A 72,089-nucleotide genomic window follows, 5' to 3' on the forward strand; every position below is an offset into this window, starting at 1 on the left:
GGGGCATGGCTATGATGACGCAATTAGCTCTGATTGTGCAATTGTATCCACACCCCCTGCTTTACAATGGGGATAATCTGGGCACTGTATAGTGTGGATAGGGTCACAATGATAGAGTTGCGCATCCACACCACTGCACTGCTCACCTGTGAGATACGGCTGCAGGTGGCTCTGGAGTTTTGCAGGTGATGAAGGCCACTTATCCAGGCAGCCAGGAGTGCCACTTAATTTTTGGGATGCTCCCTGCCATTTCAGGAGAGTAGGCAAATATGCTGCTGCAATCTATTTGCATTATTACAGTAAGTTTTACAATCCATTACACTTCAATGGCTAATATTTTTTCCATACAGTAACTTGCTTAGAAATTGTTGCTGTTTGTTGTTAAAATAGGTCAAGAACATCTATTTAAAACACATCCAACATGTTTAATATGCCAATGCAGCATAGATCCTTTTCAGAGATGGAACTGTCAGGCAACACAAGTGTTTCAGCCACCTACAAGTGAGATGCCCACTGAAGCCTTTGCAACATACTCTGTTGCAACCACGATGCAGATGCAAGGAACTTCTACTTCCTGAGTACCTCCATAGCCATGCAGAATATCAACAGAAGCTGCAACGCTAGTGCCATGTTTTTTGCTTATGAGGTCACAAGTGCACGCTGAGATATGCCCCAAGAATGTTCACAACATGCCAAATGGTTTCTTCCTGTCAATCACTCTGTGACTGATTCCTTACTGCAAGAGCATCGGAAAGGTACCTTGGTGCATGCACACTGCAGCCATGATGCATGTGCAGTCTAGACTGCACGGTAGTAAAAGATGCAACAAAAAAAGTAAGGTAGTAAAAGTGTCAAAGTAAGGTAGTAAAAGATGCAACAAAAAAATGATGCATATGCAGTCTAACAATAATTGTTCAGTTGCAAAACCATTAAAGTTGCTACCACATCTGAACCAAGCACAATGTGCATGATCTTGAACTTTAAACTAGTGATGGCTATCAAAAGCTGTCCAGTATTTGATTGATGGTTTAATCAATAGATGGAAAACCACCTATGGTTAGCCATCGATGATTGAGTGCTGCACATGCGCAGACCTCAATCCTCAGAACAGTGCTGCCAATGATTTAATAATAGTGCAGCATTATTACCATGCCATTGATGCCAAAAATACTTGCCATTGTCCATGTATAATTGGTGGTCACATATCAATAGCATTGCATGATGTATAATCACTAAAATCAAAATAAAACATGAAAAAATAATTAAAAATATAAAAATATTAAAACTGAACTTTATAAACATCAATATTTAGGGGTCTATTTAACTAAGAATCGGAAGGAGATAAAATCGCTGGAGATAAAGTACGAGCCAATCGGCTCCCAACAGTCATTTTCCAAACACAGCCTGTGGCATGGCAGTTAGGTACTTTATCTCCAGCGACTTTGGGTCTAATTCAGATCTGATAGCAGCAGCAAACTTGTTAGCAAATGGGCAAAACCCTGGGCCTAATTCAGACCTGATCTTAGCCGTGCAAAATTTTGCACGGCTACGATCAGTTACTCACACATGCAGGGGACACCCAGCACAGGGCTAGTCCGCCCCGCATATCTAGTCCTACCCCCCCTGCACAAGTACAAAAGCATTGCACAGCAGCGATGCTTTTGTACTTGATGAGTAGCTCCCTACCAGAGCAGCTCCTGTGCGCTGGCAGGGAGCTACTCATCGCTGTCTGGGTTGCTGCGGCTGCGTGTGACATTACGCACCCGCCGCGGCCCTCCCCCACATGGACCAGGCACACCTGTGTTGCCTGGACTGGGCCCCTAAAATGGCAGCCAAACAGTGGCCAAACACTGCCGTCCCTCCCAGCGAACGCCTCTGCCGGTCAATCAGGCAGAGGCGATCGCAGGGCTGAGATGGCCATTGGCTGTCTGACATACACTGGTGCACTGTGGCACCAGCGCAGTTCAGACCTGAATGGCTGCTGTGCAAAAATGTACAGCATTGGTCTGTATTTGTCCCCATGTGCACTGCAGGGGTTGGTAGATATAACTAGAGATGTGCGGCTGGCACATTTCGTGTTTTGTGTTTTGGTTTTAGTTCTAATTCCATTTTTGTGTTTTGGTTTTGGCTTGGTTTTGCCAAAACCACCCTTTCGTGTTTTAGTTTTGGTTTTGGATCTGGATGATTTTTGAAAAAAACATAAAAACAGCTAAAATCACAGAATTTGGGGGTAATTTTGCTCCTATGGTATTATTAACCTCAATAACAATCATTTCCACTCATTTCCAGTCTATTATGAAAACCTCACACCTCACAATATTGTTATTAGGCCAAAAGGTTGCACCAAGGTTGCTGGATGACTAAGCTAAGCGACACAAGTGGCAAACACAAACACCTGGCCCATCTAGGAGTGGCATTGCAGTGTCAGACAGGAGGGCAGATATAAAAACAAAGGCCCCAAACAGCACATGATGCAAAGAAGAAAAAGAATTGCAATGAGGTAGTTGTATAACAAAGCCAAGTGACACAAACAATTGGCCCATCTAGGTGTGGCACTGCAGTGGCAGACAGGAGGGCAGATATTAAAAAAAGGCCCCAATTAGCACATCAAGCAAAGAAGAAAAAGATTTGCAATGAGGTAGTTTTATGACTATGCCAAGCAATACAAATAATTGGCCCATCTAGGAGTGCACTGCAGTGGCAGACAGGAGGGCTGATATAACAAAAAGGCCCCAAACAGCACATGATGCAAAGAAGAAAAAAAGGTGCACCGAGGTTGCTGTATGACTAAGCTAAGCGACACAACCACCTGGCCCATCTAGTAGTGTCACACAGTGGCTGAATGTCGAGAGTGGGACGCAATTGTTCGGTCCACTAACAGCATCTCCAGCGCGTTCCAGTCACTTTTAAAAAAAATCTGCAATTGGTGGACTTATACGGCAGTACCCCAGGACTAATACAGCAGTACCCCTGGACTCATACGGCAGTGTCACACAGGATGGCACTTTTCAAAAACTAGGCCCCAAACAGCACCTCATGCAAAGATGTTGATGAGGTGCAATGAGGTAGCTGTATGACTAAGCCAAGCGACACAAACAATTCCAACTGGAATTATATGTCCAAATAACTGGAATTAATTGGCAAGATCACTGTAATTAATAATTGTAAATCACTGACATTAATTGGCAAAATCACTGTAATTATACGTCCAAATCACTGGAATTATATGGCAAGATCACTGTAATTAATAATTATAAATCACTGACATTAATTGGCAAAATCACTGCAATTATACGTCCAAATCACTGGAATTAAATGGCAAAGTCTCGCTATCGCCTGCCTAGTGAAGTGGAATCTAGATGGGATTTGGTACCGGGTACACAATACCTCCATCAATTGTCTAAATCCCATTGCACTAATGGCGGATACCGGGTGCACGTCTAACACCAACATAAGGGTCAAGGCCTCCGTTATGAGGGCTGTCATGTTAAGCTGAACCACTAGTCATGAACATAGGCCAGGGCCTCAGCCGTTCCTTGCCACTCCATGTCGTAAATGGCATATTGGCAAGTTTACGTTTCTCCTCAGACGATTTCAATTTCTTTTTTTTGGGGCCTTTTTACTGAACTTTGGCCCTCATTCCGAGTAGTTCGCTCGCTACCTGCTTTTAGCAGCATTGCAAACGCTAGGCCGCCGCCCTCTGAGAGTGTATCTTAGCTTAGCAAAATAGCGAACGAAAGATTAGCAGAACTGCTACATTTTTTAACACACTCCCTGAAAACGGCCAATTTCCGCCCAGAAACATCCACTTCCTGTCAATCACACTACGATCACTCGAGCGATGAAAAAACGTTGCTCGACCTTGTGTAAATCTACAAAGTTTTGTGTGAAAGTACTTAGCGCACGCGCATTTTTGCAGTTTTTTTACTTAATCGCTGCACTGCGAAAATCGGCAACGAGCGAAAAACTTGGAATGACCACCTTTGGCTTTTTGGATTTTACATGCCCTCTACTATCACCTTGGGCATTGGACTTGGCAGACGACATTGATGGCATTTCATCATCTATGTCATGGCTAGTGGCAGCAGCTTCGGCTTAGGAGGAAGTGGTTCTTGATCTTTCCCTATTTTATCCTCCAAATTTTTGTTCTCCATTGTTTTTTGGGAGTTATATGAGACAATATGTGGCACAGTAATGACTGGAATGACTGATGGCCAGGACACTATCACTGGTCTGATGCAGCACAACACAGCAATACTGTAAGGGACATGTTGTTGTTGTTGTTGTTGTTATTATTATTATACGGCAGCAGTGGACATATAGCAGCAGCGTATACCACTGTGACTGCCTCGTCACTGGAATGACTGATGACAGGACACTACCACTGGTCTGATGCAGCACAACACACAACACTGTAAGGGACTTGTGGTTGTTGTTATTATTATTATACAGCAGCAGTGGACATATAGCAGCAGCATATATCATCACTGGAATGACTGATGAACAGGACACTACCACAGGTCTGATGCAACATAACACAACAACACTGTAAGGGACTTGTGGTTGTTGTTGTTGTTGTTATAATTATTATATGGCAGCAGTGAACATATAGCAGCAGCGTATATCATCACTGGAACGACTGATGAACAGGACACTACCACTAGTCTGATGCAGCACAACACAACAACACTTTATACAGCTACACTAGATATATGGCAGCAGAGGACACCAACACTGTTACTGACTGGACTGATGCAGCACAATACACTGACTACACTGGACTGGACAGCCCAACAGAGCACCACTTTATACAGCTACACTGGATATATGGCAGCAGAGAACACCAACACTGTGACTGGCTGGAATGATGCAGCATGATACACTGACTACAGTGGACTGGACAGCACAACACAGCACCACTTTATACAGCTACACTGGCAGGAGAGGACAACAACACTGTGACTGGCTAGACTGATGCAGCACAATACACTGACTACACTGGACTGGACTGAGCAGCACAATACAGCATAAAACTCTCCACCCCACTTTCCCGCCCCCACACAGACACTGAACACCGAGGACACGTCCTCTTAATACACTCTCCGAGACTGGAGTGAAAATGGCCGCGAAGCACGGCTCCTTATATGGATTCCAATCCCGCAAGAATCCGACAGCGGGATGATGACATTTTGCCGCGTTCGGGTTTCCGAGTCAGGCGGGAAAATCCGAGCCTGGCTCGGAACCGAACTCGGAAGGCAAAGTCCGGTAGGGTTCGGTTCTCTGAGAACCGAACCCGCTCATCTCTAGATATAACATGTGCAGAGAGAGTTAGATATGGGTGTGGTGTGTTCAAACTGAAATCTACATTGCAGTGTAAAAATAAAATGCACAGCAGCGATCAGGCCTGAATTAGCCCCATGGTTTTGCCCATTAGCTAACAAATTTGCTGCTGCAATTCAATCTGAATTAGGCCATTTATCTCCATCCAAGGCTTAATAAATAGACCCCTTATAATTCTATACTTGCAGAGCTGTAGTGTACAGGAGCTCTAAGGGCTGGTAGTGCTGTTCTGACATGAGAGCCGGACAGTAAACAATATATCATAGGGGCAGACTCTGTCTATGTGATATATTAAATTTTATGATATGCTACAGCAGATATTCAATATATCAATACATTTACTGACTGTTTGATATATCAATAGACCTTTTAGTCAATATATTAGTAGTGAGGAAAGTGACACACTGGGGCACTCATCTGTTTATACCTCCCCGATGACTGTTCCTCTTTTGCAGTTGCCAGTATAGATTGGAGCAGAGACCTCCTCTTATTACATTTCTCCATCAGCTGCCCCTCTCTGCAGCCGCTGCATGTGGAGGAGGGAGGGGTGCTGCTGGGCTGGCTGATCACTGCACCTAGCAAATGTGCAGTCACCCAGTAGGCTATTCAATCAAGTCAGGGAAAGCCTAGCCTCGCATTACATCTGGTTAAAGTAAAAGGCATATGATGTGTGTATGTATGTGAATTTAGTATAAAAAATAAATTAAAAAAATTGCGTCTTTTACTACCTTACTTTGATATGGTAAATATAACTATATTAGTTATTAATAACACATTACGTATGGATTGTGTATTGTATTTTTAGCAATTACTACCACACCTCCTGGCATCACCAGATTAATATCCTTCTGTTGTATCCAAGAGTAAAGTAGGTATGTTTTATAGTAATGCTATACTTGCCAAGCTTGGCCATCTCTGTAAGATTACAAAAATGCATGTTTTCCAGGGTGCAAGTTGCATTTTTAGATATATGCTAAGTTAATTGTAAAGAAAACATAATAATACATGACTGCGACAAGAGACATTGGGTTAAACTAAATATGTTATTTGTGTTAGTTAAAGTTTTGGTGTTTTTTTAATTGAAAATGAAAGAAAAAACTTTATTTAATCGTGACTAGTGAAAACCTAAACAGAAAGGGTTAATTTAAACTCCAGGGCAACGAGAATCCGCCAAAGTTAAAATTGATTAGTTTATACGTTTTGAAGATTTAGTTTAATGCTACTCCAGAAGATGAGTGTTCAAAAGTCTTGAAAGAAAGTAATATCCTCTGCAAGGAGATAGAAAACTTAAGAGATACATTAAAAACAAATAAAAGAGCCCTCAAGGGAAAATATTGTTTGCAATAGCTAACTCTAAAAAATGATCTTAGTTTTAGAATATTACACTTCAATGTCATAATGTGCAGGCAAACATCTCCATTTTTTTGTAATTATAAAGCTATTATTTAATATTGTGCACAGTGCACATGCTTCTATTAACCTACATTTTTATGTAAATTATTTTCTACATATTAGAAATACGTAGTACATTTTAGAATTGGTAAACACTACTAAACAGTGTCTTTTTAGAATCCCAAACTCTGTTATGAAGAGTAGCAAAATCATCACCCAGATACAGATACAGTATATCCTCATACACCAAGCCTCAGTACTACACATTACGGTAGACACCTGGTGTCACTGAACCGCAGCGAGTGGTGTAACATAGTTACTTTTTTCTATAAATTGGTACTCTTATTTGCATCACAATAGAGGCAGTATCTGTACTAGAGATGTGTCTGTAATCACACAAGAGAGATAAAGTGGAGAGAGAAAGTACTAACCAGTCAGTTTAGAACTGTCATTTTACAGGCCGTGTTTAAAATATAGGAGGAGCTGATTGGTTGGAACTTTATCTTTCTCTACTTTATATCTTGCCAAGCTTTAATAAATATGGCCCATAGGCCTAATTCAGACTTGATCGTAGATGTGCGAAAAAACTCATCCGCCCCGCATGCCAGGAACCCCCCCTGCAGATGTGCAAAACCATTGCAGAGCGGCGATGCTTTCACACCTGCCAAGTAGCTCCCTGCCTACACAGCCTAGTTTTGAAGGCAGGCAGCTACCCGACATGTTTTTGGCTGCAGCAGCTACATGTCCCGCCCTACCAATGGTCAGGACACGCCTGCATTGTCCGGACCACGCCCCCCAATGCTGTTGCAACACCGTCTCAATGCTGCAGACATGCCCCCGACTGCCCCGCAACCGCTCCACAACCACCACTGCCTATCAATCAGGAAGAGACGATCGCAAGAGTGAGATGACTTTGCATCTCACTGTGTGCGCATGCACAGTGCAGCTGCTGCACATGTGCCCACCTCACTGGGCTCTAGCCTGCGTTCACTGCCACTGCAGTGACCAGGTCTGAATTAGGCCCTTAGTATTAAACAAAGTTGCAGATGAAGCAACAGAATTTGGTGTGAGAAAGAGCCACATCTGCTGCTTTGTAGCACTTCATTTACAGATTCATTCTTATTAGTATACAGATGTGCAAATGATGCACATGAAATTAATCAATGTGGTGTATGATGACACATCTTTATGATCTAAGCAGCATTTAAATATTACTATCAACAAGTATACAACTGAGGTGTAGTTTAATACAATATGCAACCTTTAGTCACTCAAAAGATGTACTGCAGTACCACATAAAAATCCAAAGTCAGTTTTACAGAAGAAATATACCTACAGTAACTAGAAAACTTTTAGGGGCTCATTTATCAACGACTGATAAAATTAGTTGTTAATGATAAAACTTGTTGCTTATGAAAAGTGGTGTCCCAGCCAATCAGCTCCTATCTGTCATAAGTTTAGCTCTTACAGTAACTGTCATGTTTGAAAAATGACAGCTGGGAGCTAATTGGCTGGAGCACCATTTATCATATCCAATGAGTTTTATCACTTGTTGATAAATAGGCTCCTTACATGGAAAAAATTGAAATGCACAGAGTACAAAATTAAAATAGTACTTGAAATATCAGAAAAATAGAGCTAACAATAAAACAGACATGGGACGTGTACAGTATTAAGTCATTTTTAAAATAAAATACTAGTGTAATACAATGTGTAAATGTACAAGAAAGCATGTTCCTCTTTAAAAGTAGCTTATTGTATATCATAGTGAATATAGTTAAATATATAGAAGATATTGTTACAATCTAACCAGGTATGGACTCCAAAAGAAATAAAATACAAAATGGAGAATGAACGCAAATAAAACAATACTTATTATTTTATAAACAATAAATGTTAGTAATTAATAAACATGAATCAGTAAATAAAGTAATGCTAACAAAATCACAGAAAAAGTCTGCTAGGGGAAAAACATATGCACAAACGTAAATATGGCATACAAGATCAGAAAAGACAAAGAAAGATGGAAATATGTAGATATACACCTATCAAGGTGTGTCTAGACAAAACTTGACCTCACTGGATTTCAAGTGAGCAGTTGATAGTGATGAATTGAGCAATTCTGCAAGAGTTAAATTGCAAGTGTGAATATGCTGTATAATCAAAACCAGATAAACAGCTGGTAGTCAGTAACCAAAAAAACAGAAACATCATTCTCAAATGACTGTTAGTCGATGATGAATTACTAATATAACAAGTCCACCTCTTTGCTGCTAGATAGCTGGCCTTTACAAGAATTTCAGATATTTATTTATTTATTTATTTATTTATTATTAACAGTTTCTTATATAGCGCAGCAAATTCCGTTGCGCTTTACAATTTGAAATAACAATAACAAACTGGGTGATAACAGTCATAGAGGTAGGAAGGCCCTGCTCGCAAGCTTACAATCTATAGGGAAATAGGCATATGTACACAAGGAAAGGTGCTATCTATTGCATAGAATGAGAAGACATGTGAGGATATGTGTGGACTGTACAGAGTGGATGTAATTTGATAGGAAGGTTTATGAAAGTTATGTGGGATATTGTATGGAACTCCTGATCTGCAGGGACACGAGAAATGATCTATCTCAATACATGCTGGTTACTACTACCACAGCTGTGGAAAAATAGACTGGTCCATCAATCCAGAGCCAGTGTGGTGGTGAATGCTGGTTTGGATGCTGTGTGCCAGTGTATACAGTACTCCAACAGATACAGTATGTTTCTACCATCCAGTAGTCTCCACCAGTGTTCTCCTCACATCAATAATCAAAGAAAGATGAATACGGTTTTAAATAAAAATTATATATTGCCAACAGTCAAATATTTAATTCCTTATTCCTAGAAAGTGAGTTGCGATCAAGACTCATTGTAGGAGGAACCAGAGGTACACCTGTTGTACATAAGAATAAATACATAGTCAGGTAACACTGTAGCATCATCAATACACATTGGGAATTAAACAGTCTACAGATCTTATTTTAGCTGGGAGTTTATATCTGCTGGGTAGTATAATTTAGTATTTTATTACATTGTTAATGCACCTTCTGTAGAAAACTGACCATCACACGTCATGTGTATTGTCACTTAAATCAAAAGTTTCATATTATACAGTAATGTTGTGGTCACTATCAGATATTTTACAGGCCATGAATTAAAAACAGAATAAATGCCTTGTACAGAGGATTACATTGTAGTTTTTATCTCCCCACAGCTGAAAAATTCCTGGAGTGATGTGTGAGTTATCTCTTATTTGCTGCTGGCTGTGACTGTGATTACATGAGAACATAAATTCTGTGTATGGTAGCATCTTTTTGACATAAATAACAAAGCGTGGTCACCATGTTTAATGTGTTGGAGTGGAATAAAAATGCCACCTCCAATAAGTAGTTCTAATAGCTCACATGAAGGTGGTTTTTAAGGCTAGATAATGAAAATCCTAATAATTCAAGTGAAGAATAATGTAAATCTTAAAATCAAATCTGGATATATGGGAATTACTGTATTGACACTGGAATGATTATTTCAGCGCATTAGGGAATATCAAATGATGTATTATCAAACGATGTATTAAAAAGCAGAGGAACAAGGGCAGTGCTTAAAATAAATACTATATGGCCAACACAGTATATACAGTATGTATGTATGTATGTATGTATGTATGTATATATATATATATATATATATATATAGCAGCTTGGAGGTGCAGCAAGTGTTAAGGGGGTACAAAAGAGGGTACACATGGAGAGATCAGTGTTTAAATTCTAAGCAATCTGACTAGATTGACTAGCTCCCCCCGCCCCAATCCGCCTCGCTCGCTTAGCACACATCGTGCGGTCACTGAAAGATTGCTCAGCACACATCTCTACCTGTGTGTACGGGGCTTTACAATTGGCATTAAACCTGAAGACAGTGCTGGGGCACTGAAACATTGTAATACTTACCGAACCGCTTGTTGTCTATCAATTCATGCTGAGTACCGCACTTCCAAGCTGCTACATTGTTGTACATGTGAAGGCACCAGCCGCAGTTACATAGTGTTGTTGAGAGTGCCAGTCCTGCTTTTATATATATATATATATATATATATGCTCACTGCTGATCACTATTTGGAAGGTATCATATCCATAGGATACCATAAGGACTCTGTATAGATTTCTGCATTTTTCACCTGTATTGTGACTTCTGAGGTCCTCCATGTGTGTATGAAGTTGCTGATTCCTCTTTTTTCATAAGAATGCTTTCCTTTTGAGCTCTTCGTAATCTGATTTACCAGATTCACGAGGCTGAATTTATGCCCTTATTTCACGCCTCATTGATGTTTGGAAGCCCACGTATGAACCTATTCGGCCAATGATCTAGGCCTATCACTCTCTTGAATAGACATTATTATCTAAGACACACCCCTGATGAAGTCTAGTTCCTAGACGAAATGCATTTGCTTACTGTATTTCTTGTTGATGTTATCTCCAAATATTTAATGAGGAAGAATAAGGATACAACAGAAAGGTTGCCTTCTTTCCTCCATATCCCATTGATGGATTTCTGTAGGAGAAACTACATCATAATGTACATGTAATAATGATGGATATACTTCATGTTTTTGTATAATTGTTTTAATAAATTTTTATGAAAGGAACAGTCCGTTATGTGTTTTAAAAACCTGTATAAATATTGATTGCAAATCCTGTTAAGCAATAGTCTTTGTATAAGGGTATTTGTAAACCCCTGGGGCGCCATTTTTCCTCTATTTCTATACTCTATTTTCTTTGCTCAGTTCCCCCTAACAAGGAACTCAGAGGAACCAGGCAGCCCATCCTAGAGATAGCTATACCTAATCGCCTATTTTGAAACCAATTAGCGCAGGAGGAGAGTGTTTGTGGAGTATATATATATATATATATATATATATATATATACAGTAAACAATATTGTGACGGCTGTGGTTTTTGTGAACCCGGTGTTAGTGAAGTCTGTGCGGGCGACTGGAGGACTGTGTGTATATTAGGCTGGTCTGTAGGAATCAGTGAGAAGAAGGAGAAATCCCTGACTGGGGATTGAACCCGGGCCTTGGCAGAGGATGCCGTATCCTGACCACTGGATCACCAGGGACTTGGTGTTAATAGCAGGATGGTGAATGTATTGCTGAGATTGAACTGGATATACTGTCACAGGAGTAGGTGCTTGTGTACTCAAGGTTACTATGAAATAGGTTATCTGGAATTGCGCAGAACTGGGCTGGTTACTGGCAATATTGTGAGCCGGACTGGTTACCGGTGAGACTAAGAACAGCACTGTGAACCGGGCTGTGTACTGGTATACTGGAATGCAACTGTAATCCGGGATGGTACTGGATATAACTGGAAACACAACTGTAAGTAGAATGATGACTGTGGCTGTGACATTAAGACAAGGCTGAAGAACACTGTGGCTGTGGCTTTAAGACAAGACTGAAGAATACTGTGGCTTTAAGACGAGACTGGAGAATACTGCAGCTGTGACTTTAAGATGAGACTGTAGAATACTGCAGGTGTGGCTTTAAGATGAGACTGAAGAATACTGCAGGTGTGGCTTTAAGATGAGACTGTAGTATACTGCAACTGTGGCTTTAAGACGAGACTGTGGAATACTGCAGCTGTGGCTTTTAGACGAGACTGGAGAAATACTGGATATCAATGGTAACAACACTGGATAATCCAGACTGGGTAGCAAAAGAGCAGAGTTTTACAGGAACTGAAGTACAAGTGTTACCTTTAGTGAGCTCTGCTTCTAAGCTCACACACAGCTGTGTGTGACACAAGGAACTGGCAGAGTCTGCAACTCAAGTCTCCAGACTTATACTGTACTTCCTGTTCCTTGATGATTGGTGAGCAGAGACATGTGATTCAGAGAGACTCAGGCTGGCACAGGATTGGATAGCTCCAGGTCAGGTGATCAGACCCTGTCACGTCAGTACTTTAGATTAAGCTCTGATGTGGAGTGAGGCATAGCAGGCCAAAAGAACACTGAAGCCTGAACTTCTACAAATGAACAGAGGATGCTGGCTTTTAGGCCTAAACTCCAGATTGCTGAGCACAGTGGAGAATGTATCTGGTGACCCCTGGAGTCAGAGAGGCATATAGTAGAATGACAACAATGATTGCAGTGTAGGCACAGCATACAGAGACTTGCTGAATTCACACAGAAGGTTAATCACCATAGGTGGAGCTCATTAACTCTTACCTTCCAGGCAGAGATCTCAGCACTCAAGAAACTCATGGTACTGGCAAGCTGTTTAACCCAGTAAGCAGAAAAGATGCAAGATCCAGGACAGATGACAGAGGTAAGTCACCAATATGAGAACTATAGTCAGGATCGTGAAACATATTTTTGTTTGAATACACGTCATCTTCATTAGAAAAAAATGACTAGTGCCGTCTGGTGCCTGTGTTGTGCTGCTTTACTGGGGGATATGCAAGCTACCTCCAGGGAACCCCCCCTCTCTCTCTCTCTCTCTCTCTATATATATATATATATATATATATATACACACACACAGATATATTGGTGTATGACATTTCGGCACTATCCTGTCTTGTACTATAATACTCAGGTGCCCTCTTTGGACATTAGTAGATGTGATTAAATAAGCAGTGGCTATCTGAGAGTTCTTATGATACATTAGACCTTATTCATAGTTGTGCACTATTGCTGCCACAACTGGGATTTTCATAGCTATGGATGTTTCTGAGTGAGTATATATTTAATCAGAATAGCCAACATAACTAGGATGCTATTTTATCTCCTTACGAAATCTCCACTGTTTTGCTGTAACAGTCTCTGTCAATCACACTGTGAAGAAAACCTCACTGTGAGCAACATCATTAAGGTAACTTGGTGCATGTGCAATGCTGCCATGGAGCATGTGCAGTCCGACAGTAATTGCTCAACTGTGTAAATATCAGCATAGTTTAGAACTATGAATCAGGCCCATGAACTGACTTTGCGGTTAACAAGACATGTGAAACATTTATTAATAATTAACCTATATATATATATATATATATATATATATATATTAGGCAAAAAAGGACATTCGACTCACTGATTGACTCATCACAAAATCTCTTAAACCACAAGGCCTACAATCTTGAAACTTGGCAGGTAGCTTCTCCTTAGGGTCCAGGTGCTTGCTAAGAACCGGTTTTACAAATGTCACTGCCCATCCACGGAAATCACCAAAAATGTACAGTATGTGTGTATGTATGTACTATATGTATGTATGTATGTATGTATGTATGTATGTATGTATGTGTACATGTATGTTCCAGCATAACTCCGGAATGCCTGCAGCAATTTACACCAAACTTGGAAAACTTATGATTTATAATCTGGAAATAAACACTTTGGGGGTAACACACCCCTAGCACCCCTGGGGGGGCAGCAGCACAGAGTATATCAGGAGACAGCATATCTCTGGAATGCCTGCAGCAATTTACACCAAACTTGGTACACATATGGCTTACAATCTTGGAACAAACGCTGTGGATGTAAGACACCCCTAGGGATGTGACAGCAGCACAGAATATTTCAGGACACAGCATAACTCCGAAATACCTGGACCAATTTACACCAAACTTGCTACACATATGATTTACAATCTGGGAACAAACACTGTGTGGGTAAGACACCCCTAGGTGTGAGGCAGCAGCACAGAGTATTTCAACAGAAAGCATAACTCTGGAATGCCTGGTGCAATTTACACCAAACTTGGAGCACATATGACTTACAATCTGGGAACAAACACTGTGTGGGTAAAACACCCCTAGCACCCCTAGGGTGGACCAGCAGCAGACTCTATCAGGACATGCATGATATGTCAGTGATGGGCAGCATGTGACAGTGGCAGTGACATGATGTGAGGAGGGGAATGGAGATAGCAGGAAGCCACATTATGAGATTTATATAGTGGGAGGAGCAGGGTCACCCAGCAGCACAGAGTATATTAGGAGATGCATGATATGTCAGGAAGGACAGGGCTGCATGAGACAGGGGCAGTGACATGATGTGAGGAGGGAAATGGAGGTAGCACGAACCCACACACTGAGAGTTATATAGTGGACGTAGTAGGGTCCCAGCAGCACAGAGTATATCAGGAGATGAATAATGTGCTGTACTATATAAGAAACTGTAAATAAATTGATCATTTTACAGGGGCACTGACATGATGTGAGGAGGGGAATGGAGGCAGCAAGAAGCCACAGAGTGAGAGTTGCATAGTGGGAAGAGCAGGGTCCCTTGGAGGACAAAAAAGGGTCTGTCCACTACACAAAGTGGGTCAGGGAAGCAAGATATGCCTATGTACTAGGTCTCCAACCAACGTAAATTAACGAACAACTATAATTCTAATTTACGATCCTCATCTAAAATATGTAAATTATGTTACTATATTACACACACAAAAACAAATGTGGAAATAATATATACAATAACGTGTATTTCTTCTGTATACATATATTTAAACAATCTTCATAGTAATTGTTATATAGTAATCCCAATACAACGTTAATACAAAATGTAGGTGCTTATTAAATGATCCAGATCCTATAATTGCACTTGGTGATTGAACACTCTGGGTGAAACTGGCCTGATGTGAGTTCCAGTTTTAAACTTGTGGGGTCAGTTGCAGATGTGGTGTCTCAAAGTCATGAGGTGAGACTATTGTGTTAATGAAAGAAAAATATGTAACGTTAATAGCCACCATTTCCTCTTTCTGTATATATCGTGCCTGAGAGCCACTTCTAAGTGTTATTGTGTGTCACCGAACCTGGAAAGCACTAGTCAAAGTAATTCATTCAAAGATTGAGTGCCAGTCTGACTGTTCACAAGTACAGTATATGACATGCTAATGTGAAAAGCAAGTTTCTTCTTTATATTGTTGCACAGATTATATTTGGATCTCTTAGGGTGGGTGTTTATTAGAGATGAGCGGGTTCGGTTCCTCGGAATCCGAACCCACCCGAACTTCATGTTTTTTTTCACGGGTCCGAGCGACTCGGATCTTCCCGCCTTGCTCGGTTAACCCGAGCGCGCCCGAACGTCATCATGACGCTGTCGGATTCTCGCGAGGCTCGGATTCTATCGCGAGACTCGGATTCTATATAAGGAGCCGCGCGTCGCCGCCATTTTCACACGTGCATTGAGATTGATAGGGAGAGGACGTGGCTGGCGTCCTCTCCATTTAGATTAGAAGAGAGAGAGTGAGATTGATTTGAGACAGAGACACTTGATTTACTGGAGCTTAGGAGTACTGTAGAGAGGGCAGAGTTTAGTAGTGACTGACCACAGTGACCACCAGACAGTGCAGTTTTATTTAATATAATCCGTTCTCTGCCTGAAAAAAACGATACACAGTGACTCAGTCACATACCATATCTGTGTGCACTGCTCAGCCCAGTGTGCTGCATCATCTATGTATATATCTGACTGTGCTCACACAGCTTATAATTGTGGGGGAGACTGGGGAGCAGTGCCAGTTATAGGTTATAGCAGGAGCCAGGAGTACATATTATTAAAATTAAACAGTGCACACTTTTGCTGCAGGAGTGCCACTGCCAGTGTGACTGACCAGTGACCTGACCACACTGACCACCAGTATAGTTAGTAGTATACTATATTGTGATTGCCTGAAAAAGTTAAACACTCGTCGTGTGACTTGTGTGGTGTTTTTTTTTTTATTCTATAAAAAACTCATTCTGCTGACAGACAGTGTCCAGCAGGTCCGTCATTATATAATATATACCTGTCCGGCTGCAGTAGTGATATATATATATTTTTTATATCATTATTTATCATCCAGTCGCAGCAGACACAGTACGGTAGTTCACGGCTGTAGCTACCTCTGTGTCGGCACTCGGCAGTCCATCCATAATTGTATACCACCTACCCGTGGTTTTTTTTTCTTTCTTCTTTATACATACATACTACATCTCATTATCAACCAGTCTATATTAGCAGCAGACACAGTACAGTAGTCCACGGCTGTAGCTACCTCTGTGTCGGCACTCGGCAGTCCGTCCATTATTGTATACCACCTACCCGTGGTTTTTTTTTCTTTCTTCTTTATACATACATACTACATCTCTTTATCAACCAGTCTATATTAGCAGCAGACACAGTACAGTAGTCCACGGCTGTAGCTACCTCTGTGTCGGCACTCGGCAGTCCATCCATAATTGTATACCACCTACCCGTGGTTTTTTTTTCTTTCTTCTTTATACATACATACTACATCTCATTATCAACCAGTCTATATTAGCAGCAGACACAGTACAGTACGGTAGTCCACGGCTGTAGCTACCTCTGTGTCGGCACTCGGCAGTCCGTCCATAATTGTATACCACCTACCCGTGGTTTTTTTTTCTTTCTTCTTTATACATACATACTACATCTCTTTATCAACCAGTCTATATTAGCAGCAGACACAGTACAGTAGTCCACGGCTGTAGCTACCTCTGTGTCGGCACTCGGCAGTCCGTCCATAATTGTATACCACCTACCCGTGGTTTTTTTTTCTTTCTTCTTTATACATACATACTACATCTCTTTATCAACCAGTCTATATTAGCAGCAGACACAGTACAGTAGTCCACGGCTGTAGCTACCTCTGTGTCGGCACTCGGCAGTCCATCCATAATTGTATACCACCTACCCGTGGTTTTTTTTTCTTTCTTCTTTATACATACATACTACATCTCTTTATCAACCAGTCTATATTAGCAGCAGACACAGTACAGTAGTCCACGGCTGTAGCTACCTCTGTGTCGGCACTCGGCAGTCCATCCATAATTGTATACCACCTACCCGTGGTTTTTTTTTCTTTCTTCTTTATACATACATACTACATCTCTTTATCAACCAGTCTATATTAGCAGCAGACACAGTACAGTACGGTAGTCCACGGCTGTAGCTACCTCTGTGTCGGCACTCGGCAGTCCGTCCATAATTGTATACCACCTACCCGTGGTTTTTTTTTCTTTCTTCTTTATACATACATACTACATCTCTTTATCAACCAGTCTATATTAGCAGCAGACACAGTACAGTAGTCCACGGCTGTAGCTACCTCTGTGTCGGCACTCGGCAGTCCATCCATAATTGTATACCACCTACCCATGGTTTTTTTTTCTTTCTTCTTTATACATACATACTACATCTCTTTATTAACCAGTCTATATTAGCAGCAGACACAGTACAGTAGTCCACGGCTGTAGCTACCTCTGTGTCGGCACTCGGCAGTCCATCCATAATTGTATACCACCTACCCGTGGGTTTTTTTTCTTTCTTCTTTATACATACATACTACATCTCTTTATCAACCAGTCTATATTAGCAGCAGACACAGTACAGTACGGTAGTCCACGGCTGTAGCTACCTCTGTGTCGGCACTCGGCAGTCCGTCCATAATTGTATACCACCTACCCGTGGTTTTTTTTTCTTTCTTCTTTATACATACATACTACATCTCTTTATCAACCAGTCTATATTAGCAGCAGACACAGTACAGTACGGTAGTCCATGGCTGTAGCTACCTCTGTGTCGGCACTCGGCAGTCCGTCCATAATTGTATACCACCTACCCGTGGTTTTTTTTTCTTTCTTCTTTATACATACATACTACATCTCTTTATTAACCAGTCTATATTAGCAGCAGACACAGTACAGTAGTCCACGGCTGTAGCTACCTCTGTGTCGGCACTCGGCAGTCCATCCATAATTGTATACTAGTATCCATCCATCTCCATTGTTTACCTGAGGTGCCTTTTAGTTGTGCCTATTAAAATATGGAGAACAAAAATGTTGAGGTTCCAAAATTAGGGAAAGATCAAGATCCACTTCCACCTCGTGCTGAAGCTGCTGCCACTAGTCATGGCCGAGACGATGAAATGCCAGCAACGTCGTCTGCCAAGGCCGATGCCCAATGTCATAGTACAGAGCATGTCAAATCCAAAACACCAAATATCAGTAAAAAAAGGACTCCAAAACCTAAAATAAAATTGTCGGAGGAGAAGCGTAAACTTGCCAATATGCCATTTACCACACGGAGTGGCAAGGAACGGCTGAGGCCCTGGCCTATGTTCATGGCTAGTGGTTCAGCTTCACATGAGGATGGAAGCACTCAGCCTCTCGCTAGAAAAATGAAAAGACTCAAGCTGGCAAAAGCAGTAGCACCGCAAAGAACTGTGCGTTCTTCGAAATCCCAAATCCACAAGGAGAGTCCGACTCCAATTGTGTCGGTTGCGATGCCTGACCTTCCCAACACTGGACGTGAAGAGCATGCACCTTCCACCATTTGCACGCCCCCTGCAAGTGATGGAAGAAGCACCCGCAGTCCAGTTCCTGATAGTCAGATTGAAGATGTCAGTGTTGAAGTACACCAGGATGAGGAGGATATGGGTGTTGCTGGCGCTGGGGAGGAAATTGACCAGGAGGATTCTGATGGTGAGGTGGTTTGTTTAAGTCAGGCACCCGGGGAGACACCTGTTGTCCGTGGGAGGAATATGGCCATTGACATGCCTGGTGAAAATACCAAAAAAATCAGCTCTTCGGTGTGGAAGTATTTCACCAGAAATGCGGACAACAGGTGTCAAGCCGTGTGTTCCCTTTGTCAAGCTGTAATAAGTAGGGGTAAGGACGTTAACCACCTCGGAACATCCTCCCTTATACGTCACCTGCAGCGCATTCATAATAAGTCAGTGACAAGTTCAAAAACTTGGGCCGACAGCGGAAGCAGTCCACTGACAAGTAAATCCCTTCCTCTTGTAACCAAGCTCACGCAAACCACCCCACCAACTCCCTCAGTGTCAATTTCCTCCTTCCCCAGGAATGCCAATAGTCCTGCAGGCCATGTCACTGGCAATTCTGATGATTCCTCTCCTGCCTGGGATTCCTCCGATGCATCCTTGCGTGTAACGCCTACTGCTGCTGGCGCTGCTGTTGTTGCTGCTGGGAGTCGATGGTCATCCCAGAGGGGAAGTCGTAAGACCACTTGTACTACTTCCACCAAGCAATTGACTGTCCAACAGTCCTTTGCGAGGAAGATGAAATATCACAGCAGTCATCCTACTGCAAAGCGGATAACTGAGGCCTTGACATCCTGGGTGGTGAGAAACGTGGTTCCGGTATCCATCATTACTGCAGAGCCAACTAGAGACTTGTTGGAGGTACTGTGTCCCCGGTACCAAATACCATCTAGGTTCCATTTCTCTAGGCAGGCGATACCGAAAATGTACACAGACCTCAGAAAAAGAGTCACCAGTGTCCTAAAAAATGCAGCTGTACCCAATGTCCACTTAACCACGGACATGTGGACAAGTGGAGCAGGGCAGGGTCAGGACTCTATGACTGTGACAGCCCACTGGGTAGATGTATGGACTCCCGCCGCAACAACAGCAGCGGCGGCACCAGTAGCAGCATCTCGCAAACGCCAACTCTTTCCTAGGCAGGCTACGCTTTGTATCACCGGTTTCCAGAATACGCACACAGCTGAAAACCTCTTACGGCAACTGAGGAAGATCATCGCGGAATGGCTTACCCCAATTGGACTCTCCTGTGGATTTGTGGCATCGGACAACGCCAGCAATATTGTGTGTGCATTAAATCTGGGCAAATTCCAGCACATCCCATGTTTTGCACATACCTTGAATTTGGTGGTGCAGAATTTTTTAAAAAACGACAGGGGCGTGCAAGAGATGCTGTCGGTGGCCAGAAGAATTGCGGGACACTTTCGGCGTACAGGCACCACGTACAGAAAACTGGAGCACCACCAAAAACTACTGAACCTGCCCTGCCATCATCTGAAGCAAGAAGTGGTAACGAGGTGGAATTCAACCCTCTATATGCTTCAGAGGTTGGAGGAGCAGCAAAAGGCCATTCAAGCCTATACAATTGAGCACGATATAGGAGGTGGAATGCACCTGTCTCAAGCGCAGTGGAGAATGATTTCAACGTTGTGCAAGGTTCTGATGCCCTTTGAACTTGCCACACGTGAAGTCAGTTCAGACACTGCCAGCCTTAGTCAGGTCATTCCCCTCATCAGGCTTTTGCAGAAGAAGCTGGAGACATTGAAGGAGGAGCTAACATGGAGCGATTCCGCTAGGCATGTGGGACTTGTGGATGGAGCCCTTAATTCGCTTAACAAGGATTCACGGGTGGTCAATCTGTTGAAATCAGAGCACTACATTTTGGCCACCGTGCTCGATCCTAGATTTAAAGCCTACCTTGGATCTCTCTTTCCGGCAGACACAAGTCTGCTGGGGTTGAAAGACCTGCTGGTGAGAAAATTGTCAAGTCAAGCGGAACGCGACCTGTCAACAACATCTCCTCCTTCACATTCTCCCGCAACTGGGGGTGCGAGGAAAAGGCTCAGAATTCCGAGCCCACCCGCTGGCGGTGATGCAGGGCAGTCTGGAGCGACTGCTGATGCTGACATCTGGTCCGGACTGAAGGACCTGACAACGATTACGGACATGTCGTCTACTGTCACTGCATATGATTCTCTCACCATTGAAAGAATGGTGGAGGATTATATGAGTGACCGCATCCAAGTAGGCACGTCACACAGTCCGTACTTATACTGGCAGGAAAAAGAGGCAATTTGGAGGCCCTTGCACAAACTGGCTTTATTCTACCTAAGTTGCCCTCCCACAAGTGTGTACTCCGAAAGAGTGTTTAGTGCCGCCGCTCACCTTGTCAGCAATCGGCGTACGAGGTTACATCCAGAAAATGTGGAGAAGATGATGTTCATTAAAATGAATTATAATCAATTCCTCCGTGGAGACATTCACCAGCAGCAATTGCCTCCACAAAGTACACAGGGTGCTGAGATGGTGGATTCCAGTGGGGACGAATTGATAATCTGTGAGGAGGGGGATGTACACGGTGATATATCGGAGGATGATGATGAGGTGGACATCTTGCCTCTGTAGAGCCAGTTTGTGCAAAAAGAGATTAATTGCTTCTTTTTGGGGGGGGGTCCAAACCAACCCGTCATATCAGTCACAGTCGTGTGGCAGACCCTGTCACTGAAATGATGGGTTGGTTAAAGTGTGCATGTCCTGTTTATACAACATAAGGGTGGGTGGGAGGGCCCAAGGACAATTCCATCTTGCACCTCTTTTTTCTTTTCTTTTTCTTTGCGTCATGTGCTGTTTGGGGAGGGTTTTTTGGAAGGGCCATCCTGCGTGACACTGCAGTGCCACTCCTAGATGGGCACGGTGTTTGTGTCGGCCACTAGGGTCGCTTATCTTACTCACACAGCGACCTCGGTGCAAATTTTAGGACTAAAAATAATATTGTGAGGTGTGAGGTATTCAGAATAGACTGAAAATGAGTGTAAATTATGGTTTTTGAGGTTAATAATACTTTGGGATCAAAATGACCCCCAAATTCTATGATTTAAGCTGTTTTTTTAGGGTTTTTTGAAAAAAAAACACCCGAATCCAAAACACACCCGAATCCGACAAAAAAAATTCGGTGAGGTTTTGCCAAAACGCGGTCGAACCCAAAACACGGCCGCGGAACCGAACCCAAAACCAAAACACAAAACCCGAAAAATTTCAGGCGCTCATCTCTAGTGTTTATACGTGTTATTTGGCCTTAGTATGGTCTATGGACTTTTCATGTTTTATGCTGATAGCTAATTTTCTATATTTTAACCAGATAGCCATTTAAAACTGTATTGTTAATTTGAGATTAACATTGCTGCATTTGTTACAGCTCAACATGTAATGTAACATTGTGTTATTTTCATGTATCTTTTGCTAGATTTCTCAAGTCAACCTTTTTGTAATACATTCAGGTTACCACAAGCATCACAATCCCGTCGCCCGCATCCTTACTCCCGGGATCCTTATTGCTACACTGCCAGGCCACCGGACAGGTAAGGCGTGGGAGGTGGGATGTGGATTAGGTTTAGCCTGTGGGGGAAGGTTATGGTTAGGCTGTGAGAGAGGAGGTTAGGGTTGAGCTGCAGGGAAAGTGGGTTAGGGTAGGCACCCCCGGCAACGGTTATGGTCAGGTTGTGTGTGTGTGGGGGTTAGGTTCAGGCGGTGGGAGGGGAGTTATGGTTAGGCACAATTGTTGTGGGTTAGGGTTATGCTGCAGGAGGGATAAATTTCGATTTTGATTACAGAGATGGTAAGGGGGCCATTGGGGGAAGGTAAGTATACTTACCTTTCCCTTTTGGGATTTTTTATCATTAAGCTGCCACAGTCTTTATCTGACTACTGGCATCCTATTCCATCCTTGTTATAATGTTTTCCCAAATTTGTTTTTACTATATAAGAATTTTAAGAAACAGCGTGAACGGCGTTGAAAATGTAATTGATGATGTATATAGTTATTTGGCCAAAAGAAGGAATAGCTAACATTACATGTACTGTACCAATTGAAGGGGCAAAGAAAGGCTCAGACCATCGCTTTTTTTGCTTTACATTGTAGTAGTGGAAACAAGCCCAGGTCAAAAGTTAGTGGCCAACACAGACATGCATCTTTCCAAGCACTAGCTACTCGCTCTAAAGGGTATATATACTAAAAAATTTATTTAGTGTTATTGTTGTTTTTTTATCAGTTTTACAAACCAACCATTTACTAAAGGTAAAACCAATGGAAAAACAATCAAAACAATGACTTTAGAACACTTTAAAACATTGGACCAACTATCAATTATTTTACATAGACAAGTACAGAAGCAACAGATTTACTAAGTGTTAGTTTGTATTACTTTGTAATCCGACAAGAAACTGACCCTTAAACGATGAAAAAACCTATACCAAACAATAAGCCGGCCTCTGGCAGGTCAGTTTGGGTGAAGGCCCTAAGGGCCTAACTCAGGTTGGATTGCAGAATGCGATCCAACTGCAAAAATAACAAAAAAGAAACGGGTGCATGCACAGCGCCTGTCCTGCGCATGCGCCCGCATTTTTTGCTGGGGGCCACGGAAAATGCAATCACCTCTGCCTGTCAATCAGGCAGAGACATATGCGGGGCAGTTGAGGGATGGCAATGCTTTGCTTCCTAGGTGGAGATGGAACATTACGGGAATGTGGTCTGAAAACGGGGGCGCGGGGACGTAAACATGGGCGTGATGGGGTGTGATCTCGGCGGCTGATTGACGTCACATGTAGCTGCCATGATCACAAAGATGGCGGCTAAGCTGCACCAGCAGGATGCAACCTTAATGTCTGCTATTAAGCAGAAATTGCGATGCAATCGAGGAGTCAGCATGTTGGGTGGCCTTGCCCTGCGATGGGCGGTCCCCATCATATGTTCACAAGGATTGCAAATTCTGCTAACTAGCAGAATTTGCAGTCCTTACTGAATTAGGCCCTAAGTGCATTTGAAAGTGCATGTACAGTACAGTCTTTGAAGAAAAAATCAATCTGTAGCAAGCTTTGTAGTTCAAAAATAACTATTTTTCTGATCTTATTTTTGTATCCTACACTAAACTATGTTTGATTACTTATGATAAACATTGAATTGCCTGACATAATGTTATACTTACACCAACCTAAGACATAAATAGTGAAACTAAAAAGAGAATATTTAAATGCTGTACTTAATCATACCTCTCAACATGACCCTCTCCTCTTAATGCATGCTTGCCGCCGTCACCTTTACTGAAACACATTTCTTATCCATTAACCTGTTCAAAACAGGTGCCGGCAATCATAAATTAAGAGGAAAGCCCAGATGAAATGTATTTTGTCCCTCCTGGAAAGGGTCATGTTGGGAGGTATGACTAAAGCATGAGCACATACCTCCCAACATGACCCTCTCCAGGAGGGACAAAATGCTCTGCTTCTGGACTTTTCACTTAATTTATGATTGTCATCACCTGTGCAGGAGCAGAGCATTCTGTCCCTTCTGGAGAGGGTCATGTTGGGAGGTATGTGCTCTGAGCAGCATGTAAATTCATAAAAAAGCTATTAGAAATAAATATAGAAAAAAATGTGGCCTCTCTCTCTCTCTCTCTCTCTCTCTCTCTCTCTCGATATATATATATATATATATGTATATTGTGGCAGAGAGACTCAGGTGCCGCAGTTTGAGCAGTTAAAACGAGGCTCGGATCCTTGGAAAAGCCATAGTTTCAGGCTTACAACCTGGGTATAGTCCAGAATAAAGGTTTTGCAAGGAGCACACTATAGATGCCTCAGCTGTTCCAGGAAGTAACTGCCCTATTTAGAGGGATTACTCTTTGTTTCTGCAGTCCTGATGCTGGACAGCCAGCCAGGCCATAGTCAGGCCCACGTACACTTAGTTAGCGTTAGGATCTGGGTATCTGGTCCTGTGCATTTGACTGGCTGTAACATCTGAAAACTGTTCATTCTGTGTCACTCTCTCAAATAAACATCACACTCACGTTTTCACTGTGGCTGGTCCCTGTGTATATGACTGAAGTTTTCCACTATATATATATATATATATATATATACATACATACATACAGTGCATACGGAAAGTACTCACAGCGCTTCACTTTTTCCAACATTTTGTTATGTTACAGCCTTATTCCAAAATGGAATAAATTCATTTTTTCCCTACAAATTCTACACACAATACCCCATAATGACTACATGGAAAAGTTTTTTTGCAAATGTATTAAGAATAAAAACCTAAAAAATCACATGTACATAAGTATTAACAGTCTTTGCCATGATGCTCAAAACTGAGCTCAGGTGATTCCTGTTTTCACTGATCATCCTTGAGATGTCCCTACAGCTTAATTGGAGTCCACCAGTGGTAAATTCAGCTGATTGGACAGGATTTGGAAAGGTACACAACTGTCTATATAAGGTCCCACATTTGACAGTGCTTGTCTGAGCACAAACCAAGCATGAAGTCAAAGGAATTGTCTGTAGACTTTCGAGACAGGATTGTCTCAAGACACAAATCTGGGTAAGGGTACAGAAAAATATCTGCTGCTTTGATGGTCCCAATGAGCACAGTGGCCTCCATTCCATAAATGGAAGAAGTTCAGACCCACCAGGACTCTTCCTAGAGCTGGCCGACCATCTAAACTGAGCAATTGGGGGAGAATGGCCCTAGTCAGGGATGTGACCAAGTACCCGATGGTCACTCTGTCAGAGCTAAGCATTGCTCTGTGGAGAGAGGAGAACTTTCCAGAAGGACAACTATCTCTGCAGCAATCCACCAAACAGGGCAGTATTGTAGAGTGGCCAGACGGAAGCGATTCCTTAGTAAAAAGCAAATGGCAGCCTGCCTGGAGTTTGCCAAAATGCACCTGAAGAACTCTTAGACTATGAGAAACAAAAAACTCTGGTCTAATGAGGCAAAGATTGAACTCTTTGGTGAGAATGCCAGGTGACATATTTAGAGGAAACCAGGCACCGTTCATCACCAGGCCAATACCATCCCTACAGTGAAGCATGGTGGTGGCAGCATCATGCTGTGGGGATGTTTTTAAGTGGCAGGAACTGGTAGACTAGTCAAGATAGCGGGAAAAATGAATGCAGCAATGTACAGAGACATCCTGAATGAAAACCTGATCCAGAGCGCTCTTGACCTCAGACTAGGGTGACGGTTCATCTTTCAGCAGGACAACGACCTTAAGCACACAGCAGAGATATCAAAGGAGTGGCTTCAGGACAACTCTGTGAATGTCCTTGAGTGGTCCAGCCAGAGCCCAGGCTTGAATCCAATTGAACATCTCTGGAGAGATCTGAAAATGGCTGTGCACCGACGCTTCCCATCCAACCTGATGGAGCTTGAGAGGTGCTGCAAAGAGGATAAGGCGAAACTACCCAAAGCCAAGCTTGTGGCATCATATTCAAAAAGACTTGAGGCTGTAATTGCTGCCAAAGGTGCATCAACAAAGTATTGAGCAAAGGCTGTAAACACTTTTGTACATGTAATTTATTGGTTTTTCATTTTTAATACATTTGCAAAAATCTCAAAAAAACTTTTTTCATGTTGTCATTATGGGGTATAGAACTTAAAGAAAAAATATGAATTTATTCCAGTATTCTTCCTGGATGCACTGCATATATATATACACACACACACACACACACACACACACACACACACACACACATACACACACACACGGACAGATCCAGATAGAAATGAAGGGTAGGGCACCATAATAAAGGAGGCTGGGAGGTTGAATTTTTGCATACTGTGGGCATGAGCCCACCTGGCAAAGTGGGTGTAGAATCACAACAGGGAGCCTGGCCTCATAGGAAATGCCAAATCCACAAGCAAACCTTTCATTTTCATCAGACTGGGGACCATGACTGGGAAATAAAAGACACATTGGTCCCCACGGAAAAAAAAGCCATACACATTGGAATACACAGAAAAAAACACATTGAACCCCAGAGTTAATAAAAACAATTACATTGTACACTACAGGAAAAATAAAACATTAATCAGGGATTGGGTGACAGCAGATGTGATAGGTAACATGGTGATAAAGTTTGCAGTGAAAGATGTGGAAGATGATAGGGTGAGAGTTCATGGGGAAAGGTATGGTGGGTGACAGGGTGAGAAAGTCTGCAGGGACGGGTGTGACAGGTGACAGGGTGAGAGAGTATGTGGGAAAAGTGTGACAGATGACAAGGCATGAGTCTGCAGAGACCGGTGTGAAGGGTGAAAGAGTCTGCAGAGACAGGTCTACGTGACAGGATGATATCCTACGCTAACCCTTACCCTGTATTCCCTCCCTGCACACACTGCTCTCCTACACTACCCCTCATCCCTTCCCCTCACACTTTTCTCTCCTACACCACTGCTCCCCCATCACCCCCTTCCTGCACACATTGCTCACTTATACTACCCCTCACCCTGCACCCCCATTCTGCACACAGTACTCTACTGCACTACCCCTCACTCTGCACCTCCCTCCCCGCACACACTGCTCTCCTAGACTAATCTTTACCTCCACCCTGTGCACATAGCTCTTCTACACTACTCCTTGCAATGCACCCCCTCTCCGCACACCATTCACTGTTATCCCTCACCATACACTGTTTTCCTACAATAACCCTCATCCTTCACCCCACTTCACACACTACTCTCCTTCACTTCCCTCCACCATACACCCCCTCCCCACACACACTGCTCCCCATACACCTCCCCTCACTCTGCACCTCCTCCACACAGACACTGATCTCTTACAGTACCTATCACCCTGTACCCCATCCCTGCACACAATTCTTTACTACCAGGTCCGGATTAAGCATTAGGGGTACCCGGGGCACTTAAGGCAGGCAAAAGAGGGGGGTGTAAATTAGATTGTACATATCTCCCAACATGACCCATTCCAAAAGGGACAACATGCTCTCTATCTGGACTTCCCTCATAATGTTTGATTGGTGTTACCTCTGTTGAACTATTTATTTAAAATGTGTCTCAACACAGGTGATTGCAATCATAAGTTAAGAGGGAAGTCCAAATAGGAAGCATTTTATCTCCCCTGGTATGGGTCATGTTGGGATGTATGGATTGTATATATTAAATGTAAACCAATGGTGTTTATTAGATTTAAACTAATAGATTAATAGATACAGATGGGTCCTCCGTTATCTTGACTCTTTCTGCGCCTAGACGGAGGTTTAGTCATGCCTAGGTGATAGCTTAGGTTGCTAAATTTAATCTCGAACAGGCGCATTGAGGCGCGACTAGATACTAAGGCATGCAATACACATCTCTACCACTGGGTGGCTAATGCTCCCCTAATCCAGTACTTTAGATAGAATAATGGCGGATTGATCTACAAGCTCTGGCAAATGGTCAGTGACGACTGTAATGTTAATAAATGCTGACCAATGGTCAGACGGAGAGAGTTAAAAAATAGTTTATACAGACACAAATGAACATGTTAAAACACTTGTGTATGTAGATGCAAGATTGTGTATGCAGGCGCAACTAATGTGTGAAAGGAATAATGTAGCTCATTGACTTTAAAGTATATACAGTGCACTAAATACCATGCTTTTGATAAACATGTATAAGCGTCTGAGTCCCCTAAGGCATAAACCAACACCAATGGAAAGGAATCGCTTTTTGCAGTACTTTTACACATGAACTTGTGAATCTTCCATGAAGCGTCATGGGCTAGCGATGAATGCTCTCGCCTCCCATGCTAAGAGTCCCGGGTTCGATTTCCAAAGTGCCAATTTTTTTAATGTGTTTTCCCGTGACATTCACTTTATTATTATTATTTGTTTCTTTGTTATACATTCAATGGAAGGGTGCACACAGGTTTCGCATAAATCAGAGTAAATCTGCAGGTGCGACTTATTCCACTATATACAATGCACAGCGGTAATGAGTATAAATTAGTATATTCTGACGCAACTAACTGAGCAACACAGTACTGTAGATTTTGTCAGTTTGCTATGCAATCAAGTGCGGTGTATTGCTATGTGCATAAACCTCTCTTATCCCTATCACCCCTGTGTATTTTAGCTAGGGGATTGTGATGCTCCTTCAGCATTGGCCAATAGCCTGCAAAACCTGTGCTGTTACTTGCTTCATAGCCGAGTGCCTCCATGGGGCAAGGAGTCACAGACGGTAGCCATTTTAATTGAGTCTGCCCTGCTGCAGAATTGTATGTGTAAAGTACGGTGCATAGAACCTTAACAGCAGAAACGCTCCTGCAGCTTTGCCCTGCTTTATGTAAAACTTGTGTGCACACTTGTATGGAATGAGAAAGTATACTACAGTACAATAGATATAAAAATAAAAATAATAATATTGTGTCTGAAAGAAACTAACATGCATTCGAACTCGGGACTCTATGAAAAAATACATTGGTTTTGATTATGCCATAATGGGTACGGGATTAGGACGCTAACATACATTATCCCTAACATCAATAGGCAACAATGTACTGGTAACACGTCCGTTTGCGTCTGTGTACACTTCTGGTTTAATGTTGATTTGTCTGCGGGACTTGGACGCTCACATATTCCTAAAGTACTGTAAATGGACCATTTATGTTGTACTATTTGCATCTGTACTGTATATATACTGTATGAAATAATGTAGTGTAATGAGATGCTGTTAAGTAGTTCTTACTATGTATTCAGTATTGTATTTTACCGGAGACCACACGCATGCGCAGTGGTGATTGTAAAAAGCGACATCTGGTGGATGATCGCAGGTATTACACTTAAAGGTAACAACAAACGCTCTGTGCCTCTCGCTGCGACTAGGTGCACCTCTCTGCGACTAGGCATGCCTCCCTGCGCCTCAGCATGCTGCGTATGCCCGATCGCGACTAATGCCTCAGCCAGCCAAGATAACGGAGGACCCATCTGTAGATTAGATATAAACTTTATAGTGCCACATGTGGGGTCATTCCGAGTTGATCGCTAGCTGCATTCATTCGCTGTGCAGCGATGAGGCAAAAAAACAGCACTTCTGCGCATGAGGCGCAATGCGCATGCGTGACGTACTTTCACAACGTCCGAAGTAGTTTCGCACAGGGTCTAGCGAAGGTTTCAATCGCACTGCTGACCGCAGAGTGATTGACATGAAGTGGGCATTTCTGGGTGTCAACTGACCATTTTCAGGGAGTGTTCGAATAAACGCAAGCATGCCAGGAAAAATGCAGGCGTGGCTGGGCGAACGCAGGGTGCGTTCGTGATGTCAAAACAGGAACTACACAGTCTGAAGTGATCGTAAGCACCGAGTAGGTATTGAGCTACTCTAAAACTGCACAAAAAATTTTTCCCGCCGCTCTGCGATCCTTTAGTTCGCACTTCTGCTAAGATAATATACACTCCCAGTGGGAGGCGGCATAGCGTTTGCACAGCTGCTAAAAACAGCTAGCGAGCGATCAACTAGGAATGACCACCATAATTCAAAGACAACTATTTTATAACACTTTCTTGTAGTGGAACTGAGACAACTTTAACAACCTTAAAATACACATAGAAAAATAAAATCTATCATTTATCTTGTCACATGCAAGAATAGCAGCAGCCTCTATACTACTAATACACATTCTGGTTCTGCTACTGCATAAGAGGGAAAGCTAGCAATGTCCTTGTGCTCTGGCTGGGGAGCCCCCTGATAATGGTGGGCAGGGATACAGTATGCCTTTTGCCTCCACCTTAAGCTGGCTATGTCTCCTACACCCTCTTCCAGCACACACTGCTCTCCTACACTACCCCTCACCCTGCATCCCATTCACACACACACACTGCTCACCTTTTACTAATCCTCACTCTGCACCCACTTCCTGCACATATTGCTCAAATACAGTACTGCACGCAATGTTCTCCTACGTTACCACTCACCTTGCTCTTCTCCCTGCACATTGCTCTCCTTTACTACTCCTCACCCTGCACCCCCCCCTCTATGTACATACTGCTCTCCTACAGTACCCCTCACCCTATATTCCATTCCCGCATACTCTGCTCTCATTTTACAACTCCTTACTCTGCACACACTCCTCTCCTACACTTCCCTACACCTTGCACCCCCTCCCCCCACACACTGCTGTCCTACACCTCCCCTCATTCTGCACCCCTTTACCACAAACAATGCTCTCCTACAGTAATGCTCACAATGCACCCTCTCCCTGTACATTGCTCTCCTGCACTACTCCTCACCCTGCACCCCCTTCCTGCACATACTGCTCTTCTACACTACCCTTAAACCTCCACCCCCTCCCCACACATACTACTCTTATACACTACCACTCACACTATACCCCCTCCCCCCACACACAGTGCTCTCCTACACTACACCTCATATTGCACCCCTTCCTCTACCTGCACAAACTGTTCTTCTGCACTGCCCTTTACCTTGCACACTCTCCATTCACACATTTCTCTCTTACACTACTCACTCTGAGCACCCCCTGACACATTGCTCTACCATACTACTCCTCACTCTGCACCCTCTCATAACACACAATGCTATTCAACAGTACCCCTCAAAGTGCACCCCCTCCTTATGCAATACACTCTTCTATACTACCGCTCACCCTGCACTCCCCCCTGCACACACTACTCTACTACACTGCCCATCACCTTGCAACCGCTCCCTGAACACACTGCTGTCATTCACTACCCGTCCTCCTGAACCCCCTCCACACACACTGATCTCTTGCACTATCATTCACCATGCACTTCCTCCTCCTCACTACTGCTCACTATTCACCCCCTCTAAACACATACTGCTCTTGTACACTACTCCTTATCCTGCACACCATCCCCTCACGCACTGTTCTCTTACACTACCTTTTACCCTACACATGATCCCTGCACACACACTGCTCTTCCACACTACTCTGCACCCCTTCCTCCTGACTATCCTCACCCTGCTCCTCCACCCCACATATACTGCACTCCTACACTACCCCTAACCCTGCACCACCTCCGTACCCACACCCACAAGGTTTCCTGCATTTGGAGGCCTGCCAGCCAATTAGTGGCTGCTACCATGGGGACCACCCGCGCATTGGCTGAGAGTGGAACACATAATCCATGCAAAAAATGGCCATGGGAAGCCAATAGTGGGTCACAATGTCATCATCCCAACTGTTTGGGCTGGTTTAAATTAGCCTGCTTGAGGCAGGCTGTCCGACAGCAGAGGAGGAGCTGAGAAGATCTCATGAAAAAAGAAGACAACGAGGAAGTCCAGGATGGGTGGTGACTAATCAAAAATGCTTAAAGGATGCACACCCCAAGGTAAATATGTTGAGGAAGTCCTGGATAGGTGGCAGCCATACATAAGAGCTTAAAGGCTGATGCTCTCCAGGTGAAGACAATGGAAGCTATGGGAAGAGGCAGCTATGTAAAAGAACTTTAAGGATGCCATCCTCTAAGAGAAGATAGAGAAAGAGTATGCCACAAACCTTGGGGAGGGGGTAGCGCCGTAGGTTTAGATCACTGAAGATGCAGCAAGACCTGGGGAAGTAGTGGCCACACAAAAGAGTTTACATGCCACCATTCCCTATGTAAAGGTGCAGTATAATGAATTCTAAATTGCTAAATTCTATGTCTTGGCTTTTTTTTTTTACAGGTGGATTATCTGTTGCCAGCAATACCTTTAAGTGCATGCTGGCACTTGTGGTTCTCCAAGTACCGACATGCAAGGGCTGGCCTGCTGGGGCCAGTAGGCTGCCTGTAAAGATACCATGAACCTAACACCCACCACCAACAGCAATGTGAGGCAAATCTTACGAGGGGGGAGCAATTTTATTTTTTGGGGTTCCCACTGGCTGAGGAATTCCATCCCTGTGGTGATAAGGTTTTGGGACTGGTTAATGTGATGGTAGGAGACCCCACACTGAGAGTGACCTCAATAAACCTTGTTGTCTACCGCAGACCGCAGGTTCCCACAATAGATGATAATGGTGATTTCATTCCCCATTACTAACTATGCACTCCGCTTGATTGGCAGGCTTGGAGCAGGCCTGCCAATAAGGGAGAGCGCTATGACGTGGTTCCCTGATTGGCTGGCGGGTCCCTAAGTGACAGGAGTCGCAAGGAATCCTGGCTTTCCTTAAATTGCGTGGACTGGGGTTATTGCATTTTTTAACCCCTGGACGCCTACATGGAACAAAGGGGACTGATCTTCACTGTAAATAGGTGAGTATTTTTTTCTTTTACTGGTACCCTAAGGATTCTACTGGACAATTGGACATGAATGGCGGCATGGGATGTAGGAAATTATGTGTAAGTGTGAGTATGTATGCATGTGAGTGTGCAAGTGTAATTTATTAAAGTTGTACTGTCATGGTGTGAGTGTATGCAGGGAAGGCTTTCTGGGACTTTAACATCCACAGCAAAAGACAATATTTATTTATATTTTTACACAAACAAGTGATAATGTCGATACAGGTTGAGTCTCCCTTATCCAAAATGCTTGGGACCAGAGGTATTTTGGATATGGGATTTTTCCGTATTTTGGAATAATTGCATACCATAATGAGATATTATGGTGATGGGACCTAAATCTAAGAACAGAATGTATTTATGTTACATATATACATTATACACACAGCCTGAAGGTAATTTTAGCCAATATTTTTTATAACTTTGTGCATTAAACAGTGTGTGTACATTCACACAATTAATTTGTTTCATATACACCTTATACACACAGCCTGAAGGTCATTTAATACAATATTTTAATAACTTTGTGTATTAAACAAAGTTTGTGTACATTGAACCATCAAAAAACAAAGGTTTCACTACCTCACTCTCACTCAAAATATTCCGTATTTCGGAATATTCCGTATTTCGGAATATTTGGATATGGGATACTCAACCTGTATTATCTTAGACCGCAAAGCTATACCTCTATATACACTATTACCGTGGAGCCGCTATGGCCGCTAGACTGAATGCACGTGCTACGCACTTTGTACGCTATTTGCGTACAGAGTCCTGAACGCGGTACGCGCTTGGCGTACACACGCCGCGCTGAGTGTACGGAGTACGCTCAGCGTGCGCACACACAATGGATAACCTTTAAACCTTGTTAAATGATACAATGTAATGATATGCTTTATACTTTAAACCCTTAACAGTAAAGTACTGCAATGATGTTATACCTTTAAACCTTAAGTAGCGCTGGCGATACAAAGTACCCGCAGTGCGTACAAATTATCAATGTTTATACACCTTATACAGATAAATCTACTTTAAAGCCCATGCAGGAAAGTGAAAACACAACACTGATTTGTAGTTGCAACCACAGGGTTCTAAGGCCTCAGTGGATTAATTCCAAAAGGAAAAACAATACAAATCATACACTACAGGCTAACAAGTAAATCTAAACAGAATAATGGCTACAGAGAATGTACATACGTGAGAATGTTTGCAAGCGCAACCCGGCCGATCCTCCGCTGGTCATACAGATAGCGTTCAGAGTCTTCTGACCGGCCAGGCAACAATGGTCTTTTTATACACAACATGCATACACAATACAATGGTCACTGTAATCTCATTGTTCATTGGACACAGAGATGTGTCTCTACATTACAGAAAAGGTCATAGGTGGATTTGAATAGGTGGGCAATGTCTTTCCCCAACTGCTCTTGTGGGTGGTATCCTCTGGATTCCCGCCGCATACATAAAATACAGTAAATACAGTTAATTTTCATATTCTACTTTTGCACATAACTATACGCAGGAATAAGCGATCTTTCTCTAACTAACACCGGAATGTTACCCTCAAAATACCCTACAGCTGGATACTAGACATCACCTTCCAACCTTTATCTGACCCTTCCTATCATGCAAAGGCGAATCCCTCCATCCAGGAACTGTTTAAACTAATAATACTCGCTGACATGGTCTAGGGGAACTATATCTAAAATGTACACTACTTGGGTTAAATATGTAATGTTCTAATAACCCTCTATGCGCTCACAAACTCTACTGTAAATGCGCATACCACGTGCTAAGGCGCATGGCCGTTACAAGCTCCTTTACGCAAATTGCGGATATGCGCACGCACAGCAGACTGAGTGCACGCGCAGCGGGCATGTGCATGGGGTTAGTACGTTAGGCATGCATTACAATATTTTTCGACTTTGACAGTCCACCCTTTGGCAGTCAACAATAACTGCCACTATCTAAACATTAAACAGAAAAATATACAATACATTATCCATAAATGATTGGGTGGTAGGAGGATAGGAGTAGGAAATGTATGACCTATTGGGATAGTAAAAGCATGTATGTATGAAATTCATGTCTGAGGGGCATGTATCATCGTGCAGTACATGTTCTAGATAAGCTTCGAGGTATTGCGAAGTATACATTAAATCCTTCTTATCCCGTATTAAGGGTCTGTAAGTGGGCCAACAAACACTACCGAGCTCTTTTCGGCTTCTTGTTCCAACAAATGGGGTGCACATTTAGTTGATGATACATGGAGGGGGAAAAACATGTGAATGCTAATATATGTATCTATATCACCTGTCGACTATGTGTGTCACTACCTGAAGGTTGTAGAGATGAAGATAAGACACGTATCACAAATACATTCACATTGTTCGTGGGTGTTGGTTGAAGTTTTGTCCGGATGGGTGTATCTTTGCTGAAAGTGTTAATCAAAGTCTTTAGAATGTCCATCAAAGTCTTTAGAGTGTCCATCAAAGTCTTTTCCGAATGAATGTATAGTTCATCAAAGTTCCTTCCGAATGGATGTATTTTTGCTTGAGGGAATACAAAGGAGAAACGGGTGAAAGAAACGGATCGTGGAATCACGTTTTATCACAACATTGTCTCTATTGATGGGTCATAAATTAAATCAGTTTGTGTAACAATGCCCTCGCTCCTCAAACTCATCACTTTGGTACTGTGCTTGCGCCGCATTAAAAATCGAACACATCTAAATATCAAACCAATCATTACGACGACTCCCAGGATACAAAGGAGAAACTTTCCAACACTCACGATAACATTTTGAGCCCATTCTCCTAAACCTGAGAACCAATTTCGTGGGTTCAACCATGAGACCCAGCCGGTCAGTTCATTACTCACAGCAGTAAGGGTAAGGTTGTGTCTCCTTCGGAACTCCCACTTCAACTGCAAGATATCGTCCATCTTTTGATCTATGACCTCGGTTGGGTCATCAGTGCTGTTTGTAATGTACGTGCAGCACTTCACACCATACTGAGTTGCTAGGGTGACACAATACCCGCCTGTCACCGCTGTGATATAATTTAGAACCATCCTGTGCTGGATCAGTTCCGTTTTGTAGGCTTGCAACTCCCTCCCTGTATACCTGAAGGTGTCATCATACATCTCGGTGATATTATCTATCAGGTTCGCTAGCGCATGGATATACCTATAATTTATAATTCCTCTGGCGGTACAGGTGATATCTAACGTGAGTAGGAATTGAATCCCGGTGGATTTGTGGATCAAATCAGAGGCTGTGTGCTCTGTCCTATCTATAAGGTGTCTCTTAACGATGTGTTCATAGTGAGTGTAAGTGTAAGGAGCTTGAGCATTGCGGTGAACATCTTTCATCTTATTATGGGTTATGGTCATAACTTCTGGCAACACTCTTCCAATGTAACACAATCCCTCTCAGTTTGGGGCAAGCCACTTATACGCCTTCCTCCTGCATATGAAATATGCATCATCGGGGAGAACATATGGGACAGAATATGACATTACCATATTGCAAACCTTCCAAGTGAAAAATCCTACCCCTAACTCTCTCATCTGTTCAGTACACGTATCAGGCTGTAGGATATGCGCACAGTACCCTGGTGATACTTCTCCAACCCGCATGGTCCAACTTCCTAGAGTATACCTGTACCGAAAATACCTTCCAACGTCGGCTATTTGGCGTATAAGTTCTGTGTCTATGGGCATTCTGTCGGCTCTGTGTGAAAATGCCATGGTTTGGTTATTCCATGTTACTTCCCAATTTCCCGGCTTTCGGGGATTGGAAATGTTGAAACATACTAAGGACCTATCCACATGATATTGGTGGAGCTTCAAACTAGGGGGCCTAGAAATATTAAATTTCTTGTCCACCGGTCTCCCACCCCTTAATTCAAGTACCTCATCTATTGTTAAGGAATACGATACTAGTCCTGACTTGCTCTGACCTTGAGGTACTTGTGAGCACACCCAGAATTCTGTTTGGTTTAAAACCTTACCCACTAATGAGTGATAATCACTCAATGGATGACGGTCCATGTTGATATTAAGGCTGGACTGACATCTCTGGATGCACCCGTCCTCAACTATGTTTTCACAGTTTCTACAAATACAATTTTCCTCAGCCAATAACCCTTCACAGTGCCTCCTAGTTTCGTGACTACCAGATCGTTTTCTGATACTCGCCTTTGCTCGGTGAATGTGTTGCTCTTGGAATTCTACAAATCCATCCTTGCCATCAGAACCCATTCCAGATCCTTTCTCGACCTCTCTGGTACTCTCACCGAAATAGACTGCTCTGGTCAACAACAGGGTCAACAGGAAAACCCGGAATGCAGTCTCTTGGGGTAAGTCCATCTTGCTAAGGGGAGAGAAAGGAGCAAGGGAAGGGGGAGAGAAGGGTAATGGGAGATGGAGAAAATAATAAAAAGGAAAAATAATTTTTTTGTGCGACAACCGCCTCTGGTCTTGTAGTTCTCTGTGCTCAGGTGCCGTGACAACAGTCCTGCCTCTCAACCTTCCCGGAACAGGCACTCCAGTGATACGATTTCCTCTACACTCTGCTCTTTGTCACGGGCTTTCTCTGGGTCAGCGACCTTCTTACAGTGGGACGAGTGAACCCAAGTCTCTCTCTCGGCAACCTTTAATGCTGTCGTGCTGGTCAGTAAGACTTGGTACGGTCCTTCCCACCGGTCAATAAGGCAACTTGAGCGTAGAAAATTTTGAATCATTACATAATCCCCAGGTTCAATGTCATGACAATTACTGTCTGGTAGGTCAGGAATCACCAGCTTTAAGTTTCTGTTTTGATTCCTCAACTGCTTGCTCATCTTAACCAAATATTTTACAGTCACTTCATTATTGCATTTCAAATCATCCTGGGGGTCAATCATTACATGGGGTTGTCGACCAAAAAGAATCTCAAAGGGTGATAGGTTAAGGGGGCACCTGGGAGTGGTTCTGATGCTGTACAATACAAGTGGCAACGCTTCTGGCCACAACAATACAGTTTCAGCCATCACTTTGCTCAGCTTGTTCTTAATAGTGCTGTTCATTCTTTCCACTTTCGCACTCGCCTGTGGGCGGTATGGAGTATGCAGCTTACTATTAATTCCCATTAGTTTGCACATTACTTGAAAGACTTCAACTGTAAAATGGGTACCCCTATCACTTTCAATTATCCTAGGGATACCATATCTGCACACAAATTCCTGCACAATTTTCTTTGCAGTAAACGTAGCAGTATTTGTGGCCGCGGGGAATGCTTCTACCCAATATGAAAACACGTCAATACAAACTAACACATACTTGAAATTTCTGCAGGGTGGCAACTGTATGAAATCAATTTGTATTACCTGAAAAGGGCCATCTGTTGGCGGGATATGGGATGGTTCTGTTGGTATTGACTTTCCAATATTCTTCCTCAAGCAGATAAGACATGTCATTGCTCTCTTACCCGCATGAGAAGAGAATCCTGGCGCACACCAGTAGGCTCTCACCAGCTTACACATACCCTCCTTGCCCAGATGAGTCAGACCGTGTGCCACCTCAGCTAAGCTTGGAAGAAATGCTCTGGGGGCTACTGGCTTACCTTGTCCATCTGTCCAGAGTCCTGAGGACTCCTGGCCATACCCTTTTGACCTCCAGACTGCCTTTTCCTGTGGAGAACACAAATTTTGCATTTCACTTAATTTTTGTGTGTTGACGGTATTGAATACCATCAGTTGTGTGATGTCTGTCTGTATGGGGGTGCTGGCTGCTGATTTAGCAGCTTCATCTGCCTGGCTGTTACCAAGTGACACTGGGTCTTGACTGTACGTGTGGGCTTTACACTTGATAACAGCCACTCTGTCAGGTTCCTGTATCGCTGTTAGAAGTCTTTTGATGTGGGTCGCATGCGCCACGGGTGTGCCAGCTGCCGTCATGAAATTTCTGAGGCGCCATAGGGCCCCGAAATCATGCACTACTCCAAAGGCATACCTAGAATCTGTATAAATATTGGCTGACTTACCCTTAGCCAATTCACACGCTCTGGTTAGGGTGACCAGCTCAGCAACTTGTGCTGAGTGCGGTGGGCCCAGGGATTCAGCTTCTATGATACCTTTGCCATCTACGACTGCGTATCCAGTACACAAGTCTCCTGAGTCCGTCTGTCTGTGGCAACTACCGTCAGTGTAAAAAGTAAAATCTACGCCTTCCAGTGGGTTGTCACTAATGTCGGGTCTTGCAGTGAAAGTTTGGTTCAGATATTCCATACAATCATGTGTGTCAGTGTCTGTACTAAATCCTCCTACACCATCACTCTCATCCTCCACCCTTTGTGCCTGTCCAGGCACACCTGGGAGATACGTTGCAGGATTTAGTGCGCTGCATCTCTTTATGGTGATGTTTACAGGGGCCATTAGTGCTAATTCCCACCTTGTAAACCGTGCTGATGAGACATGTCTGGTTTGGGCAGAATTCAGTAAGGCTGACGCTGCATGAGGTGTATGGATAGTCAGGTTGTGTCCCAACACTACATCTTCACTTTTACTCACTAGCAATGCTATCGCTGCAACACTTCGCAAGCATGTGGGGAGAGACCGTGCTACGGTGTCTAGCTGTGCGCTGAAGTAAGCTACCGGCCTGCTGGCATCACCATGTCTCTGTGTTAAAACACCTGCCGCACACCCAGCACTCTTTGTGCCGTACAATTCAAAGGGTTTCCCATAATCTGGCATACCTAATGCAGGTGCCTGTGATAGGCACTGTTTGAGTCTCTCAAATGCCAGTTCGGACTCATCTGTGTGCGAAATCCGATCTGGTTTGTTTGAAGAGACCATCTCTTGCAAAGGTAAAGCCAGTATGGAGAACCCTGGGGTTCATTTCCTCTACCTTGGATGGACACCTGTCTATAACAGCAGAGTGTGACATTAACCTTTGTGGAGTGTCTAACATATCCTGCACTTCCTGAACGTGGTTCTCGGGTATATCTAAGAAACCACCGTCAGGAGTACAATATATGACACATCTCATCTTACACAGTAAATCTCTCCCAAGTAGATTAGTCAGAGCTGATGCAGCTAGCAAAAAGGAGTGCTTGGTCTGCAAAGGCCCTATCGTAATCTCTGCTGGTTTACTTAAAGGGTAGTGTTGCACTACTCCTGTTACCCCCATTGCTGAAATGGTTTTACCCGTTGTTTTCATACCTACCGTTGAATTTAACACTGACCTGGCCGCCCCTGTATCTACATGGAAAGGTAGTGATCTACCAGCTACATCAACTGTAACCTCGGGTTCATTTCCAAGGCTAACAATCAACTTCACTGGCTGCAAACTACAGGTGTGGCCTGACCCCTATTGTATGTTGTGACCCTCCCGCAGCGCGCTGGCAGCTACGATATGTGAGGGGGGTAGCTGAGAATTTCCAGAGGGCTGCCAATCCCTCCTAGGTGGGTACCTCCTTGTTTCCCCTGCATGTGGCTCGTAATTCCTCCTATGCGGTCCCTGATCCCAATTACGTGTGTTATGCTGTGAGTCATGTTCTGGTCTAGGGGGTCGATATACCTTATGTGGGTCTTTAAAATTACAGTTCCGTGCGTAATGTCCTTCTCTCTAACATTTAAAACATTTTACCACATATGACTTACCATCAGGGGTCTGGGGTTTAGGCTGATGTGGCTTCGTTGTCAGGGCTTTTATACTTACTGTCATCAGCTTATCCCCCTGTGACTTCCTGTGCCTAATGCTGTTCCGATCATGCTCAATAGCGGACTCTCTTATCGCAGCCACCGAGATACCTCTCCAATTTGGATGAGTGGTTTGTACCCTTGTTCTCAACGTTTTTTTTAAACCGTCCATTAATACGGACACAGCTACCTCTCTATGATGTACATTTTCCTTAATATCCTCGACCCCAGTGTATCTAGCCATTTCCTGTAGTGCTCGATGGAAATATTCAGAAGCCGTTTCACCTTCTTTTTGTCTAATGGAGAAGATTTTATTCCACTTGACAACAGTTGGGAAATATACTCCTAATTGCAGATTGATCTGTTTTACATTCTCCTGATTGTATTCATCAGTGAGAGGTACCTCTGCGTCTAATTTACAGTCAGCAATGAATTTCACAGGGTCAATATTGGAGGGCAAACATGCCCATAGCACTGTCCGCCAATCTTTGTTTGTGGGTTCGGTGGCGTTACCTAGTTCTCTAATAAACCTCTGACATGCGGCTAGATCCTTCCTGGGATCGGGAAATTCAGACATAATTGTCCTCAATTCTGTCCGGGACCAGGGACAATGCATAGCAATGTTCCTGATGGGAGTGATTCCCTGAGCGTCAGTCTTCCCATTGGGGACTGCGATCAACCTCACAGGATTTAGTTCAATTACATCATTCTGGTTTGCTTCTACAATGTGAGGTGCAATTGTCTCTGCATAATGTACTGTACCGTACTTACCTGTGGACACGACCTCACCTGTCCCTCCGCTAGGGGCCTTTGCTACGGCTCTTACTGTTTGGGCCGTCCCCACTTGTGTGTCTTGTATGGTGGCTGCTAGAGAGAGTGCCGATATCGTGCTGGGCTCATCTTCTTGGTCGCAGTCCTGAGGGAAGTTTAAGATGGGATACAACTTGCACGGGTTAGCATTAACACATTTATTAAGTTCACTCTCATCATATATTAGTATGCCATTCTCTGTAGCCACTTTCTCCCCTGTAATATACGGTGGTGGTGGTGCAGTTGCTATCAGTTTCCTGCTAGGGTTGGAACCAGCTGTTTGAGCTAATCCCCTTTGCATTGCACCCTCCTGTTGCCATAAATGTAAACAATCTGTATGTCTAATCCTTTGTTTTCTGGATTTTATTAGACATATCCTTCTCCTTAAATTTTGCAACACCTCTGGACTAAAACTGCCTACCTTAGGGAATGGTTCCCTATCTTCTGCAGTCATACGTTCCCATTCATTGCATAAAACCTCTGTGTGTGAGCCATATTTCTCACACATTATGTACCTCGCCGACCCCTTGGGCCGCGGAATATCAACCTGAACCCTGGTTGATCGTCCCTTACTTGAGCAACTGGCCCCCATCCTTTGCAGGTATTGCCTTCTCAGCTAATTCCTACAAAAACCAAAATACTCAGTGGTAAGGCAATGGTGAAAGTTCTCAGAGCGCTCTCACCCACTCACGCCCACGTTGGCCAATACACCTAAGCACTGTCTTCAGCACCGGTCGTACCCAACCTAGGGCCCTATGTAACCTCTATTTACTGAGAGTGTGTGGGAGTGACTTACCCTTCCCAGTAAATATTGGTCGTTGGAGATTTCCTGAGTGACCAGCGAAACTCCCTTAAAATAAAAAAACTATTACACAAATCACGTTGCGTGTACTACACTTAGTGCCAATAAGCCCGTGACTTTTACGCACAACTCGTAAAAGGGTTTTCGCGGTGGGCTAAATATTGCACTCACAAACGGGCTGTACAATCGCACAGCGTATAGGTAACTGTTACTTATCCGCCGTACGACCAATGGAATCGTTTTTCAGGCTGTGAAACCTCAGCCGGAGCGTATCTGAACGGGCCTATATGGGTACTACGCCAACCCCCGGGGCTGCGCTCTACACAAAACCTTGCGGACCTTTTAGGCCACGGTATTCAGAGCTTCGCGTGACTTATTCCGCGGTTTTCTGACTTCGCTGACCTCTTGGTCTGCTGATATACTAATTGCTCCTTTATACCTTTATCAATGTTAACGTGAGAAGGCCACTCTCACGCCACCAAGTGTCCACTCACCTGATGTGGTCTCCTACGGGATCCCGAATTCCCTGGGTCCACAAAACCTTTATTGTTTGCACACTCACGCTCGTTCACTCATATACACTTTGGTTTTTCTGTACAGAAAATTAACTTTCATTCAGACAAACAGAGTAATTCCAGAGGTGATACAGTAAGGGAAGGTTCTTTTAAACTAAATATTGGAAACTGAACAAATTTGTGCTATTATCGCGTGGCTACCGTTTCGCCTAAACTGAAACAATGCTATTGTGCGATTTGTATTTAGTGGGCGTACCTGTACGCACGTTGCGTAAACACGCCACGTGTGTAGGCCTTTACGTTGCGTACGCATGCCCCAAACGCTGTCCGAGACACGTGTACAAAGGCCGTACGTCCGCAGTACTACAAATCCCACACTTCTATAAATGTAAGCGATATTTAAATATAATCACTTACTTAACACACACACAGTTCCTACTGTATAAACCTTTACAACTAGGCCAGGCTGCATGTGCGTCTTACACTTACTCCCTTAAATAATAACTCTATATGTTAACTAAATAGCAACAAATTTTCCAGTACAGGTCAAAATGAATCTAGTAATCAGTAATTATGGCAATAGTGTGAGCTGATATGCAAAGTACAAAATACAGGTGTGTGCGTGTGTTGCGTGCGCATTTGGCACCAAAACAGAAATTTACAGATTTTAAAAAGAAAAATAGATTTTGCGTTCTTACCTTACGGATCCCTCCAGCATCCCTTCAAACCATGCAGGGCAGATGCTTATCTAATCAGCACTTATTGTATCCCCCGACCAAGAGAAGGTTTACAGGGGATACCCTTCCGCCCTTTGCTGATAGATAAAGTCTGCGAAAACTCTGCTAGGCTGCGGGTATGAGAAGGAACCGGACGAGCTCCTAATTGATAATGTCGATATTATCTTAGACCGCAAAACTATACCTCTATATACACTATTACCGTGGAGCCGCTATGGACGCTAGACTGAATGCACGTGCTACGCACTTTGTACGTTATTTGCGTACAGAGTCCTGCACGTGGTACGCGCTTGGCGTACACACGCCGCGCTGAGTGTACGGAGTATGCTCAGCGTGCGCACACACAATGGATAACCTTTAAACCTTGTTAAATGATACAATGTAATGATATGCTTTACACTTTAAACCCTTAACAGTAAAGTACTGCAATGATGTTATACCTTTAAACCTTAAGTAGCGCTGGCAACACAAAGTACCCACAGTGCGTACACCTTATCAATGTTTATACACCTTATACAGATAAATCTACTTTAAAGCCCATGCAGGAAAGTGAAAACACAACACTGATTTGTAGTTTCAACCACAGGGTTCTAAGGCCTCAGTGGATTAATTCCAAAAGGTAAAACAATACAAATCATACACTACAGGCTAACAAGTAAATCTAAACAGAATAATGGCTACAGAGAATGTACATACGTGAGAATGTTCGCAAGCGCAATCCGGCCGATCCTCCGCTGGTCATACAGATAGTGTTCAGAGTCTTCTGACCGGCCAGGCAACAATGGTCTTTTTATACACAACATGCATACACAATACAATGGTCACTGTAATCTCATTGTTCATTGGACACAGAGATGTGTCTCTACATTACAGAAAAGGTCATAGGTGGATTTGAATAGGTGGGCAATGTCTTTCCCCAACTGCTCTTGTGGGTGGTATCCTCTGGATTCCCGCCGCATACATAAAATACAGTAAATACAGTTAATTTTCATATTCTACTTTTGCACATAACTATATGCAGGAATAAGCGATCTTTCTCTAACTAACACCGGAATGTTACCCTCAAAATACCCTACAGTTGGATACTAGACATCACCTTCCAACCTTTATCTGACCCTTCCTATCATGCAAAGGAGAATCCCTCCGTCCAGGAACTGTTTAAACTAATAATACTCGCTGACATGGTCTAGGGGAACTATATCTAAAATGTACACTATTTGGGTTAAATATGTAATGTTCTAATAACCCTCTATGCGCTCACAAACTCTACCGTAAATGCGCATACCACGCGCTAAGGCGCATGACCGTTACAAGCTCCGTTACGCAAATTGCGGATATGCGCACGCACGGCAGACTGAGTGCACGCGCAGCGGGCATGTGCATGGGGTTAGTACATTAGGCATGCATTACAATATTTTTCGACTTTGACACAAGCTATAAAGTCGCCACCCACAGCCCAAGGGTGGCGGCCATAGCCCCAGGCTTCATCCATGGCCCTTGGGTGCCTGGAGAGGGGGACCCCTTTATTGGGGGTCCTCACTCCCCCATGTAACTCCAGTCAGGGAAGACTAGTTTGGGTGGGTAATGCCACGGCCACAGGGACCAGTATAAATGTGTCCCCCGGCTGTGGCATGTGTCCCCGGCTCTGGCAGGACCGTTCCAAGAGCCTGGTGCTCGTTTTTAAAATACTGGGAACCCCTACACAATTTTTCCCCTGGTATTTTAACAGCAAGGACTGGCTCAAAGAGCCAAGGGTTGGTTATGCTTTTTTTCTTTGTTTTTAACTCTTTACTACATTTTTAAATAGCGAAGCATATATGGATCTCACTGATCTGTGCATGATTCTCCAAACATGCCAGCCAGAATCAAGTCTATTTGAAATATCAATTTGTGCACGAATTCCATTCATTTCTGGCAATGTATGGCTATTGTCGGCAGTGATTAGGAATACAAATTCTTAGTAAATTCCTGTGTTGTATGAGGTGTATGTGAAAAAACAACCATGTATGACTGATGGTCTATAGAGTCATATTTGTGTGGACGGCAGTGTATATCAATATGAATTGGCCTAACACTGCTGAGATTTATGTTTAGTAAATTTCCGAGTTGCATTTTCGTATGAAGATGCAAAATCGAATCAAATAAGGAGCTTAGTAAATTTCCACCGGTGTTTCCTAAAAATAGTAGAGATCTAAGTAGACTAAAATTTCTTCATTTTAAAAAAGTTACAATGAATTGGAGAGGAGGTGATCTCGTAAACGCTTCACAGAAATTCTAACACCTAAAGGCTTAAAGATTGATATTGATACTCAATTGTAGTCGTAAATTCCGACTTGTCGGAAAAATGGCAAATTCCAATATTTTTAGGTCAAATCTTGATTTGACCTATTCATTTGTTGTGCCTTTTTTCTGACTTGTCCGATTTTCGACTTGTAGGAAAACACGTGGATCGGCAGATTAGCTGTCGATCCACGCTGTTTTGTCAAACTTGCAGCTAAATCAGACAGGTTTTTAGTACGTTTTCAACAATGTCAATCTGACTTTAAAAAAGTCAGATTGACATTGTCGAAAATAGCCAAAACCTGTCGGATTTGGCCTTAAATTGTATACTGAACAGTCAGATCCTTTACGTCGGATAGGATCTGTCTGTAATTGAATAGAGTTCAATCCATTTTTATAAGATAAAATACACAAGACATCTATATTTACATTTTTAACTTTTTTTCATTTAATTTTTCATACACTTGCAGTTACACAATATATGGGGGAAACTCGTCATGAAGTTACCATATTTTATGACCTCATTCCCTATATAGAGGTTTCCTTTTTTAACAAAAGAGAATAAAGTTTTTTTAATTAAAAAAGTTTTTTAGTAGGAATAAAAAGAAGTCCTGCTCAACATATAGCCATTCTTGATAGATTACCCCCTGAGGTATGTAACACATTGAATGCTGTCTACCAAACAGTGAAATCTGTTACCCCAGCTTTCGAATGAGTGATGTCACCATTTGGCAGTACGAACTTTCACACTGCCAGATGCACCACTCCACAACCCTAGCAGGGATATTATCATGATCAGTCGGCAGCAAATCCACCTTTTACTGTAGCTGTAGTGTGCCTGGCTGTAGTCACCCCACAACATCATAAGACGGGTAGGCGCATCACCACCAGCTGCACAGCAAAAATTCTGGTCCCCTGGCAGCATAATCATTTGACAAGCTGCAGTGTGCCTGACCGTGGTCACCCAATAACATTTAAGGACTGCTAGGCACATCACTGCCTGCTAAACAGCCCATCTAGTCACAACTAGTACTAAATGCATTTACTAATGCAGAGTGTCTTTTCCATGCATTGTTTTCCCTGCAAATATATCTTATTTGCATCGCTCTGCAGTTGTAGCCACTTCTGAAATGCTACATTACAGTGTTTTCATGGAAAACACTGTAATGTTGCATTTGTATGCAGGTACAGCTGCATTCACACATGGAATATACACATGACCTCATTTTTTTATTGCATATTTTTATTGAGGAATAAATAATAATCAAACAGTAATAACAGAAGACCAATCACTGATATCAGTGATAGATCATGAGTAATCTATAAACATACATAGATAACATACATAGCTATAAAGCATGACTTGTAACAACTCATTAAAAATAATACTAGATGTTACCAGAGAGAAGAATTAAAGTAAAATGAAAAGAAACAAAAAAGGGGGAAGAAATGGAATCAGCGAGTAAAATAAGACGCATATGGGGAGAAATAAGAAGAAAAAATAAAATAGTCAGAGGGTGGCTATACAGTACAGTTTATGAGAGCTTGTGGATTATAATGATAAATCATCAAAAAACTTGATTGGAACAGTAGTTATATTAAGGGTTGTGGGGGAAAAAGGGGGGTGGGATTCAGCTAGAAAAAGTAAAAAAAAAGCAGAAAATATTATTAGTAGGATTTGGGAAGGGGGTGGGGGGCGCGAGCTGGGGAAGGGAAAGAAAAAAAGAGACAGGGATCCATAGAGATGAGTTAAAAATTAAAGGAAGGAAAAAGTTAGAGAGAGAGAGTAATGGAAATGGAGGGCAAGTAGTTAGAAAAGGCCAGGTTCTTACATCCGGAGATCCACACCATGGTGATCATACTGCAAGAAATGTTTGAAAAGAAATTGTTTTGGAGACTTGTTATATACTTCATTTTGGCCACAAACCAGATGTGGTTGAGAAGCTGTTGATGGGTTAGAGGGTATGATTGCTTCCAAGATCTAGCAATTTGATATATAGCAGCACAAGGGATATATAGGACTAATTTATTCTCATATTTGAATAATTGACAGGCCGGGGCACACAGAAGCAATGTGGCTGGTGTAAGGGGCTATCAAGGAAGACTAAAGAAGATATAAGGGATTAAACCATCAACCAGAAAGGGGCAATATGTCCACCAGATGTGGAAAATTCAAGCGATCTGTCCACATTTTCTCCAGCAGAGGTGAAAGGTATCAGGATAAATTTGATGTAAATGCTCTGGAATGAGGTACCAGTGAGTGTATACAGTATAAGAGTTTTCCTTTATTAAAACACTAATAGAGCATTTTGAATAGTGAGACATATTGCATAGCATGTCTCTTCACTTAGAGAGAAGCCTAAGTTCTTTTTCCAACATTGTTCATTGGACTCCAGTTGAGCAGGGTCCTGGACATAAAAGCATGGTAAATTTGAAATATGGTGCCCTTGTACAGGGGCCTGTAAATACAAAGGCATTCCATTGCCATGGGGTTACATAAAGAATCTGGAGGAGAAGATAGAAATGAAGCAACAAAATTACATATCTGGAGGTATTGGTAGAAAAAGGACTGTGGTAGAGAGCATTTCTCCCATAGTTCAGAGAAGGATTGTGTCTCAAATCCCACTAGAATATGATGAAACCAAGTAGAGACTATTTGAGATGAGTGACATGGGGACGAAGAGGGATAAAACCAAAGGAAGTGTTTGCGGTGACAGGTAATTATACGAGGCAAACTTAGTGTTGAGACAGTCCCAAACAAAGATAGTAAGCATGATTGAGGAGTCCATCGAAATTGAGGAAGGTCTACATTTCTGGGTGAGCTATGGAAGGTTAAAGCCAAATAGAATTTACTAAGAGCAGATTAAAAATCAACCCAGGGTTTAGTATCTATTTGAGAATGCCAAGCATCCAGTCTACAGGCTTGTTAATATTTGGATAATGATGGGGGAGACCATTCTGAAAATAATATCTCCATGGATACAATAGTCTTTTATTGTTCCATATAAATTTACTGTAAAGTGTCTGTAAGGAAGAAAGAACATGAGGAGGAACTGCTACAGGAAAAGTCTGGAATAGGTAAAGGAGTTTGGGAAGGACGGTCCATTTAATCACAATAACATGACCAAGTTTGCCAATGAGAAAGGTCTTGTTTTATAGCTCTGAATGGGGGGAGGGGTCTTTTGCTTTGTAGAGAATATGGTAAGAATTCATCAGGTGAATAACTACATGTTTGATGGATTCTGTTTGCCAAGTGAAAGTAAAGACAGAGAAGGTCTATGGACAGCCTCAGGATATGAAGGGCTAAAGCTTCTGCTTCATTATTCTTAATTTTATAACCAGATACAGTAGTTGTCCATAAAAGGAAAGCTCTTGAAAAAGGTTTGGAAGGGAGATCAATGGGTTAGTGAGGGTAAGTAGAACATTGTCAGCAAAAAGAGAGAGAGCATTGGAAGAATCACCAACAGAGATGCCAGAGATGTCAAGACTCGCTGGAATCCTGCAGGTTATGGTTTAAATGATTACAGGAAAGATTAGTGGAGAAAGTGCCTGGTGCCATTAGAGATGGGAAAGAATTACCAGAGGACACCCCCTGCAAGGTCTGTGGTAGAGGGTTTATGATAGTGGGCCTTGATGGCCTGAAGAAATTTGCCTCTACAGCCAGAATTGAGGATAGTATTTATAATAAAAGGCGACAAGACCCTATCAAAGGTCTTCTCGGCATTGAGAGCAAGAAAAAGGGTAGGGAGCCTGATAGTGTTTACATGGTGCATAAAGTCTATTGTGCATTTATAGTTATTGTGGGCTTGGCATGAAGGTACAAAACTTACCTGGTCTGGATGAATAAGGGTGGGGAGGATGGAGTTTTGATAAAAAGCTTGATGACAGTATTCAAAAGAGAGTTTGGATGATAGTTAAATACCATTTGTGGGTACATATCTGTTTTTGGAATGATCATTATTTTGGCTGGAGTGGTGTTAGGGGAAAAAAAATTGATCCTTAATGATTTGGTTAAAAAAGTTTAAGGTTATTATAAGAGAAGGGGAGACCATCTGGACCAGGTTCCTTTGAAGGTTACTGTAGCTTAAAACCATTAGAGTCCTCTTCCTCAGTAATTGGGAGGAGTTGATCTTACTGTAGGCAGGAAAAAAGAAGGCAGGTATTCAGTAACGGGGGTGTTATGAGAGGATTGTGGATGAGCATGATCCTGAAGGTTATAAAGATAAGAATAAACATTTTTAAAGATAGAGTTCATTTTGGAGAGATTGTAGTGAAGAAAGCTGGAGTGGTCCTTAAGCACAAGAATAATCATATTAGCATTAAAGCCTTCAACTTGTTGGCAGCAAGAGTGTCTGCTTTGTTGCTCTTTTCATATATTCACTGGTTCAGCCATCTGAAGGATTTTTCTCTTTTTTTCGGAAAGAATGGAGTTAAGGGCTGATTTTGCAGAGGTGATTTAATTGTAAAGGGTATTCAGGGCCTGCTCAACCAATAGGCTGATCAGGCTGCAGCCTGTAGCGCTGGGTCGGCACAATAGATTTATTAGGTTTCTTTTTTTTTCATTTCATTTTTTACTGTGCAATCCTGCAGTAGTGCAGCTGGGCCTAACGCCAGCCCCGTAATTGTGCCAATCGCTCAATCACTGCTGCAGACAGCCTGCAGTGAAGTGATGACTGATTCAGTCATCATCACTGCTGAACACTGCCTGAGCTGCAGCTTCTTTCACGTCTGGCCCTTCTTCACTCCATCCTGCTTATGCTGCTGCACGATGACTGAGAATCTGACATTGCACTCCAGGATGCTGACCTGGCCATCAGGGTTCTATTTCAGCAGCAGATCATTGAAAGTGACTTCCTGCAGAACTTGAAGTTTGATGCTATAATCAAAATGTTTGCATTGTCATGGCCGAGTTTGTTTTTGAACCTGGACTAGTACTGGACACTGGGTTCAGTCTTGAGCACAGTGGACAGAATCGGGCTGGCTTAATGAATGATCTGCTCATCCAGACACGGCAGTCTATGAGGAAAGGTGACCAGCTATGAGTACTGGAACACTGGTGGTGGAAGCCACCAGTGCAATGGGTAGCTGGGTTGTCACCTAAGTTGACGGAAATGCTGGGAGGATCAGCAATGCAGGGAAGTCACAAATCACTGGCTGGAACCAGTGTGATACTTGTCGACAAGGCTGAGGACAACAGCAGTGACTGTAGATGAAACTGAGAGCATCAGCAATAACTGTAGATGTAGCTGAGGACATTAGCAATGACTGTAGAGGAAGCTGAGGGCATCAGCAATAAATGTAGACAAGGCTGAGGACATCAGCAATGACTGTAGGGGAAGCTAAGGGCATCAGCAATACTTGTAGACAAGGCTGAGGAGATCGGTAACACTTGTAGACAAAGCCAAGGATGTCAGCAATACTTGTAGATGAATCCAAGGATGTTGGCAATGCTTGTAAATGAAGCTGGCGATGTCAGCAATACTTGTAAACAAAGCAGAGTATGTTGGCAATGCTTGTAGATGAGGCTGAGGATGTCAGCAATAGTTCTAACCGAAGCTGAGGACCTCAGCAATACTTGTACATAAAGCCAAGGACGTTGGCAATACTTGTACATGAAGCCGAGGATGTTGGCAATACTTGTACGTGAAGCCGAGGACGTTGGCAATGCTTGTAGATGAAGCTGAGTATGTCAGCAATACTTGTATCTGAAGCTGAGGATGTCAGCAATACTTGTACACGAAGCCGAGGACATCGGCAATGCTTGTAGATGAAGCTGAGGATGTCAGCAACATGGGTTTCCAGATGCTGGACAGTTGAGTTAACGCAATGGGGATTCCATATGCTGTGCAGTGCAGTGTTGGCACAGCAGATTCACCAGTAGCTGTGATGCGGTGGTTCTGCACAATGGATACTGCAATATTGTAGACAGCAGTGGCAGGTTCAATGGATACTATGGTGCACTACCTTGCGCAGCAGTGAACTGGAAGTTGTCAAGAACCAGCAGAGTCTCTAATGCCGCTAGGGGTATAGGATAGTCTCTCTGGATCACTGGAGGACTTCCGGTGAATCTGGAGATGCCAGTATGGAGTGGCAGCGATGGACCTTTAAATCATCCAGGGATTCAGGCAGTGCGGGGGATGGTAACTTGCACAGAGTCTATTACTAGCAGGAGATTCTGGAGCTCACTCCAGGCTGAGAGACACCAAATCACTGACAGCTTGTTAGTTCTGAGACCTGGAACTTATACCCAGCACTTACAGCTGAGTGGATGAACAGCTCACATGATACAAAATTGGCTCCTGGAAGATCAGCTGACTGGAGACTGTCATGGCGATGTCCATAGTTGGTTTTGGAGGGATCTCCAGCATTGTGGGACCACATGGAAGTAGTAATGGCCACAAAATCAGCAGAGACTGTATCTGGTGACCACTGGAGTCAGGAAGGCATGTAATATAATGATAACATGGACAATGCTGTGTAGGCACAGCATGGAGAGAATTGCTGAATTCAGTATTCACACAGTAGGTTAATCAGCACAGATGCAACTCGTTAGCAGAGAACTCAGCACTCAGGCAATTCATGGTACTGGAGAGCTGTATTCCCAGTGAGCAGAAAACATGCTGGATATAGGACAGATGGCAGAGGTAAGTCACCAAATGTTATGATTTTAATCAGTATTGTGACATTGTTAGGGTCTCCTGCCCTGTGCTGCCACGTCGTCATGGCAACCGGGAGACAAGTGCTAGCGGAGTAACCTGAGCGCAGCTGATACTCCGGTTCGGGTCTTTTGCTTTGCAGTGGTTACAGGCTCTGTGCACGTCAGGGGATCCGGTGCTGGTTATAAGGCCTCTTCTCAGGTTAAGCAGATGCTGCTGAATCTTTGTTGGTTAGTCAGTTCCTGAAAGTTAGCCAGTACTGTGTAGCTTTGTATTTATTGTTGCTTACTGCAAATAGGCCTGGGGATTTGGTACTACACTCTGCCAATCCAGACCTAGCAGTAAGACTGGAGTCAGTCGTTTAGCTTGCTGGGGATCTTTTACTACTCTGTGAACTTAGCAAGTTTGCGGCTGTATTCTAAGACTTGCCTGCCTAAATCCTGTCTCACTGTGCAAGGTGTCAGGTGTCAGTTTAGTGGCAGTAAGCTGAACCTGTGCACTGCAAGTGAGAATTAGGATTGTGGAGACTCTCCTTGTGTCTATCATTCCATCTCTGACCAAGGAGTTTACTGCCACCCCCGTTGGTAACCCTTTAGGGTTTTGCTGTTGCCCTTAGCAACAGCATTTCGGGTTCTCTACGTATTAAAACACAACATCTTGCTTTTCCCATCTGAGCATTACTAATACTAGGGAGACACCCAGTTCCTTAGCCTCTGGGCTTCTCTGTTCACTTTGTGTGTATTTTGTTACCCTATCACCTTCTGTGTACGTAATGTCATATTCCCCAGTCTGTCTGTGAGTTCATTTGTTTTGCATACCTATCCGTTCAGACACCAGTACATTCCTGCAGGCACTGGTGTGCATAACAGTTCTGACACCAGTACATTCCTGCAGGCACTGGAGTGCATAACAGTTCTGACACCAGTACATTCCTGCAGGCACTGGTGTGCATAACATATTCAGCAGCCCAATACTCCTGTTGAAATTTTGTGGGAATATGGAGCATACCCCTCAAAATAAGTTGCAACAGGTGGTCGATCAGGTGCAGGTCCTGACTCGACAATTTAATGATTTGTCCATTAAAATGCACACCTCCCAGGCCGCTGGCGGAGCTCCCGCAGCAGCAGCACCTTCAGGGGTTAAGGAGCCGAAAGTAAATCTCCCGGATCGTTTTTCTGGAGATCGCTCGCAGTTCTTTTGTTTCAAGGAGAGCTGTAAGCTATACTTCCGGCTTAGGCCTTAGTCTTCTGGGTCGGAGATTCAGCGGGTGGGCATAGTGATTTCCTTGCTACAAGGAGACCCACAGGTCTGGGCATATGGGTTGCAGCCTGACTGTCCGTCGCTTAAAAGTGTTGATGCTTTTTTTACGGCACTGGGCATGTTGTATGATGACCCTGACAAGACGGCCTCAGCCGAGGCTCAGATTTCGATCCTTAAGCAAGGGCGAAGGCCAGTTGAGGTTTACTGTACGGAGTTTTGGAGGTTGGCCCATGATACCCAGTGGAATGACCCAGCCCTGAGACACCAGTACCGAAGAGGTCTTTCTAACCAGATAAAGGACCAACTGGTACAATATCCCTTGCCTGATAGCTTGGATCAGCTCATGCAGTTATCCATCCGGGTGGATAGACGGCTGAGAGAGCGTAGGCTTGAAAGGGAGACTGAGGTTTCCTTCTTTCCCAAGGGAACCTCAGACTCTGAGGAATTTTCCGAGGAGCCTATGCAGATTGGGGCTACCCGCCTCTCCTCGCGTGAGAAGACGCGGAGGAGACAGCAGGGGTTGTGTTTGTACTGTGGGAATAAAGGTCATGTGGTAGTATCATGCCCAGAAAAGCCGGAAAACTTCAGGGCCTGAGGGTGATGGGAAATATCCTGTCAGGCCAGAAGTCAGAATTTACCAAGAAGACTTTTATCATTCCGGTGACTTTGAAGATCCTCGGTCAAACTGTCAAGACTGAGGCCTTTGTGGACAGTGGGGCCGACGGGGTTTTTATGGACCGCCAATTCGCCCTGAAACACTCTGTTCCCTTAGTACCCTTGGCATCGGAAATTGAGATTTGTGGGTTAAACGGGGAACCATTATCCCAAGGTAAAATTACCTCTTGCACTAGCCAGATTTCTTTGTTTATTGGAGCCACACACTCTGAAAAATTGTCCTTTTATGTGACTGTCTCTACTTTTGCCCCATTGGTGTTGGGGTTACCCTGGTTAAGGGCCCACAATCCTCAATTTGACTGGGTCTCTGGGGAGATTCTTAGTTGGGGTACTGATTGTTTCAGGAGTTGCTTGAGCCTTCCAGTCAGGCTCTCGCAGCTAAGTTTGCCAGGATTGCCAGGGTGTTATGCAGATTTTGCGGACGTGTTCTCCAAAAAAGTTGCAGAGGTACTACCTCCCCATCGCCCCTATGACTGTGCCATTGATTTGTTGCCAAATGCTAAGCTTCCCAAGAGCAGGTTGTACTCCCTGTCACGTCCTGAGACTCAGGCTATGGCAGAGTACATTCAGGAGAACTTGGCTAAGGGATTTATCAGACCTTCACAGTCTCCAGTTGGGTCGGGGTTCTTCTTCGTGGGTAAAAAGGACGGTTCGTTGCGACCCTGCATCAACTTCAGGGAATTGAACCGTATCACGATTAAAAACTCATACCCACTGCCTCTCATTTCGGTCTTGTTTGACCAGCTTCGTACTGCCACCATTTTTTCTAAGATTGACCTACGCGGTGCGTACAATCTAATCCGAATAAGAGAGGGGGATGAATGGAAGACTGCCTTTAATACCCACTCAGGGCATTATGAATATTTGGTGATGCCTTTTGGGCTCTGTAATGCCCCCGCAGTCTTCCAGGATTTCATGAATGATGTGCTCAGGGAATATTTGGATAGATTCTTAGTTGTATACTTAGATGACATCCTAATCTTCTCCCATTCCCTGGAGGAACATCGGAAGCATGTACGCTTAGTCCTCCAGAAACTCAGAGACCACCGGCTTGGGGCGAAGCTGGAGAAGTGCGAATTTGAAGTTCAGCAAATTGCATTTCTAGGATATATTATCTCCCCAGAAGGTTTCCAAATGGAGGGTTCCAAGGTACAGGCAGTCCTGGATTGGGTGCAGCCCACTAGTTTGAAGGCGCTTCAGCGTTTCCTTGGCTTTGCGAAATTTTATAGACGATTTATCGCTGGATTTTCGTTTATAGTGGCGCCCTTGGTGGCACTCACTAAGAAAGGGGCGGATGTTGCTCACTGGTCTTGTGAGGCTAAAGCGGCTTTTGCCCCTCTCAAAAGGGCATTTGTATCGGCCAAGGTGCTGCGACACCCAGATCCAGAGCGTCCTTTTGTGGTGGAGGTGGATGCCTCTCAGATGGGTATTGGGGCAGTGCTTTCTCAGATGGGAGTGTCTGATAATCGCCTTCATCCCTGTGCTTACTTTTCCCGTAAATTTTCGCCTGCCGAGATGAATTATGACGTGGGTAACCGGGAATTGTTGGCTATTAAGGATGCACTCGAGGAGTGGAGACACTGGCTTGAGGGGGCTAAGTTTGTGGTCTCAATTCTCACCGACCATAAGAATCTGGCATATTTAGAGTCAGCGAAGCGTCTCAATGCCAGGCAGGCACGATGGGCTTTGTTTTTTGCTTGCTTTAATTTTTTGATAACATATCGCCCTGGGTCAAAAAACATCAAGGCTGAAGCGCTCTCGCAGAGTTTTGCTCCAATCCAGGAGACCACCGAGGAGCCGTTGCCCATTGTGTCCCCATCATGTATTAAAGTGGGCATTACCCAGGACCTCTTATCATTAGTCCTTAGAGCACAGGAGCAGGCTCCTCCAGACCTTCCGGTAGGTCTTTTGTTTGTGCCTCCTAGGTTAAGACAGCGAGTGTTCCTGGAATTCCATGCCAAGAAGTCGGCAGGTCACCCGGGTATTGCCAGAACTCGGGAGTTGCTATCTAGGGCGGTGTGGTGGCCCTCGGTGGCTAAGGATGTGGATCAGTGGGTTCGGGCATGTGACATCTGTGCCCGAAATAAGACTCCTAGAGGGGTTCCTGTTGGCCCATTACATCCACTCTCTATCCCATCTAAGCCATGGACCCACATTTCAATGGATTTTGTGGTGGATTTGCCCAAATCCTCGGGGATGACAGCCATCTGGGTTGTCGTTGACAGGTTTTCGAAGATGGCGCACTTCGTTCCACTGGTTGGGCTGCCATCGGCCAGACGCCTGTCTGAATTATTTATGCTGCATGTTGTGCGTCTCCACGGGTTGCCACTTGATGTGGTCTCTGACCGCGGATCCCAGTTTGTGGCCAAATTCTGGAGGGCATTTTGTTCTGATCTCCAGATTTCTGTCAGCTTGTCATCAGGCTACCATCCGCAGTCTAATGGGCAGACTGAAAGGGTGAACCAGTCCTTGGAGCAGTTCCTCAGGTGTTATGTCTCCAAGTGTCAGATTGACTGGGTTGCTCATCTGTCCATGGCGGAGTTTGCCTATAACAACGCGGCTCACTCTGCTACTGGGATCTCTCCCTTCCTTTGTGTGTATGGGCATCATCCTAAGGCCAATTCTTTTGACCCCCTGGACTCCACGCCTGGTGGTTCCTCTGTGGTTTCGGTCCTTAGAGGTATTTGGCGGAAAGTGAAGAAAGCCCTTGTGTCTGTGTCATTAGTGACCAAAAGGGTTTTTGATAAGCGGAAAAGACCCTGCAGCTTCAAATTAGGAGACTTCGTCTGGTTGTCTACCAAGAATTTGAAGTTGAGACAGCCATCTCATAAGTTAGGCCCCCGGTTCATCGGCCCTTATAAGATCACCAGGGTTATCAATCTGGTGGCATTTCAGTTAGATCTGCCCCGTTCTTTGGGTATCAATAAAACATTTCATTGTTCCCTTTTAAAACGGGCGATTAGTAATCCTTCTTCCAGTGGAAGACCTTCCCCTCTTCTGATACGTTGCCAGAGGGAGTTTGTTGTTGAAAGGATTCTTGACTCCAAGATGGTTCGGGGTCGGCTGTCATTTTTGGTGCACTGGAAGGGGTATGGCCCGGAGGAGCGGTCGTGGGTGCGCAGTTGTGATCTTCATGCCCCCAGACTGATACGCTCTTTCTTCTCGCAGTTCCCCGATAAACCCGGTGGTAGGGGTTCTTTGACCTCTCGTCAGAGGGGGGGTACTGTTAGGGTCTCCTGCCCTGTGCTGCCACGTCGTCATGGCAACCGGGAGACAAGTGCTAGCGGAGTAACCTGAGCGCAGCTGATACTCCGGTTCGGGTCTTTTGCTGTGCAGTGGTTACAGGCTCTGTGCACGTCAGGGGATCCGGTGCTGGTTTTTGTGCTCACAGTCTGTGAGGTCTGAGTGGGGCGTGGACAGCACCTGCTTTATAAGGCCTCTTCTCAGGTTAAGCAGATGCTGCTGAATCTTTGTTGGTTAGTCAGTTCCTGAAAGTTAGCCAGTACTGTGTAGCTTTGTATTTATTGTTGCTACTGCAAATAGGCCTGGGGATTTGGTACTACACTCTGCCAATCCAGACCTAGCAGTAAGACAGGAGTCAGTCGTTTAGCTTGCTGGGGTTCTTTTACTACTCTGTGAACTTAGCAAGTTTGCGGCTGTATTCTAAGACTTGCCTGCCTAAATCCTGTCTCACTGTGCAAGGTGCCAGGTGTCAGTTTAGTGGCAGTAAGCTGAACCTGTGCACTGCAAGTGAGAATTAGGATTGTGGAGACTCTCCTTGTGTCTATCATTCCATCTCTGACCAAGGAGTTTACTGCCACCCCCATTGGTAACCCTTTAGGGTTTTGCTGTTGCCCTTAGCAACAGCATTTCGGGTTCTCTACGTATTAAAACACAACATCTTGCTTTTCCCATCTGAGCATTACTAATACTAGGGAGACACCCAGTTCCTTAGCCTCTGGGCTTCTCTGTTCACTTTGTGTGTATTTTGTTACCCTATCACCTTCTGTGTACGTAATGTCATATTCCCCAGTCTGTCTGTGAGTTCATTTGTTTTGCATACCTATCCGTTCAGACACCAGTACATTCCTGCAGGCACTGGTGTGCATAACAGTTCAAACACCAGTACATTCCTGCAGGCACTGGAGTGCATAACAGTTCTGACACCAGTACATTCCTGCAGGCACTGGTGTGCATAACAGACATGCAGCTTCTAATGCAAGAAAAAGGCACTTGATGTAAACTGTTGATGTAAATGGTGAGTTTGACAACTATACTTAATGCATCATTTCATATTATTGTCAATAGTCTATGTTTCTATAGAATAAAAAAAAATACAGCTTGTATCAGCAAACAATAATTGAATATGTGGTAAAATTTGTCACATAGTTACAGATTTTTAGCTGAATATGAGCGAAAAAAAATTAGTGGTGGAGTTGGGAAAGGGGGGCACTTCTTTATTAGCCTAAGGTGGCTAAAACCCTTTATCAAGCCCTGAGGGTATTAGTGGGCACATGTTCATGGAGGGATTCTAAATAGTGGACTTGGTCTGTGAGGGAGCAGAGAATACACTTATTTGTATTTGTTTGAATGTGAAGCAAAGCTGATATACAGTACCAGTCAAAAGATTGGACACACCTTCTCATTCAATGGTTTTTATTTACTTTAATTATTTTCTACATTGTAGATTAATACTGAAGACATCACAACTATGAAAGAACACATATGGAATTATGTTGTAAACAAAAAAGTGTTAAACAAATCAAAATGTTTTATATTTTAGATTCCTCAAAGTAGCCCCCTTTTGCTGTCAAGACAGCTTTGCACAGTCTTGGCATTCTCACAATCAGCTTCATCAAGTAGTCTCCTGGAATGGTTTTGAATTAACAGGTGTGTCTTGTCTAGTGTCAATCTGTGGAATTACTTGCCTTCTTAATTTGTTTGAGCCCATCAGTTGTGTTGTGCAGAGGTAGGGTTAGTACACAGTGAACACCCCTATTTGACTACTGTTGTAATCCATATTATGGCACAAACCACTCAACTCAGCAAAGAGAAACAACAGTCCATCATTACTATAAGACAATAAGGTCAGTCGATACAGAAAATTTCAAGAACTTTGAATGTATCCTCAAGTGCAGTTGCAAAAACCATCAAACGCTATGATGAAATCTGGCTCTCATGAGCACCACCCCAGGAAAGGAAGACCAAGAGTAACCTCTGCTGCAGAGGATAAGTTCATTAGAGTTACCAGCGTCAGAAACCACTACTTAACAGCAACTCAGATTAGAGCCCACATAAATTCTTCACAGAGTTCAAGTAGCAGACAAATCTCAACATCAACTGTTCAGAGGACACTGCATGAATCAGGCCTACATGGTTGAACTGTTTCTTGGCCAAGAAACACAAGGAATGGACATTAGACCAGTGGCAATCTGTACTTTGATCTGATGAGTCCAAATTTGAGATTTTTGGTTCCAACCGCCGTGTCTTTGTGAGATGCAGAGAAGGTGAGTGGATGGTTTCTGCATGTATGGTTCCCCCTGTGAAGCAAATAGGAGGAGGTGTGATGGTGTGGGGGTGCTTTGCTGATGACACTGTTGGTGATTTATTAAAACTTCAAGGCACACTTAACCAGCATGGCTACCACAGCATTCTTCAGCGCCATGTCATCCCATCTGGTTTGTGCTTACTGGGACCATCATTTGTGTTTCAACAAGACAATGACCCCACACACACTTCCAGGCTATGTAAGGGCTACTTGACCAAGAAGGAAAGTGATGGAGTGCTGTGTCAGATGACCTGGCCTCCACAATCACCCGACCCAAACCCTATTGAGATGGTTTGGGATGAGTTGAACCACAGAGGGAAGGAAAAGCAGCCAACAAGTGCTCAGATCCTTTGGTAACTCCTTCAAGACTGTTGGAAAACCATTCCGGGAGACTACTTCATGAAGCTGATTGAGAGAATGCCAAGAGTGTGCAAAGCTGTCATGAAAGCAAAAGGAGGCTACTTTGAGGAATCTAAAATATAAAACATATTTTGATTTGTTTAACACTTTTTTGTTTACAACATAATTCCATATGTGTGCTTTCACTGTTTTGATGTCTTCAGTATTAATCTACAATGTAGAAAATAATTAAAATAAATTAAAACCATTGATTGAGAAGGGGTGTCCAAACATTTGACTGGTACCGTATATGCGCAGGATCGACTTGTGTGCTTCCCAAACCAGAGGAGAACAACCTGAGCTGGAGATATTAAGACAGAAGTAATCTTTCAAAACATTTTTAATGTCAGTCTGAAATAGAGGAATTTTTAGAAGGGTCTCATTAAGCTACCAAGAGTGCCTGGTGATTGAAGTTTCTAGGAGATCAAAGGAGGAGGTTGCAATGGAGTGGTCAGGCCATGAATTAGGAATATTATTCACATCTATGAGGTACTTGGAAATTATAAAATGCATAGCATGAAATCAGTTCTGGAGAATGTGTGATGGGTATTAGAATAAAAGGTGTAATCCCTACAAGAGAGATTTAGAGAATGCAATGTGTCGAAAGACTAGCAATTTTTATATGATCACTGAGAGTTCTAGATATAGGACAGACAGAAGGATGATTCTGGGGTAGATTTGTCTATAATGGCATTTAGAACAGAGTTAAAATCACACTAAGGAACAGATGAATTACTGAATGCAATGTTTCTGCAATATCTTAAAAAAAGGAGTTAACACTAGAAAGCCTGAAGGGGTCATTTTGACTCTTTAGCAATTAAAAACCTGTTGCCTTTCAGCAATTTGGTTTCCTGCTAATCTGATTTTTTGTGATTTTTCGTAATTAAATGTCACAAACAAGCCACCAAAACTTTGTTTGTGTAGGGTCAATATATGGGAAAATATTTCAAGGCATAAATTACTTTAAATTGATGTATGCGCACCTACTGAAGTTATAGGCTAACAAGTTAAAATATTTTCAAGAGTTATATTGAATTGATAAGGTTCTTTTTTCCTTTTCAGCAGTTGTGAAGTGATGGTCTGTGAGTCCTAACTTGAAGTTCCGTGTATTTACAGTTTGATAAGTGAAAATGTCCAGGTTCCATGGTTTGACAGATGTGCAAATTCTAAAATGTCTTCAAAATATAGATGAAGACGACTCAGGAGAAGAAGATGATGCAACAGTACAAGCAAAGTCGGAAACTGAAGATATACAGTCTGATTCAGAGAGTGATGTTTCATACATACCTGAGGAATCTGAAGCCAATTAAAGTTATGAGACTGTACTGATGACAATGAGTCTGGAACAGATGAAGCAGGTACTAGCCCATCTCTACCTCAGGGTAGGGGTCGAGGGAGAGGTAGAGCTCAGTCACAAATACTACAAGCACCTCCAGCTCAATTTCAAGGAAGAGGTCATGGTAGAAAGTCATATGTGCCACCGCAGTTGGGGAGAAGTACACTGCACCTGACAAAACAGAGTAGGATGTTATTGGGATTGGACATTCTCCAGGAAGATTATCTCATCAAAATGTGCTGCGAGAAAATCCTGGTCCGACTCCTTATTCCAAACGAATAATTTCAGATGACAGTTTGATTAGTGCGTGGCGCTTATTGATAGACAAACCAATGCTGCGTCATATAAAGAATTGTACAGAGACAGAAGCCCGAAGACAACTGAATAATAATACATGGACTATTTATTTGGAAAGAATTGGATGCATTCATTGCTCTTCTGTATGGCAGGGGTGCATATTCTGCAAAGGGCTTACCTGTGAATCATCTGTGGTCTGAAAAATGGGGTTGTCGCTTTTTTGGTGATACAATGTCCAGGGATAGATTCAAAAAAATTATGAGAGTCTTGTGATTTGACATCAAGTCAACAAGGTCAGAGCGACTGAAAAGTGACAAATTTAGTGTTTTATGACAGGGGTCAAAATGACCCCTTCCAGTCTTTCTAGTAAGTAAAATTTGTCAGTCTTTCTAGTGTTAAAGAAACGGTGTTGGCCTACATTAGGGCATAAGTGTGGTGAGGGATGGAATTTACAGTGGGAGAAAAAAAGTTACTGTTATATATGGTACCTTAGACCCCATAACAAATACAAAAAGATACTGTAAAACAGTAAGTAATGTCTTGACATCAATGAGCAACTGAACAGGAAAAACAATTAGAAACACTGTATACTGTATGTAATATACTGTATGGAAAAGTAACAGAAAACAGCAATATCTAAACAGTAAAATCTTGTGATGTCTAAAAATCTTTAAAAAAAATTACACTCTATAGATCAATTATATGTTTTAAGAAAGGACAAAAAGTTGAGGGGAAGGGTACAAGGGAGATGAAAGCAGGGAGATGGACCGTAATCTGTTCATCACTGTAAATGAATGAGCAAATTTTAGAGGAGGTAAACACAAGGAATTGTCACTGGGACGCAGATCACTCACAAACCACTGGGATCCCTATCCAAAGAGGGACCAGATTCCTCTAGGTGCTGAAGCAAGCCATTATTTTCCTGAAGATCTCAAATAAGAAAGGACTTGCCATGCAGCTGACTATAAGCTTGAAAGGGAAGTCTTCGCGATATCCGATTCTCCCGTCTCAGAGTGCCTTAGAAAAGTTCCAGAAGTCTCTTCATTTAGCAATAGTCAGGTGGGAAAGATCCTGGTAGAATTGGAGTTTGGCTAAGTCAAACAGAATGTAAGGTTTACCTCAAGTAAGTATGAGCATGAGTTCTTTATCCTTATAGCTGAGGAACCACATGATTACACCATCGGGAATAGTCATTGTTGCTTTCCAGCAGTAGTGTGCTATAACCAAGATCAGGGAGCAAGAAAGAGAAAAGTCTATTCAGATATGGTTCTAGTGCATCCTGGGCAATTTCTCGGATATTACGGATTTGTATATTATTCCTGTGTTTCTCATTTTCCTTTGTTCTTGGTATGGTGGTCAGCAAGTTCAGACACAAAATGATCCAAATCTGTACTGGTTTCATTCAGGTTTTCTGCTAACCATCTTGAAGAGATTCCATTTTTGTATGTCTTGCGGCAAGGGTTGAAATTTTAGCTTTGATCGTGATGACCGCCTTGTCAATTTTGATTTCAGGAGAGTCCTTGAACTCTGCGATAAGAGAATGGAGAACTAAGATGTCCTCTTTGATTGATGGAATGGGTGAATGAGAGCCATCCTTTTGCATGGTACTGAGGGGAGGGAGGAGAACCACTTTGTTGAGAAGATTTTGTATCTCTAGGGAAGTGTTGCAAGATGTTGCCCCCCCCCCCCTTGTTTCAGAGTTGTCAGTAGATTTATGCATGTAACTGTAGGAGAGAATAATGCCGGTAAAGTTATCAGGGGAAAATAAATGGGTGAATTGCTAAGTGTGCTCAACAGGGGATGATGGGCCTAATTCAGATCTGACTGCAGTAGCAAATTTGTTAGCTAATGGGCAAAACCATGTGCAATGCAGGGGCGGGCAGGCAGATATAACATGTGCAGAGAGCTAGATTTGGGTGGGGTGTGTTCAAACTGAAATCTAAATGGCAGTGTAAGAATAAATGTTATGATCTGGGGAGTATATCAGGACTGAGTGTTGATAGAAATGATCCGGGGAATGTATCTGGACGGAGTGTTGTGCAAGCACAGCAATCCTCAAGTCTCCTGTGTACTAAAGCTTCACCTTTAGCAGCCACCTTTCCCAGGTCCACCCAGTGCTCAGATACCCCAGGTCTTAATGTGGACAAGGAAACTATTGGAGGCAGGGCAAGTGCAAGAAAATATTCTGGGGTTGACACCCATCTGGCACATAGTGGGTTAAAGCTGGACAGACGGGCACATACTAGACAAGGACTAGATAAAGCTGGACTGACAGAAACTGGTAAATAGCAGGAGTATAACACACAGTGGGATAAGGACTGGATAAGACACATATCAACTGGTACATAAATGACAAGCAATGCTCCGAACCCACAGTAGTTGCTACTGGAAATCACAGAATACAGAGAGGGAAAGCAGAACAGACATACAATCAACACAAAGGAGCAGTGTAAAACATAGACAAGGACAGACTGAGACAAGGGATTGGTCTGAGGACAGACTGATAGATCTGAGACTATGTCATACTTGCCTACCTGACCCTCTCCATGAGGGAGAAAATGCTCTGTTCCTGGACTTTCCTTGTAATGTATGATTGCCATCACCTGTGGTGAGCTAGTTAATTGATAAGAAAGGTGTTTCACCACAGGTGATGGCAATCATACATTTCCAGGAAAGTCCAGGAACAGAGCATTTTCTCCCTCATGGAGAGGGTCAGGTAGGCAAGTATGGACTATGTACACCAGGCATTCCCAACCACGGTCCTCAAGGCACACCAACAGTGCAGGTTTTACTGATATCCAGGCTTCAGCACAGGTGACTTTATTAGTAGCTCAGTTATTTTGATTTAACCATATGTGCTGCAGCCTGGATATCACTAAAACCTGCAGTGTTGGTGTGCCTTGAGGACCGTGGTTGGGAATGCCTGATGTACACGGTGAGAGAGGGAGAGAGACTGTAGTGGAATGGAATTGACAGTCTCTCACAAGATCCACACAATGCACTCACTTAAACACATAAAGCATGGACATAAATGATGGACTGATTGCAGGGACAAACAAAGAAGGATTCTGCAGATCTATTCCTAAGAAGCAGTGTTCCAACAGGGCTGGGACTTGATACTGAGGACCAAAGGCTCACACAGTAACCCAAATCTATGACCAGCTTGGAATAATGTGAAGCATGAGAACATACCTCTTAACATAACCCTCTCCAGGAGGGACAGTATCCTCTGCTTCTGGATTTCCCTATTAATTTATGATTGCTGGCACCTGTATTGAACAGGTAAATGGATAAGAAAGGTATTTCAGCACAGGTGATGGCAATCATCAATTAAGAGGAAAGTCCAGGAGCAGAGCATTCTGTCCCTCCTGGAGAGGGTCATGTTGGGAGGTATGTGAGAATATAAAGGGAACACTAATTACAGGGTTCAGTACAGACAAGCCCCCTTTAATTGCTTACTCAATGCAACTGTGATGCTGCACAACAAGAAATCACATGCTGGAGTAAGGTAACAAGGCATTTCCCAACAGGTGTGCTGCTACAGCAATTAAGCAGATGGAATAGAGCTGCAATTAAATGGACAGAACAGAGCTGCAATTAAACGGACAGAACAGAGCTGCAGACTGCAAACATAACAATAAAGCAGCCAGTATTTACCCTGCACAGAAACAATATAACCCACCCAAATGCATACCTCCCAACATTACCCTCTCCATGAGGGACAGAATGCTCTGCTCCTGGACTTTCCTCTTAATCTATGATTGCCATCACCTGTGCTAAAACACCTTTCTTATCCATTAACCTGTTCAACACAGGTGCAGACAATCATACATTAAGAGAAAAGTCCAGAAGCAAAGTATATTGTCCCTCCTGGAGAGGGTCATGTTGGGAGGTATGCAAATGTACCTCTCTCTGAAAATGTTATATCTGTACCACCTGCACTGCACATGGTTTTGCCCAATTGCTAACAAATTTGCTGCTGTGATCAGTTCTGAATTACCCCTGCTATTGTGAACCCAGGGGATGGAAAACTTGCCTGTTAATGTGGCATTACAGTCAGGCAATAAGAGAATTCCTAGATACTTAACATACTGTACATGTAAGGAAGCATGCCACTTAAATGGAAATGATGTGCTAAGCACAAATACAGTCTCTACCAAAACTGTGACAATGAGGGCTTTATTATCGTTTGTTTTAATATTTTAAAGAGACTGTATTCATACCTCCCAACATGACCCTCTCAAGGAGGGACACAATGCTCTGTTTCTGGACTTTTCTCTTAATATATGATTGCACCTTTTTTGAACAGGTTAATGGATAAGAAAGGTGTTTCAGCACAGGTGTGGGCAATCAAAAATTAAGAGAGCAGTCCAGGAGCAGAGCATTCTGTCCCTCCTGGAGAGGGTCATGTTGGGAGGTATGAGTATTAAATGCAGTATTTTCCTTATACAAAATTTACAAATTTGGCATCAATTTGAGAAAGAAAATATCTCACCAGCTCGCCTGGTGTCACCCTTGTCCTGGACATGAAGTTGGCTGTTGACCTCTACAAGAATATGGATTTTTAGTGGTTACTTACTGTATAGTCCAAATACACAGCTTCATATGGTGAGACTGACCCTGTCTGATTCACCTTTCCACACCTCTTGATATCAGACAATCTTTTTTTACAGGTCTCCTCATTACATTTCACAGGCCCCTCTGTGTTCGCCGCAGACAGAACGCCTTCCCAAAACTTGTTCTTTCTATGAGATGGAGTGCCGTCAGACTGACGTCCAAAAAGTAGTTTGTGAATCAACCTAATTCATCACATTTCTATATTACAACAAAGTATACTGCACATTTTTTGTTTTGTATTTGAGTTAAAAATATATATTTTCATTCAAATAAAAAACAAACAGCACTAGATCAGCAATACAAATATTGTAGCTGTACTTTGGCTGCCCCAGCAGACGCTGGAGAAATCATGCAGGAAAGTTCAAGTACATTGCTGTAGCATGCTATTTAGGAATATTGATTTTTGAGATGAAAAATAAAACACCTGCAATGAAGTCATGATAAAGTTTGTGAACACTTCTTCACACCTCAGAGCTTTGCCATATCAATCTTATTCTATGAATTATTGCAGGAAAACAAAACAGTACAATACAAACACTTCTCTAAAAATAGGATTTAAGACCGTGGTATATGGTCAGCATATTCTGATAGAAGCATTTAGTGCATATTTGTAGATAATGAGTAGAATAGGTAGAATAAAAAACAACAAAACATTATGTTGCAAAGTAGAAAATACGAGCATTGGGTAATTGAGTAACAAAAAAAAATCACATATACTGACTTTACATTCATACACAGTCATATTTGTATTTAATAAAAAAGTATATACTATATATTTATATAATTAATAAGAAAAATATTGTTAATGTTTCAGATTTTCTTAATTGTACTGAATAAAATACACTACACTATAGATTAGACATACATTTAATTATATGTCACTTTCAAACACATATAAATGTAGAATATTAAATCTAAAAACAGTGGTACCTGTAATACAAAGCCAATAAAAAGAATAACAAATCAAAATCTTTAATATGTTTTATGCTATGCAAAGCATTGAATTTAACTAAGCCCCCCTATTCAGAGGTGGACGCAATGTTGAGAAATTCACAAACAGACGATTTTCGGCGATCTGCATATGTGCTGCGGCCGCAGTGCCCATGTGAGGACTATGCAATGAAATCCCAAAAGGATGCGATCGCATCGTGATTGACAGGCGGCGGGCATCTGGAGATGGTGTTGCGGCATTGTGGGAGAGTGGAGCAGGAAATGCAGGCATGTCATGGCCATTTTCTCGGAGGCCCAATGACGTTGCCTGCGTTTGCTGTGATAAGAAACATGGCATTGGACTGCCTGCACAAGCAGCCTGGCTGCGTATGTAGGGGGTCAACACAGAGCCGGCCCTAACCCATATGATGCCCTAGGCAAGATTTTGGCTGGTGCCCCCTAGCACCACCGCTGGTTCTGCCTCTGACCCTGCACCTCTTTCCCAGCACCATCACCTCTCACCCATAGCAGTCCTTATTTTGGTGTTTGTACCCCCTTTATTTTAAATAGGAACAGTTCGCACATTTGGCGCACAGCCCAAAAAGGGGTGTGTTTTTGCTGGCAAGGGGCATGGCCACACAATAGTAACCCCAATTCCAATTATGCCACACAGTGCCGCAACTTTATTCACATTATTATCATGCGATAGTGTCCATAATTCATATTACATCACACAGTAGTATTACTTTACCTTATAAACGTTACTCCTCACAGTAGAGCCCCTTATTCACATTGCATCACACTGAATTGCTCCTTATTCACATTACACCACACCTTATTGCTCTTTATTCACATTAGATGACACAGTAGTGCCCTTTCTATACGCAACACCACATAGTAGAGCACCTTATACACATAATGACACACATAGTGCCCCCTACACATTTGCTGCACATTATTAGTGCCCCTATACACATAATGACACACATACAGTAGTACCCTGTTACACATATGCCACACATTATTAATGCCCTTATACACATAATGACATGCATAGTGCCCCCTACACATTTGCTGCACATTATTAGTGCCCCTATACACATAATGACACACATACAGTAGTACCCTGAAACACATATGCCGCACATTCTAATGCCCTTATACACATAATGACACACATAGTGCCCTTTACACATATGTTGCATATTATTAATGCATTTTTACATGACACACATAATGCTCCTTACACATATTCCGAACACTACTACACAACCAACCCACTCACATGCACACAGCACTCACACTGCCACTAACACTGTGACCTCTGCCTCTGCTTGGATACAGATGTGTCCTCATAAATCTTGCATCAATGCTAATGTCGGGCACCTTTTTTTTCATGAAAATGCATCTTATTTGCATTGCTATGTAGCTAGGATGCACAAGCAGCTTCTGCTGATTAAACTGATATGCAGCATGCCTATATACTGTGTGAGACTGTGGCTGTATCTGCATATGAAATGCTACATACAAAGTATAGGCATGCTGCATATCATTTTAATCAGCAGAAGCGGATGATGCCCCTAGGCATATCAAATGCCCTAGGCAATTGCCTAGTTTGCCTATGCCCATGGCCGGCTCTGGGTCAACCTATAATTCCCATTCTGCGATGCGATCGCAAATGAATTGCAATTGCATCGCTGGATGGTGCTACACATGCTCAACGGCCTTGTCCTGTACTGTGTGCCCCCCCCCCCCCCCATGGAATTTTATCCGTAGCAGTTTTTGCTAAAATATTACATTTTTAATAAACAAAGAATATAACTTTTAACAGTGCTCACTTTTCTAGGAATAGCAAAGCTACATTATTGCAAGATTGCACAAGATAGACAAGTACATTTTGCTGTTATGATGTATGTGATAGCTGTAATCTTGTGCTCCAGAACATCTGCCATACAAGCTTAGTACAAGATTAATTACCTTAAAATAATGTTCACAAAAAGACTAGGGCATTGCTAATCCCCAAACCCAGACCTCTTTGACTTTCTTGCAACACATTTATCTTACGTGTGGAGAAAAAATATTTTCTGATGCATTTTATATTGTTACATCGCTAAAAGATCACTGATTTTACTGCAGTGGTAGAATCAATGCAATAATTCAGAACATTTGGGTAGTCGCACACAGTGTTGTACTGGGGCGTAAAGGGCCCAGTACCGCTATGCAGTGGTCGAGGCCCATGTTTAGGGGTGTGACCAGTCTCCAGAGGGGGTGTGGCCAGTCAACACAGAGGTTTGCCACTTAGAGAGCGCATGTGCTGGGCCCTTGATAAATACGAGTGCTGACTAAAAAGTAATGCAACTGATTTTCTTTAGAATCAGATGACTCCACAGGATCTGAACATTTTTCTTTTTCAAAGTAGCATCCCTTATATTCAATAATTTTTTTGCAGCGTTTCAACAATGATTCAAAGATGTGCAGTAGACAGTTTTGTGACATCACTTTTAGTGTTGCAGCAGTGGCAATTTTATCTTCATCATCTGATGAGAAATTCTTTCCATGCAGTTGTGTTTTCAGTAGTGATGAGCGGGTTCGGATCCTCGGAAACCGAACCCCCCCGAACTTCACCCATTTTACACGGGTCCGAGGCATACTCGGATTCTCCCGTAAGGCTCGGTTAACCCGAGCACGCCTGAACGTCATCATTCCGCTGTCGGATTCTCGCGAGATTCGGATTCTATATAAGCAGCTGCGCGTCGCCGCCATTTTCACTCGTGCATTGGAAATGTTAGGGAGAGGACGTGGCTGGCGTCCTCTCCGTTTTTATTCATTGTTGATGCAAATATTTGTGCTTGCTTTGTATTATTAATATAGGAGGAGTACAGTGCAGGGTTTTTCTGATCAGTGACCACCAGTTTTATCCGTTCTCTGCCTGAAGAAAACGCTCCTTATCCATTATCTGTGCTCAGTGTGCTGCATATATCTGTGCTCACACTGCTTAATTGTGGGGACTGGGGAGCAGCAGTATTCTATAGGAGGAGTACAGTGCAGAGTTTTGCTGACAGTGACCACCAGTATACGTTGTCTGCCTGAAAAACACTCCATATCTGTGCTCAGTGTGCTGCATATATCTGTGCTCACACTGCTTAATTGTGGGGACTGGGGAGCAGCAGTATTATATAGGAGGAGTACAGTGCAGAGTTTTGCTGACAGTGACCACCAGTATACGTTGTCTGCCTGAAAAACACTCCATATCTGTGCTGCATTGTAGTATATAGTAGGAGTACAGTGCATAATTTTGCTGACCACCAGTATATAATATATAGCATTACGGTACAGTAGGCCACTGCTGTACCTACCTCTGTGTCGTCAAGTATACTATCTATCCATACCTGTGGTGCATTTCTGTTTTGCACAGTTTGCTGACCACCAGTATATAATATATAGCATTACGGTACAGTAGGCCACTGCTGTACCTACCTCTGTGTCGTCAAGTATACTATCCATCCATACCTGTGCTGCATTTCAGTTTTGCACAGTTTGCTGACCACCAGTATATAATATATAGCATTACGGTACAGTAGGCCACTGCTCTACCTACCTCTGTGTCGTCATGTACAGTATACTATCCATCCATATCTGTGGTGCATTTCAGTTTTGCACAGTTTGCTGACCACCAGTATATAATATATAGCATTACGGTACAGTAGGCCACTGCTGTACCTACCTCTGTGTCGTCAAGTATACTATCCATCCATACCTGTGGTGCATTTCAGTTTTGCACAGTTTGCTGACCACCAGTATATAATATATAGCATTACGGTACAGTAGGCCACTGCTGTACCTACCTCTGTGTCGTCAAGTATACTATCCATCCATACCTGTGGTGCATTTCAGTTGTGCGCAGTATATATAGTAGTAGGCCATTGCTATTGATACTGGCATATAATTCCACACATTAAAAAATGGAGAACAAAAATGTGGAGATTAAAATAGGGAAAGATCAAGATCCACTTCCACCTCGTGCTGAAGCTGCTGCCACTAGTCATAGCCGAGACGATGAAATGCCATCAACGTCATCTGCCAAGGCCGATGCCCAGTGTCATAGTAGAGAGCATCTAAAATCCAAAA

Source organism: Pseudophryne corroboree, chromosome 5 (genome assembly GCF_028390025.1).
Source record: "Pseudophryne corroboree isolate aPseCor3 chromosome 5, aPseCor3.hap2, whole genome shotgun sequence".
Taxonomy (NCBI): Eukaryota; Metazoa; Chordata; class Amphibia; order Anura; family Myobatrachidae; genus Pseudophryne; species Pseudophryne corroboree.